This window comes from Pelodiscus sinensis, chromosome 29, assembly GCF_049634645.1.
Source record: "Pelodiscus sinensis isolate JC-2024 chromosome 29, ASM4963464v1, whole genome shotgun sequence".
NCBI lineage: Eukaryota > Metazoa > Chordata > Testudines > Trionychidae > Pelodiscus > Pelodiscus sinensis.
The window spans coordinates 613789-682278 of NC_134739.1; the positions used below are offsets into that span (position 1 = coordinate 613789).

General features: G+C 59.5%; 2 protein-coding genes and 1 long non-coding RNA gene across 3 annotated transcripts; 2 read left to right on the plus strand and 1 right to left on the minus strand.

The window, feature by feature from the left end:
* Positions 1-9213: 9213 nt before the first annotated feature.
* HEXIM1 (HEXIM P-TEFb complex subunit 1) lies at positions 9214-11247 on the plus strand. The gene has a single exon (XM_075911222.1). It carries the CDS (start codon positions 9441-9443, stop codon positions 10302-10304), a length of 864 nt encoding a protein of 287 aa, XP_075767337.1. The 5' UTR covers positions 9214-9440; the 3' UTR covers positions 10305-11247.
* Positions 11248-19362: 8115 nt separating this feature from the next.
* LOC142820966 (maestro heat-like repeat-containing protein family member 7) lies at positions 19363-26973 on the plus strand. The gene is made up of 12 exons (XM_075911208.1): positions 19363-19952; positions 22009-22436; positions 22722-22825; positions 23137-23259; positions 23812-23879; positions 24280-24385; positions 24639-24728; positions 24897-25001; positions 25390-25525; positions 25755-25849; positions 26375-26527; positions 26866-26973. The coding sequence occupies exons 2-12, from the start codon at positions 22010-22012 to the stop codon at positions 26881-26883; spliced, it is 1425 nt and encodes a 474-aa protein (XP_075767323.1). The 5' UTR covers positions 19363-19952; position 22009; the 3' UTR covers positions 26884-26973.
* A 1554-nt stretch (positions 26974-28527) lies between these two features.
* Positions 28528-30324, minus strand: LOC142821025 (uncharacterized). Its single transcript, XR_012898079.1, has 3 exons — positions 29889-30324; positions 29563-29657; positions 28528-29084 (listed from the first exon to the last, which is right to left on the minus strand). It is a non-coding gene; the product is annotated as an uncharacterized LOC142821025 (long non-coding RNA).
* Positions 30325-68490: the final 38166 nt, after the last annotated feature.

A 68490-nucleotide genomic window follows, 5' to 3' on the forward strand; every position in this document is an offset into this window, starting at 1 on the left:
TCGGCAGCCAACCCCCATGAGCTAGAAAGGAGCCTAGTGTGCAAGGCTAGTCGGCAAAAGCCCAAAACTAGCAGCCAAACCAAGTGCAAGCCCAGAGCAGCAGGGAGCCTGCGGAACAGCCGGTGGGGCCCGGGCGCTCCAGGAGAACTCGGGGGGATGGGGCCCCTCTGCGTTGGCCTTCACTGTGCGGAAGTGAGGGAGATTCCCAAACCGGAGCTGCTCCAATCTGAGCAACTGTCCCAGATTAAGTGCCAGCAGAGGAGGGTTTGAACCAAAACATTAAACAAATTCTGTATTTGCATAATGAATATGCAAATGTGCAAATAGCTTGTCGCCGGTCCGCCGAGCGCTTGTGACGGGGTTTGCGGGTGCGTGGCAGGGGAAGGCTGGGAGCCGCTGTGTTGTGTCTCTCGCCTGCCCCCCCCCCCCCCCCGCTCTTGCGGCTCCCTGGATCCACAGCTGCCTCCAAGACACCTGGAGGGGTAGGGCAGGTCTGCCCTGCCCGGTGCCGACGCCCACGGTGAGATCCCGTCACTGCCGAGGGGCTGGGCACAGGCTGGGCAGGGCCTGGGGTCCGTGGCTTGGTGCCCACAGCCGGCTCCCTGGCGGCATCACTCTAGCATTGCACTTGGGGGGGTTGCCTGGCAGGGGAGCCCGCCCCAGGGCCACACAGGCCAGGTCACCTCCCGCTGAGGTCTATGATTATACAGCGTCTGTGCAAATATGCAAATTAGCTCGTTAAGTCCCTTGCATCCGCGTATTGCATGTGGGGCTGCAGAGGAGCCCCCGGAGCCGGGCCCGGGCCTTGGGGGGGATGTGGGGCGAGCGATGCCAGCAGGGCCCTGGAAGCAGGACTCCTGGGGGGCGCCCCCAGGCAGATGTCTAAAGTGGCCCCTGCGCGTCTGTAGCAGTAACCCCCAGGCCTTTGCTTAGCGGTTCATCGGCTCCACGGTTACATCCCTGGTTAGGAAAATCTTCCTGCCTGTCGGGGCTACACGCTGGGGTAAAGCGCCGGGGCCGTGGACTCCCCATCCCTGGAGACACTGAAGAGCAGGTTGGGCAGACGCCTGCCAGGGATGGTTCGGGGCGCTGGGTCCTGTCGGGGGGGGGGCTGGACTCGACTCTCGAGGTCCCTCCCAGCTCCAGTGTCCCGTGATTCCGTCTGAGGAGTCTCAGGGTTGCCCACCCGCCCCCGTTACTTCAGTGTCGGTTCTTCCATTGCACCCCTGAGCCTGGACTGCCCCTTGGCGCTAGCCGGGGGGGCAGCGTCAGGCTCCCAGTTGCGGGGCCTTGCTCAGGGTGCCAGACGCCTGCTCCTCCAGCCCACCAGTGCGCAGGTGCATGGGATGCAGACCCCGCAGCACACGCCTGTGGGACACCGACCCCGCACCCCTCCTGCCCCGATCCCCTGCCCCGAGCTCCCCTGCACCAGCCTCCTTCCCAGCCCCTGCACCCCTCCTGCCCCGATCCCTTGCCCCGAGCTCCCCTGCACCAGCCTCCTTCCCAGCCCCCGCACCCTCTCCTGCCCCGATCCCCTGCCCCGAGCTCCCCCTGCACCAGCCTCCTTCCCAGCCCCCGCACCCCCTCCTGTCCCGATCCCCTGCCCCGAGCTCCCCTGCACCAGCCTCCTTCCCAGCCCCCGCACCTCCTCCTGCCCCGATCCCCTGCCCCGAGCTCCCCCTGCACCAGCCTCCTTCCCAGCCCCCGCACCCCTCCTGTCCCGATCCCCTGCCCCGAGCTCCCCTGCACCAGCCTCCTTCCCAGCCCCCGCACCTCCTCCTGCCCCGATCCCCTGCCCCGAGCTCCCCTGCACCAGCCTCCTTCCCAGCCCCCGCACCCTCTCCTGCCCCGATCCCCTGCCCCGAGCTCCCCCTGCACCAGCCTCCTTCCCAGCCCCCGCACCCTCTCCTGCCCCGATCCCCTGCCCCGAGCTCCCCTGCACCAGCCTCCTTCCCAGCCCCCGCACCCCTCCTGCCCCGATCCCCTGCCCCGAGCTCCCCTGCACCAGCCTCCTTCCCAGCCCCCGCACCCTCTCCTGCCCCGATCCCCTGCCCCGAGCTCCCCTGCACCAGCCTCCTTCCCAGCCCCCGCACCCTCTCCTGCCCCGATCCCCTGCCCCGAGCTCCCCCTGCACCAGCCTCCTTCCCAGCCCCCGCACCCTCTCCTGCCCCGATCCCCTGCCCCGAGCTCCCCCTGCACCAGCCTCCTTCCCAGCCCCCGCACCCTCTCCTGCCCCGATCCCCTGCCCCGAGCTCCCCCTGCACCAGCCTCCTTCCCAACCCCCGCACCCTCTCCTGCCCCGATCCCCTGCCCCGAGCTCCCCCTGCACCAGCCTCCTTCCCAGCCCCCGCACCCCTCCTGCCCCGATCCCCTGCCCCGAGCTCCCCTGCACCAGCCTCCTTCCCAGCCCCCGCACCCACTCCTGTCCCGATCCCCTGCCCCGAGCTCCCCCTGCACCAGCCTCCTTCCCAGCCCCCGCACCCACTCCTGTCCCGATCCCCTGCCCCGAGCTCCCCTGCACCAGCCTCCTTCCCAGCCCCCGCACCCCCTCCTGCACCAATCCCCTGCCCCGAGCTCCCCTGCACCAGCCTCCTTCCCAGCCCCCGCATCCCCTCCTGCACCAATCCCCTGCCCCAAGCTCCCCTGCACCAGCCTCCTTCCCAGCCCCCGCATCCCCTCCTGCACCAATCCCCTGCCCCGAGCTCCCCCTGCACCAGCCTCCTTCCCAGCCCCCGCATCCCCTCCTGCACCAATCCCCTGCCCTGAGCTCCCCCTGCACCAGCCTCCTTTCCAGCCTCCACACCCCCTCCTGCCCCCAATCTCCTGGGAATCCCAGGATCCACAAGCCCTGCCCTCCCATGTGTCGGGGGGGGGGCAGCGGGGTTCAATCCCTCATGCCCAGGGGTTAGGGTATCAGCCAATGTCTTGGAAGCCTCAGCTCAGATCCCCCCCCCCCCCCCACCCGAGGCGAGTCACTTAGGCCCAGATCTCCAAGTACGTGAGAGCAGCAAGGCTGAGTGCCCCCCCCCCCCCAACCCCATGCGCTGGTCCTGGCTCCCCAAAGGAGGCCTGGGGGCAGCCGGGCAGCTGAGGGGGGTTGGGAAGCTGTGGGATGGGGCCAGGGCATAGGTGGTTCAGTGAATGCCAGCCAGTGGGAACAGGCAGCTAGGAGACTCAGGCACCGGGGCGTTAGGCAGCAGCTGAGGCCGGTTTTAGGATGTCGGGGGGGCCTAAAGCGGCTGATCTGGCCTCAGTCTCTCTGTGCCTCTGTCTGTGCCCTGGGTACAGCCCTGCCCTGCCTCCCGCGGAGTTGGCAGGATAAAGGGATTAGGCCTGGGGGATACTTCAGGCCTACGGGACACAGGCTGGACCCGTCCCTAAGCGCGTAGAGCAGGCGGGCCCCTGGCTGTCTGGGGCCAGGGACCTGCTCTGCACCAGCCCGCAGGCCACGAAACGCTCAGCCCTTGGCCAGCTGACACATTCCCACGCCCGTGAGAGTTGCGCTGTGTGCGCGAGAGCAGCGGGAACGTCCCTGTGAGAGCGAACTCCCCGGCAGGCTTCCCTCAAACGCCTTTAAAATAAGCTTCCCCCCATTTCATGGGGTTCCCTGCCACCAAAGGGGAGCCCCCTACTGGAGCTGTTCGCTAACCAAGGTCCTGTGCAGGGGCCACGTGGCCGCTTGCTCACCCTGGCCATCTCGACAGCGGCGCTATTTCGGGATCCCGGAAGTGCCCTGAAATAGCCTTTCCACGTCTTTAAACACGCCCGTTATTTCGAAATGGATTTGGAAATAACGGGCGCGCTAGGCCAGCGTCCCTGTGACCGCGGTTCCGCGAGGGTTAAGGCACCTGTCAGAACAGCGCTTTGTTTGGAAACGATTTCGAAATAAGCGGCGCGGTTTGCGCAGCTCTGACTGCGTCTCCTAGTTCGACCTGTGGGTGCCCCCCCGTGTCCATGTGCACATCGAGCGTGTGAGCATTTCAACGCGGGGCCGCGGGGCCGCAGCGACGGGAGCTGCCATTTTCCTTCCCAGCCGAGGTTCCTCTTTGGTGAGCTGCCGCTGTGGTTACAACCTCTCTTCACAGCCCTGGGACGTACCTTGCAAGAGGCAAGAGCGGGTCCTGCTTCCCCTGCTGCTAGCTGCAGAGCTGCATTTCCGGTGCTCTAACCTCCATCTGCAGCCCGACATGTTGGCAGCTTCCTGTCTGATTATGAACGAACCTTTTCTTACTCTCTTGAAGACCTGGGAAGGAAATGTGTTAGCACTCACTGGCATGAGCCGAAAGAACCAGAATCCCGTTTGTGCTGCCCTGGATTTTCCCTTCAGATCAATTGTTAAATGAGACCGAGGGGGGAAAAATTCCCTCTTCAGCTCTGCACTGGAAGGTGCAGCCTTAGGCCTGAGGCCGAGAGCCATGTTAGCAGCATTGCTGACGTTCCGCCTTCCTTAAGCAATGGCGTTAAGGTGTTTTGCAAAAGGCTTGCTGAACTAGCACCGAGTGCACACAGAGCAGGCGAATGGACGTTACAATTCTGCTTTGATCTCTGACACCAACTCATTATGTAACCTTTGGAAAATCACGTAGCTTCTCTCTGCCTCCACTTTCCCCCCTAGGTAAAATATGGGATAAGTTTTACCTCCCCTGTGGGGATGTTTTGGGGCTCAAAAACAAAACAGGCAGCTGAAATTAAGTCCCAAAGTTCGATTTTTCTAGGAACAACGCGTTATAAAACTGAAGAATAACAGAAAGGTTTTTCATGCAATGAAAAGGAAATAATGGCTTTAAAGCTGTCCCACATGCATAAATATCTGCAGGACTTAAAAGACAATGAAAACAAAATAACCAAATACAGTATAAAGAGTAAAAAGTAAATAAGATTTTCCATTTTTTCAAATTCATTCATTTAATATGAAATTGATAGGGTGTATACGATTTTTTATCAAATTCATATTGTTAATCTTTAAAAACAGTGAGTAGGCCCATGGCACCTTAGGTTACATCAACACAGCAGGGCTAAATCCGAATTAGCTACCCAACTTGAGTTACATCAATTGTGTAGCGTTGAAAGAGCTTATTTCAGCTTTTAGCACAGTCTACACAGTGGGAAGTCTGAGGGAGAGCACTCCCCCCCCCCTCCGATTTCCCTTATTCCTCATAAAATGGGGGTTACAGGAGTGGGAGTAAGAAGTCCTCTGGCTGGACGTTATTTTGACATTATATCGAAATAACTGCTTGTGTGTGGACACGGACTATGTTATTACATTAGTTATTCTGAAATAACACTGCTCTGTAGGCGTAACCTTGGGAACTAACAAATATATATATATGGTATCATGCGCCTTTGTGACCAAAACCCACTTCTTCAGATGAGATGATTCTGAAATCCTGTTCATCTGAGTGCTCCCTCTGTTAATTAAGGTTAATGTTCTTTGCAAGGTGTTAAAAGTAAAAGTATTTGCCTTTCTCAAGTACTCTCTATCCAAGAATCTCAAAGAGGTTTATGGAGCCTCCCAAATCACTTCCAAATACCATAGAATTTTAGAACACTTGAGGTACGTCTAGATTGGCAAGATTTTGCGCAAAAACTTGCCTCCTGTCTACACTGGCCGCTTGAATTTGCACAAGAGCACTGACTCTGTAATGTAGAAAATCAGGGCTTCTTGCGCAAATACTTTCCCGCTCCCGCTCAGGGATAAGCCCTCTTGCGCAAGAGGCCAGTGTAGACAGGCACCTTCATTTTTTGCACAAGAAAGCCCGATGGCTAAAATGGCCATTGGAGATTTCTTGCGCAAAAGCGCGTCTAGATTGGCATGGATGCTTTTGTGGAAAAGCAAATCTAGATGCCAATCTAGATGCTCTTTTGCAGAAATACTTTGAATGGAAAAACTTTTCCGTTAAAAGTATTTCCGCAAATCATGCCAGTCTAGACGCAGCCTAGGACCGCAAGGAGCCTCCAGAGTCATCAAGTCCAGTTCACTGCCCTCAGGGCAGGACCAAGCTGGGCACAAGGGCCTCCGCGGGGGGGGCAGAGCAGAGAAGGCTGCGCGCTCCCCCACCCCCAGGCCTTAATCGGCCTCCTCCCGCCCTGCCAGAAGCATGTGGGGCTGAGAAGCACCACGGCTGCTCGCAGGGCGGGGGGGGAGTGGAGGAGGCTTCGCGCACTGCCCCGCCCCCGAGCCAATCAGGGCCTGGGGGCGGGGGAGCTGCGTGAAACTTCCTTCACCCTTCCCCAGCCCTGGGAGGCGCCCGCAGCACTTCAAAGTGCCACGTGCTCCTTGCAGGGCGGGAGGAGGCTTCCCGTGCTCCCCCGCCCCCGGGTCCTGATTGGCCCGTGACTGGGGGAGCGTGCCAAGCCTCTTCCAGGGCATGGGTGCCTAGTGCAAAGGGGGGCAAAGGGGCTCCCCCACCCCCAGACCAATCATAGTCTGAGAGTGGGGCAGTCCCACCCCATCCCATTTAGTCCTCACCCCTTCCTGTTTAGGCCCCGCCCCTTCCAGGGTGGCCTGGGGCTACTTCAAACATTTTTGAAGTGGCCCATGGGCAAAAACTATTGCTCCCCCTGACAGGTGTCAGTCCGATCTGCTCTTAAATATCTCCAGTGATGCAGATCCCACAACCTCCCTCGGCAATTTATCCCAGTGTTTCACCACCTTGACAGGCAGGAAGTTTTCCTAACGTCCAACCTAAACCTCCCTGGCTGCAATTGAAGCCCTTTGCTCCTTGTCTTATCATCAAAGGCTAAAGAGAATAATTTTTTCTCTCGTCTTTGTAAGAACTTTCATTTTACAGATGAGGAAACTGAGGTACAGATAGGGTAAGTTCATGCAGAAAGAGAATGGCAGCCCAGATTAGTTTCCTGAATGCCAAACCCCATGCTCTGACCATTAGACTATGCTCCTTCCTTAACATAACAAAAATCCCCTTCCACACACACTGAAAGCATGGCTTCCTTCTCAGAATCGCTGACTTGTTGAAAGGTATAGGGGATTTTTATGTACTCTTGGCCTGGAATTATACCAGCAGTAATCCACTGGCCAGCCAAGAAAGATGTAGAGGTTTAGCCAGCTGCTCCGACTTCCCAAATGAGCTGAGTCCACCCTGTGTTTTACGGGACACAACACAGTCCCCAACCTAGAGAGGGGGAAACACCTCCATGCAGTGAGAAGTGAGAAGTCCACTCCCAATCCCTTTACTGGCAGTGGAAGATCCCGGTTCTGCTAATTCTGGTGGTACCGAGGGGGACTGAGTGAAGGAAAGCGCCTGGAGGGTATGAGAAGCGCTCGGAGTGTGTCCCCTAATGGAAGGGCCGATTAAGCCAGGCGTATTAATTGTAGCGCTACACATGCCCCCATGCAGCAGCAGATGTGCCCCTCCCACCCTAGCGAGACCTTCCTTCTTTCTCCTTCCCCGGGGTGGAAGAAGGTAGCACAGGCTTGAGGAGTTCAGAGCCGGCACGGGATTCAGGACTCGTGTTTGTAACCAGCTCTGCATGGGCCATGTTTGCCAGCCAGGCTTTGGGGCCAGGGGCATGGGTAGCCCACCAGTGTGCGTTCAGTGCTCCCCTCTGCTCTGATCCACAAGAGATGTGGTAAAGCTGCTGGCTGCGCATTTAGCTCCATTTCTATCCCTGCGGCGCACACTCAGATCTCCCCCACCACTCGTGGCAGAGCCCAGAGCCAGAGCTCCCACTGGAGACAGGGGAAAGCAGTTTTGAGCTCAGCCAGTCCAGGCATGGGCAATCCCCCTGCAGGGCTGGGCTGAGCTGGCACAGGCTAACTCCACGCCATGTGGCTGTGTCTAGACAGGCAAGTTTTTCCGCAAAATCAATTGATTTTGCGGAAAAACTTGCCAGCTGTCTACACTGGCCACTTGAATTTCCACAAAAGCACTGAGGATCTCATGTAAGATTGTCAGTGCTTTTGCGGAAATACTATGCTGCTCCCGTTCGGGCAAAAGTCTTTTTCCGAAAAACTTTTGCGCAAAAGGGCCAGTGTAGACAGCAGAGATTTGTTTTCTGCAAAAAAGCCCCATTCACGAAAATGGCGATCGGGGCTTTTTTATGAAAAAGCGCGTCTAGATTGGCCACGGACGCTTTTCCACAAAAAGTGCTTTTGCGGGAAAGCGTTCTGCCAATCTAGACGCGCTTTTCTGAAAATGCTTTTAACTGAAAACTTTTCCGTTAAAAGCATTTCTGGAAAATCATGCCAGTGTAGACGTAGCCTGCGGGTGCAGGGCAGAATTTACACATGGCAGCTCTTAGTCCCATTTTACAGATGGGGAAACCGAGGCACAGATTGGCTAGGGCAGGTGAGACAGGAGTCCGGGCTCGCACCCCTGCTCTTGAACCCGGGGACACGCCCCCCGCCCGGGAGACGAGGCTCCCAGCCCAGGATTAGGACCGGGGAGTCCCGGCTGCCCTTCCAGCACAGCTCTAGCGGGCGGTGAGGGAGGCTGGGAGGAGGAGACGCTGTCCCTTTAAGATGGGACTTGTTTCTCTCTCTGGTTTGTTTACATCTCCCTCCGCCTCGATCAACGCCTCATCACAGTCACCTCACATTTTACGCAGATCCCAATCCCTGGGGTCCTTCCGCCTCCCACGCGTGTGTCTCCTTTAGGCCCCTCTCGTTCCCAGTCGGAGTTGCCCCCGCGCCTCCCCCCACGCTGTGACTGAGGGAGCAAAGTGGCCCAATTCGCAGTCTCCTCCGCTCAGTCGGCGAAGCCGTTCAGGACTATTTTGGAACGTACCACTTTCCTCGTGAGGAGGGACGACAGGACATTTCGCGACCCCTCCCCTGGGAGCACAGAAACCGAACGGCTACTGACTTTTGACCTTACAGAGCCTCTGGCAAGCCGCTCGGAGCCATTCGGCTCGCAAGAGTTTAAGCCCCCTTGAAACACTATGGTAGGGACCAAGTGCCACCCCTACTCTCTCATTGGTCTAGCCGCGGACGAAGGACCAATCGTAGTCCCGAGGCTTCAGAGGCCAATGGCAGCGACTGTGCGATAGGCCACGCCCGCTTCTCGAGCTGATTGGCCGCAGGAGAGGCCCCGCCGCGCCTCTGGGAATCGTAGTCGCTCCGGCAGGCGCGGGCCAGAGAATCGATCGGGACGGGAGACCACAAATCCCAGCATGCGTCGGGGCGCGGGGCGGGCAGCGCGCTTGCGCAGAGAGGGGCGGGGTCTGGTGGCCTTATATAAGCCGCGGCAGCGAGCTACGAGCTGCAGTTGGGAGCAGGCGACGCAGGGTGCGGGGGCTGAGCTCCGGGCGGGCGGGGCTGCGGCGCCTGTGATGAGTGTGCCCGGTCTCGGCGCAGCAGCCGGGCGGGGCCAGCGGCGTTAACCCCTCGGGGCCCGGCGCGCACCCCGCTCCCGTCCCACATGCGCCAGGCGCGGGCCCGCCGCGGGCAGAGCGCTCGCCCCTGAGCCCCGCCCGACGCCATGGCCGAGCCGCAGCCGCCGTCCTGCCCCAGCCCCGCCGGGGGCGGCGCCGCGCCGGGCGAGCGGGGGCCGGGCTGGCCCGCCGGGGCCGCCAGCCCGCGGGCCGAGGAGAGCGTGCGCCAGGCCAGCCCGCCCGCCGGGGCGTGCCAGGGCGGGGGCCGCCCGCCGTGCCCGGGGCCCCGGGACCGGCCCCCTGGCGGCGCCGAGGAGGAGCTGCGGCAGCTGGGCAAGAAGAAGCACCGGCGGCGGCCGTCCAAGAAGAAGCGGCACTGGAAGCCCTACTACAAGCTGAGCTGGGAGGAGAAGAAGCAGTTCGACGAGCGGCAGAGCCAGCGCGCCTCCCGCCTGCGGGCCGAGATGTTCGCCAAGGGGCAGCCCGTGGCGCCCTACAACACCACCCAGTTCCTGATGGAGGATCACGACCAGGAGGAGCCGGACCTGAAGACGGGCCTCTGCCCCAAGCGGGTGGCCGCCAAGTCGGATGACACCAGCGAGGAGGACTTCCTGGAGGAGGCGGCGGCGGAGGACGGAGGCAGCGACGGGATGGGCGGCGATGGCAGCGAGTTTCTCCAGAGGGACTTCTCAGAGACTTACGAGCGGTACCATGTGGAGAGCCTGCAGAACATGAGCAAGCAGGAGCTGATCAAGGAGTACTTGGAGCTGGAAAAATGCCTTTCCAGGATGGAAGATGAGAACAACAGGCTGAGGGTGGAAAGCAAAAAGTACGGGGGGGACTCGGCAGAGGACTCTCGGGTAAGAGAACTGGAGCTGGAACTGGACAGATTGAGAGCCGAGAACCTGAAGCTGTTGAAAGAGAATGAACTTCACAGACAAGAGAAATCGCTTTCCAAGTTTGGAGAGTGAGACTTCTGGGGCAGCGACAGGGGGCGGGATTTCTACCGGGATGGAATGTAACATTATATACATGTGTATATATAAACAGTGGATCCTTTTTATGAAACATAATCGGAATAAACCACAGCCTTGTATTGTTTTGGAAGCTATAGCCGTAGTGTAGTGTGTGCGTGTTCTGTTAACTATGTGCAACTGAGAATCCTCCCCCTTTTTTTAAAGATAAATGTGACTCAAGGGGAGGGATGTCTCTTTTGATGTGCAAGTAAATTTGACTCCACTTATGCATTTTATGTTTAAAACAAAAGGGAAAAATCCAGGGGAGGGGAAAAACCTAGGGACTTGTAAATCGGCCAAATTCTGAAAAATACAATTCATTATAGAGTTCTAATAAATCTAAATACTTGTAAATGTAACAGTTTCAGTGTGATTTCTAGAAAAATATTCAAAATAGCATTCTCCTTTATGGGAATATGTTTTGAATAATTTCTAAAGTGATACTTGTATTTGTAAATGGTCTAATTGCCTATGGGTTTTTTAAGGTTAGGTTTCATTCTTTTGCATCTCTGCTGCCTACAGAACTTCAAATTCTAACCCCAGTAATGTACATGAGTTCATATAAACTCATTTTGCTTTCTGGTGCCTTAGCAAATATTTTTGTAACAAAAGTAAATGCAATAGGGTTGTTGGGCGAGTAGATAGTTCTATACTTTGCTTCTACTTCATGTTTGTGTGTAGTCATTCACAGCTTATTGTAACAAAACATTGATATTGGCCTGCCTTAAATTTCAAGGACTCTTCTGAATTTTAATGTCTTTGTTGATCTGTAGAGCTGCTAAGAACGTAAATAAGCACTGCGTACAACATTTAGATATGTTTATTATAAGCTGACTTGGTTTTCTTAATATTTTTAAACTACAGAACAGAATGATCCTTTAATAAATAGTAAAATTATGCAATAGCTGTTAGGGTTTTTAATGTACAGAAATGACCCACAAGTGATGGAGATAAGAGTGCAAATAGTGACTAACTGCTGAACCAATGTATTTGAATGAGAATGAAAGGAAGATATAGGGCACAAAGTCAAATACCTGTATTTTCTCCAAACCCTGCTGTAAAGTGTCATGTCAGTTTTGCCTTGTACTGAGATGTTTGCACTTTTATAATAAGGGTCAAGACTCGGGACAGACAATGCACAGTGAGATCTCCTGCACCCCAAAAGGCAGCCTGGTGTGGACAGAGCCATATTGAAGCTAAACTAGCAACCATTTAAACATGCAAGTCGCAGTTACATCTCCTGCTGTGACACTTTTACCAATTTTGATACCCACTCTATGTGCAGACAGCGTAGCAACATCTTTTAAAACAGGAGCAAATTAGGTTCACCCAGCAATTACAGTTGGGGTAGGCAGCAAAAGTCATCCATATTCGAAGTGGAAACTTGTCCAAATTAGGAAAGGGAGTTTATAACAGCTAGCTCTGCAGTGACCTAGGACCTCTACTATTAAGGCTCAAGGTGGATTTTAATTACATGTTCATGGCAGCAATTCTAGTTTAAGGCATGTATCATCAATTCTTTTCTTTAGAAAGAACTAGAAAATACTAGAGCTCTAGCTGCAGTAAACAGATTGGCTACATCTACACTGGCGTGTTCTCATGCAAAAACACTTGCGGAAGAGTTCCTCTGCAAAAACTCTTCCAGCAGAGAGCGTCTACGCTGGCATGTGCTCTTGTGCAAGAGCATCCATGCCAGTGTAGACGCTGTCTTGCCCAAGAAAGCTCTGATGGGCGTTTTAACCGTAAGGGCTTATTGCGGAAGACATCCATGTTGCTTATCTACACTGGCCTCTTCTGGAAGAGCTTTCGCACAAGAGGGCTTATTCCTGAGAGGGAGTGTCAGAGATCTCCTGCAAGATGCCCTGATTTTCTACAGTACAACATGGCTATGTCTAGACTGGCATGATTTCCCAGAAATGCTTTTAATGGAAAAGTTCTGTTAAAAGCATTTTTGGAACAGAGTGTCTAGATTGGCACGGACGCTTCTCCGCAAAATCTAGATGCGCTTTTCCGCAAAAAAGCCCCGCTCGCCATTTTTGCGATCGGGGCTTTTTTCCAGAAAACAAAACAGCTGTCTACACTGGCCCTTTTGGGCGAAAGGACTTTTGCCTGAATGGCTGCAGCATAATATTTCCGCAAGAACACTGACAATCTTACATGAGATCGTCAGTGCTTTTGCAGTAATTCAAGTGGCCAGTGTAGACAGCTGGCAAGCTTTTCCAGAAAAACTGGCCAGTCTAGACACAGCCCATCAGTTTACTTGCGCAAGAATGAGTGGCCAGTGTTGACAGGAGGCAAGTTTTTGCACAAGAGCAACCATTTTTGCACAAGAACGTGCCAGTGTAGGCACAGCCCTTGTCTTAATTTCTTTCCTTCCCCCATGACATCACTCAGCAGATCCTGGCCTAGTGCACTGTAGCATCAGTAGCAGCGAACGAAGTGGGCACCAAACATCTCAAACAGTAACCTGCTGAAGAGGAAGGCTGGATGGTGGAGTGCAACAGTAGGAACGGACTAATTCCAAGTACAAATGAAATTCTCTCCAAGAATATGTTTTTAAACTCCCTCATTCTTTCAAGTACTTGCTGTGTCACACTTTTTAAATTATAAAGCATAATAAGAAAGATGTTGCAAAACAACCTCAACTTTTGGTATTGCTGTTTCAACTTGCAGTGGTGTACCACCCTAAAGCTTAGATTCTAACATTACCATAAAACATTTGTCAGCAGTTGCTCCCAACTACAAAATGTCCACTCTTGTCTACACTCGAGTTCACTGGTAAGCATGTTTCTTAAAGTGGGCTGAAACACTTCACAGCTGATTCTTTCAGGACACTTAAAAAGGTGCTCCCAGAGTGGAGCATCAAGTCTCCAAATCATGCTTTGATTTAATCAATGGTTTCCATTTGGCAGCATGTTCTTAGACAAAAGATACCAAGTTGCAGAACATTGGTGTCATACATGCACTTTAGCTCATCCTGTTAGACAGACTGCTACATTCTACAGCTGGCACAGCTTTGCAAACTTTCTTTCCATTCTAAGGGAGGATAGATCCCTCCATGGCAATCAGCCACAAGGGGCAGGAATGGTGGCCCTAGCCGCCTTGTGAGGGCCTGGAAATGGATGACAGGCAAGGGATCATGTGATGACTAGCTGTTCTGTTCACTCCCTCTGGGGCATCTGGCATTGGCCACTTTCAGAAGAAGACAGGCCACTGGGCTAGATGGACCTTTGGTCTGACCCACCATGGCTGTTCTTATGCCTAGATCACTGGTCTCCAACTTTTTTAAGCATGAGATCACTTTTTGAATTTAAGTCAATCCAAGATCTACCTCAAATCCAAATACCCTTTCCCCACCTCCTGGCTGGCCCTTCTCTGAGGCCTGGTCCCTGCTCATTCCATCTCCCTCCCTCACTCCTTGGTTATGTCTACGCTGGCGCGTTCTTGTGCAAAAACTTTTCCAGAAGAGAGCGTCTACACTGGCATGTGCTTTTGCACAAGAGCATCCGTGCCAACGTAGATGCTCTCTTGCGCAAGAAAGCTCCGATGGCCATTTTAACCATAGGACTTTCTTGCACAAGAAATTCATGTTGCTTGTCTACATTGGCCTCTTGCGCAAGAACAGGAGCAAAAACGGGAGCGTCAGAGTTCTGGTGCAAGAAGCCCTGTTTTCATACATTAGAATGTCAGTTTAGTTGCACAAGAACATGCGGCCAGTGTAGACAGGCAGCAAGTTTTTGCGCAAGAACGGCTGCTTTTGTGCAAGATCGCGCCAGTCTAGACACGGCCCTTCAGTTTTACCAGGCAGGAGCAGCAGATTAAGGTGCAGGCTCTGGACTTGGATTAAGGGTATGAAGTGCAAGAGGGGCGCTGAGCTGAGCTTGGGGCAGGTAGTTGGATGCAGGGGTACTCAGGGCTAAGGTAGAGGCTTGGGGTACAGGAGAGGGTTCATGACTGGGGTAAGAATACAGGATATGGGGTCCAAGTGGGCACTGCTCACCTCAAGTGGCTCCTGGGTGGGGGCGCAGTGGGGCTGAGGCAGGCTCACCCCAGCCCTGGCCCTGCACCACTCCCAAAAGCAGCCTGCAAACTCCATCCCAAGCCCTGTTGGGCCCCATCTCTGCTCCGTGGAGATAAGATACAGGATGGGAGAGGAGGCACCTTGACATCAGCACCCCTCTTCTCCCTCCCCTCCCCTGCCCAACAAGCAGAAGGTTCTAGGAGTGGGAGGAGGCAGCTCCAAGGCGAAGGATAGGACCTGCACAGCAGTAGTGGGAGAGGCAGCTGAAGTGCCCGCACTAGATAGCCTCTTGGCCAAACCAGTCAGGATCACCTTTCAGAGGCTCCAAGATCTATCACTAGATCCCAATCTACTGGTTGGTGACCACTGGCATGGATCCAGGTAGAGTGAAGAGTAATCCAGACTGGCAGTGCTAAGCACGTGCCCCAGTGGCCAAATCAGTTGACAGGGACAAGTGCAATTTTCTTGATACTTTCATCTTTAGCTAAGCGCGTTTGAGAGTGTGTCATATCAAAGACAGCAATAAGTCCAGTTTGACCTTATGGCAGTACATTGTCTTAACTAGCAGAGGACAGACACATCCTCAAAGGGTAAGGCAATGGTGCCTGCCAGTATCTGGAAGTACTTCCTTCTGAGTAGCATCATGTTCAGACTTCCATAGGTTGTTTGCACCAAGTGTTCTTTAGACAGGCTCCAATTTCTTCAGTTAGCTAAGATCAAGGGCTGTGTCTACAAAGCGCAGTCTCGCACAAAAGCAGCTGCTCTTGCACAAAAACTTGCTGCCTGTCTACACTGGCCACATGTTCTTGCGCAAGTAAACTGACGTTCTAATGTATAAAATTAGGGATTCTTGCGCTGGAACTCTGACCCTCCCACTTAGAAAGAAGCCCATGGCTGTGTCTACATTGGCACCCTTTTCTGGAAAAGGGTGCCAATGTAGACACAGCCCTTTTGCGTAAGAGCTCTTCCAGAAGAGGCCAGTGTAGACAGGCAACATGAATTTCTTGTGCAAGAAAGCCCTATGGTTAAAATGGCCATCAGAGCTTCCTTGCGCAAGAGAGCGTCTACACTGGCATGGATGCTCTTGCGCAAAAGCACATCTCTTGGGCAAAAGCACATGCCAGTGCAGATGCTCTCTTCTGGAAGAGTTTTTGCAAGAAACTGCCAGTGTAGACGTAACCAAGGAGATTGCAACAGAAAAGAAAGCTGTGTAACACTGGCATATCAGCCAGTGTCCTCTCAATATTGTCTACTGGTTACACATAGATGTTAAGAGTGGTGACAGGATTCAAAGGTCTGTGGGACTCTTCATGTCAAAGTTCTCCCCCATCATGACTCCAGGCTCTGCTGGAAAGTACACTAATTCTGTTTGTTCCTTCTGGGACAGACAGACAGGAGTGATCAAAATATATCAGCTTTAAGGTAGCCAATTGCAAGAGTTTGAGAATTGGGTTTGTACATGATTTGTAAAATAATGGATCTCTGGACTGAGAATGTTTACACTTATCTCATTGTGAGGATTTTCCACTTGCCAAAAAGTTGAACTGTTGGAATACTTTCCCTTATTGTAGGGACAAGATAAACAAACAGTTGATCCCAAAAATGCAAAATTATTAAATCAAATAGATTCTACTAGAAAATCCTGCCTAGTGTCCCTTTCAGTGTGGGTGGAGAGCAATGCACTAGCAGAATGCTGATTCATGTTGCTAGCTGTAATGAATATTGTAAAAGATTATCTATCCACTCCATGATACTACATGAGGCTCAATTTGGATACTAATTGAATAGATCCATAATTACTTGCATAACATTTTTCTTTATATGCTGAAGAGAGATTCTAAAGTATGGCAAGTTTTAGACTAACCACCATGCCTGTGGATTGCACTACAGGAGTTATTCTTATGGATTAATATGTCTAAAGTCATTCGGGGTGTGAGAAAACACACACACCTCAAGTGCTAAAGGTTTTAATGCTGACAATTGCTAATATAGACAACACTATATTGCCATGGAAGCACTGTCAGTGATAAAGCTACCACCTCTTGTGGGAAGTGGGTTTTTTTTAAATCACCAGGAGAGCTCACATCCACAGCAGCCCTGTGACATGGACAGTGCAGAAATATCCTAAGTAAGAGTGGTGGCAGCAGTCTGTGCAGGTCTTGCTGGAACACATTCCTCGAAACAGTGTAATTATTCCCTTCAGGAAAAAGTGAGAACAGCAACCACTGGTTAAAAATAAAACATCTGAATAGGGGAGGAAGATTCAGCAGGAAACTAATGCCATCTGAACAGTGTATCAAATGTTGAAATGCTCAACACATAAATACATCTAATAGTGCTACAGAATGAAAACTAAAAGTTATTCCTGAAGCACAAAATGGAATCCTTATTAGATTGCTGAGAACACTTGTGTTTAAGGCAATGCATATTTTACTAGAATAGCACATCTTGTAAGCCACTCTTCTCAGCATGGACTGATTTTTCATATATAGTACAATGGAAAGGGTCTTCATTTCTTCAGATTTAAATAGTAACAAAGACACCTAAACAAGACTCTGGGGCTCTGATAATTAAATGTTGCAACATAGTAATACCCCAGCTGCATTAAAAAAAAATAAGACAGTAACTAGTGAGCGAGCGAGCCAGCCAGTCATTACAAAAAAGCTTTCTTCCAGGTCCTATAACTCTTGGAACAGAGCATGAGTCCTCTCCAAAAACTTATCACACGGATGGCTTTTGCAGTATTGTAAAGTCACCAAATTTGGGCAATTTTGGATTAAGGAGAGCAAGTTCTGGGACCCTGATAGAGAATGTGCTGCTAGTAGCTTATAACCATTTTAATCAATTTACTTAAACCTGTGCAAAAACCTGTGTACACACACTTGGTTTAAACCAATCAATTTGAGTGTTCACACTCAAAAGATGGAGTAGTTTAACTAAATTTGAAATCACCCCTTTAGTTAAAGATTTTATACCTAAACAAGGCCTGGTTTTGGTTTTAAAATAAAAGCCATCATTAAGCATAAATCTCCAGCTAACTAGAGCTAAACAAAATCTGAGTATAAACAATGATTATGTACCTGACCAATTAGGAAAAGAGGGTAAGCAGTGATTAATAAAGCTGAACCTTTATATATAAACTGGTGAATCAGAATACAAACAACATATTGACTCCAGAGTAATGCAAGCAATACATTTTTAAAGAAAATTGTCCCTGATTAGTTTGATCTTCCTAGCATGAAAGATCCTTTCAGTATTTCTGTTGCATATTTTGTAAATCAGTTTTCACTAAAATGGCAGGATTCAAATCTCAGGGGCTACGTCTAGACTGGCATGATTTTCTGCAAATCCTTTTAATGGAAAAGTTTTTACGTTAAAAGCATTTGCGGAAAAGTGTCTAGATTGGCACAGACGCTTTTCCGCAAAAGCACTTTTTGCGGAAAAGCGTTCATGCCAATCTAGAAGCGCTTTTGCGCAAAACAAATCTGAGCTGTCTACACTGGCCCTTTTGCGCAAAAGGACTTTTGCCCGAACGAGAGCAGCATAGTATTTCCGCAAGTAGCACTGATTTCTTACATGAGATTGTCAGTGTTCTTGCGGAAATTCAAGCGGCCAGTGGAGACAGCTGGCAAGTTTTTCCACAAAAGCAGCTGCTTTTGCGGAAAAACTTGCCAGTCTAGACACAGCCAGGATGTTACAGACTAAAAGCTACATCTCATAATGCGCATGGATACATACCTCAATATTCTACTCATTTACAGGTAGAAGAAACTGTGGCTAAGCCCCAGTAGACAAAAGTGGAAGTTAGGAGCCTAAAAACTTTTATGGATCTGGGACTAGGTGACTTGATCAAAGTTGTACAATGAGTCTGTGACAACGTCAATAATACAATCCAGTTTTCCTAATCCCCAGTGCAGTATACTTGTATGTTAAACACATCAAAATACACTCACCATATAGACACTCACAATTCCTAATGTTCATCAGGATGATGCACCTGTTTTTGTCATCTCAAGAACTGCCTACCATGCAACTCTATATTGTTTCAAGGCTTGCACACGAAGAGCGCTCTACTCACTACTTATCTTGTCTCTGCAGCTCCTTTCCAACAGCTAAAGTAATGAAACTAATCACTCAAAGACAAGGTCTGTTCTGGTTTATTTATTGGGGGGCATTTTAGCAACTAATTGAAAAGCTACCGATCTAGCTCTAGTCCTAAAGACAGGCAGGTATTTTTTTAAAAGTCTCTACAAATGGCACACTGACAATTGTCTCACTTCACAATAGCAGCAGAGAGGAGGCCATATTAAAAGTGATCCACTGGGTTCAGCAAGTGAACATTCCCTGAGGATTCAAGGATTATTTTCCATTGCCTAGAAAATCACCCTGTGTAATAGTAAAGTAGAAGCATGGAAAACAGCCATTTACTAGGAAAATGCAAATGTTCAGTCCCAAAATAAAATTAGACCCTTCTCCTCAGTTATGTCCACTCTTGGTTTCTGCTAGAAGACTCTATTGCAATCGTCTGATCTCAGAGTCAAGTATGTGAAAATCTTTAGATGAAATTTCAGTAAAATTTCAAAACTCATTAGTTTCCCCCAGAAACTGTTTAATTTCTCCCTGTATTAGTTCAAGCTGAGCATGCCGCAGGGACGGGGTTATGAGAACTCCCATCGGGTATCTGCGCGGCTTGTATTTGTGCAGCAGCACTAGCCCCAGTTCTGCTCACTTACGCGGCTGTCAATCAAGCTACTTGACATTTATCTCGGGGGGCACGATCCGCATCGGGCTCGGATCCGCGCGGGGGGCTGGAGCTTGGCGGCAAGACGCGCTGCAAGGCGGCCTCGCCGCTGCTTCTGCGCCCCGGGGGGCCGGGCCCCGCAGCCCCCAGGATCCGGAGCGAGCCCCGCGTGAGGCGAGGCGAGGCTCTCCCGCTCAGCGGCTCTCCCGCGGGGGGGCTGCAGCGCCGGGGGGGGGGCTGGAAACGGGGGGGGGAACCGGGGGCGCTGCAGCCCCGCTCGGCGCAGCTCTGGCGTCACCCCCAAGCAAACCGGCTTCACTCCGGTTTAAGCGAGGCGGCCCCTCCCGCTCTGTGGGAACAAGCGGCCCAGGGCCCCTCGGGCGGCGTGCCCCCCCCCAGGCCAGGCCGCCGGGCGGGGACCAGCCCACCCACCGCCGGCCTCACAAAATGGCCGCCGCCTCCCGCGGCCATGGCCATCCCCGCAAGCCGCCGCGCGGAGCCGCCAGCTCGCCCAATCCGCCGTCGCCGTCGGGATGATTGGCAGCCGAGCCGCAGACCAATGGGAAGAGCGTCCAGAGGGAGGCGAGCGGAACGTGATGGAGGCAAAGAGGCGCCGCCGCAAAGCCTTGTGGGAATCGTGGTCGGAGGCCAGCGCCCGCTGAGTTGACGGGGATAGAGGGCCGGGAAGAGACTATAACTCCCATGATGCACCGTTCCGGGCAGCTGTTTCTTCCTCCTCGCGAATAGGTTGCGGCGGCTGCAGGGGAGTGGTAGTTGTAAGCTGGCACAGCCACCAGCTCTTCCTCCCCCTCCCTCTGTGGGAAATCTCAGCACGAGACGTGTTTGTAGCGCCTTGCCCCCGCCCCACGCCCGCGGCCCTGCAGGGCCCACGCGGTTTTCCCTTTGCAGCCTGGCTCCCCGCTGGGGGGGAGCGCTGCAGCCGCGGCCCGGGCCCTTTGCAGTGTCCTTGTGCAAATGCATTGCTCACACCTCCCCCCCCCCAAAAAAAAACCCCGGGGGGGGGCGCATCCAGCAGAGCGCTTGAGTCTGCTGTTGCCACTTGGGAGCAGTTTCTGCAAAATTGTCTCTGGGGCTCTTTCCAAAAGAAGTTGCCCCAATGCCCCCCCCCCCCCCCCGCCCATTTTCACCAAACAGTCACAGCTCCGCACTGCGCAAGTTTCTCTGTCCGGTTTGGACTCTGGCCCCGCTGGGGATGTGTTTGTGCAAAGGAAATACACGTGCAGAAGTGCAGCGCGTCCAATGGTTTAATTAGCTGCATCTGCAAAATGCCCGGCTTTTCCTAATGCGTGCACGGCTTGCCATTGCCCGTAGCCATTTTATGTCTTCCTAAGCAAAGAGGTGATGAGAATGTTGCTTCAGTTTGCACCGTGATTCCAGCCAGTAGGGGTAGAGACTGAGAATGACTAAAAAAAAATCAAAAACATGTTCTTAGGCGTTTTGGAACACAGCACAGAACTGGAGCTGCTGCGTGTAGCCCTATGGCAGGCGCTCAGTTGGGAGGGAGCCATTTCATTTTGGATGTAGGTTTTCTTGGGAGGAAGTGATCTGTGCAGTGCTGTGCCTAATGAGACATTTAAAATCCAGCTTTGTGTTTTCCCCAAACTTGTGTGGAACGTCACAGCTTGATAATCCGTTTCCATTGCCCGCATTGTGGGACCTGCAGCATGAAGCAATGTTTGGATCTTAGGCCCTCCCTTCTGTTGCAAACTGCAGGCACTTAACTCTTTGATGTCTTTCCCTTGTTTAAGGATGTTGCTAGCCAATGCATAAAAGTTCCCCAATGTAGGCATGCCCAAAGGAAAATGTCTCCCTCTCCTAGGGCAAATGGACAGGCTCTTGTTATGCCCATTTGCGAAATGCTGACAGTGTGCTTAGTGCTACACCAAGGCTGTGTCTAGACTGGACAGTTTTGCTTTTGCGGAAAAACTTGCCAGCTGTCTACACTGGCCGCTTGAATTTCCGTAAGAACACTGACTTCCTACTGTCTGAAATCAGTCTTCTTGCGGAAATACTATGCTGCTTCCGTTCGGGCAAAAGTCCTTTTGCGCAAAGCTTACACAGTGTAGGCAGCTTTTTTGTTTTGCGCAAAAAAGCCCCGATGGCGAAAATGGCGATCGGGGCTTTTTTGCGCAGAAGCGCATCTAGATTGGCACGGACGCTTTTCTGCAAAAAGTGCTTTTGTGTTAAAGCGTCCGTGCCAATCTAGACGCTCTTTTCCGCAAATGCTTTTAATGGAAAACTTTTACGTTAAAGTATCAGAGGGGTAGCCGTGTTAGTCTGAATCTGCAAAAGCGACGAAGAGTCCTGTGGCACCTTATAGACTAACTGAAGTGTAGGAGCATAAGCTTTCGTGGGCAAAGACCCACTTCGTCAGATGGCTCCAACTTCCCAGAGGGGTGGCCAGAGGCAGGACATTTGCCTGGCAGGGTGAGGTGGGGGGGGCAGTGACCTCACAGGGGCTTTGGGCAGCCCTCAGCAGATCAGGCAAAGGGCAGGTGGGGAGGTGGTGACCTCACAGAGGAACCCACATCTCAGGCTGATAAAGGGGGGGGCGGGCCCAGGGGACTTTGGAGACCCCCGGTTGCTTTAGCTCTGGTGCGTCTCCTGCTCACAGTTGCTTTGTCCTCTGTGAGTTCCACATCCGGACAGCGTTTTGCAGAAGGTAAGAGCCCCCAGGGGTTTGGATCCCGCCCGGGGCCGGCTGGGTTCCAGGCAGGCCCAGCCCTCGGTCAAGGGCCAGAAGTGCCTGTGCAAGACCGAGCCGATAAGCAAGGGGCCATTTGGGGGCTGGGGGCAGTCGCTCTGGGGAGCTGGAACCCCTGGATTTCGCTCTGCAGGCTGTGCCCCAAGCTCCCCTTTGCTCCCCTCATTTGCAGCATGGCCAAACACATCAGGCTGTGGTTCCGGAAAGCCCTGAAGATGGCCCCAGGGCCGGTGGGAAGCAGCTCCTCCGTCCCCGCGGACGGGGAAGCTGAATCCCACCAGCTCGGGGCGACTCGCCCACCGGCCAGGCCCCTCCGGACCTGGCTCCAGAGGCGGCTGGGAAGGCAGGACCCAGCCCAGCGGGGCAGCCGGGTAGGGTGGCTCTGGGGCCTCCTCTGTGGAGAGAAACACCTGCCCCAGGAGCCCAGCCCCCATTACCACCAGGGGGCATCGCCCTGCCCGGCCCCCGGGGACCTGCCAGTCTCCGGGAGCCCCCAGCCTCTCCGCACCAGCCCCTGCAGCTGTGGGTCCAGCTCAGTGAGCAGCAGCGCCTGGGCCTCCAGCTGCAGCCGGGCCACCTCCTGCAGCCGCTCAGACCCAGGTGAGGGGCCGTGAACATGCTGGGCCCAGGGGCTCACCCAGTACACGGGGGGGCAGCCCCAGTGTCTGCCCCGCAGCCAGGGCAATGGATGGGGGCGGGAGCTGCTGCTTGGCTCTCTTGTTCCTGGTGGGGGCTCTGCTGAGGGCGTTGGCAGATGTGAGAGTGGAAGGGGGATGGGTCCCTGCGAGGGGCGTGTGGGGCCCAAGCTGCCCTGGGTCCCTGCCATGGGGGCGCGTGACCCCTGCTGGCCGCTGGAGTCACCCTGGTCCCTTCCCTCCCGCACAGAGCCCCCCTGCACCTCGGCGGAGCTCTGCCAGGAGCGGATGGACTCCCGGGTGGAGGAAGGGGCCATCTATGATATTGAAGAGCAGCTCCACACCCGGGACACGGTAGGAACCTTCTCCACACGGGGGGGACCCGAGATTGTCCGGCTCCTTCCCAGCAGGCCCCCCCCTCCGAGAAGGGCTTGTCCCTGGGGATCCCCCGGGGCCCCTTCTCCTGCATGACCTGGGCCCCCCAAGCTGAGGTCTCTTGTCATGCACCAGCTGGGCCCCCACAAGCCTGAGGCAGCAGTTGGGGGGGGAGTGTGGGTGCTTGGACAACCGGCAGCTCCCACCTCCACTCCTGGGAGGCCTGAGCCCTGCAGCTGTCCGTGGGGGGCAGGCAGGCCCCAGGCTCACAGACTCTCTCTGGGGTGCAGAGCCCAGCCGCCCTGCAGCGGTTCCTCCTGGCCGTCCCCCCCGCCTGCCTCGCCGCCCTCCAAAGGGGCGAGGACACCCTGGCGCCGCGCTGCTGCAAGGACACCATGATGGCCAGGATCGTGGTGAGCGAGTCGCGGCGGCCGGGAGGAGGGGAGGGGATACGTGGGGTGGACAGGGGTCTGCCTGGGCCATGGCGGCGGGTGGGGGTGCTGGAAATGGGATGGGTGGGGCCAGGAGTGCTGGAGGGGGAGGGGGAGGTGGACATGGGGAGGGTGGGTGGGGATGCTGGAGGAGGGAGGGACACAGAAATGGGGCAGGTCTGGGGTGCTGGACAGGGAGGGGGATTCGGAACAGGGAGGGGTCTCCCCGGGCCATGGGGGGGGGAGCTGGAAGGTTAGCAGAGCGGGCTGCTGAGGATGCGCCTGGGGAGCAGGGATGAGGAGGTTCAGAGGCTGGTCACCAGGGCAGTGAGGGGCAGGAGACGGCCTGGGGACAAGGATTGAGCTGGTCCCGGATTGGGAGGGGGGTGCTGGGAGGGGCCCTGTGCCGGGCAGGGGGGCTACAGGCCAGCGGGAGGCAGTGGGGTTGGATCCTGCTGGGTGGGGGCGCTGGCCGTGTGAGCGTCTCTTGGGGGCCCCAGCCTCACACGCCCTTTGTCTCCTTGGGTCTCACAGGAGATCATGGAGGACTCCCCCACCCCACTGGTCTTGGCCGACTGCCTCAACGCCGCCTGCAGCCTCAGGTACCGACCCCCCCCCCGCCGACTCCCCCCCAGAGCAGATCCCCTGACCAGGCAGTGGGAAAGTCTCTGTCTCCTGGGCTATGTCTAGACTGCAAGCCTCTTTCGAAAGAGAGCACCCAGTGAGTCTGGATGCTCTCTTTCGAAGAAGCCCTAGTTCCATTCAAGAACGCCTTCGTTCGAAAGAAGCACTTTCCAAAGAAGGCGTTCTTCCTCGTGAAATGAGGTTTACCGCCGTGGAAAGAAAAGCCGCGTTCTTTCGATTTAATTTCGAAAGAACGCGACTGCAGTCTAGACGCAGGTGATGTTTTTTCGGAAAAAGGCTACTTTTCCCGAAAAACCCCCTGAGTCTGGACACAGCCCTGCTGCTGAATTAACAGTCTCTGCCCCTCTCTCCTGCCAGCACCTTGCAGCCTCCCCTACAGGCCCAGCTCCTGAGCCCCCTGCTGAGGGCGGCCGTGGGACAGACTGTGTCTGGGGACTGGCAGCAGGAGCCCATCCACACACAGGTACGTCCCTCCGGGCCCTGCTCCCGGGCTGGGCTGGAGCTCCAGAGAGGAGTGGGGGTGGGGCAGAGGGAGAGAAGAAGCTGCAGGTTTGGATCCTTCCCTCCAGGTTTCCCGTTGCTCTCCCTGGGGGCCCGTCCCTTCCATGCCCAGCCTGGGCTCCTCCCTGCTCTGCGAGGCGGCTCAGACCCTGCTCAAGGCTGCACTCTGGATTCCCCAACCCCCCTCTGACCCAGGGCTCCCCCTTGTCTTGCAGCAGTTCATCCGGGCCCTTCCCGTCGACCTCCAGGCCCTACTGGCAAGCCTCCTCGCCGAGTCCCCAGACAGGCTGCAGCTGATCATGGAGGTGAGCCCCGTGGGGGGACGGGGCCATTGTCCCTGCTTCCTCGGGGGGCCGAGAGAGGAGCTGTGTCAGTGGCTGGGGGTGGGGGGGGGCACAGTCTGAGAGGAGCCCCAGGCTCTGCCCAGAACCGGCGCCTCCCTACGGGTCCTGACCTGCCTCTTTCCCCCCCAGCACCTGAGCCCGTGGCTGGAGTCCCGCCTGCCCCAGGAGCGAGCCAGGGCCCTTGGCAGCACCACGGCCCTGCTGGGAGTCGCCACCACCCTCCCGGGGTTTGAGGTAAGTGACCTCGGAGCCGGGGGGTCTGGGGCTGCAGGGCGCGGGGCTGGGAGCGTCCCCGGGAGGCAGAGCTGGGAATGTGCCGGGAAAGGGCCGCGTTCTCCTTTCCCCGGGGAGGGGCGACCCTGGGCCTTTCCGGGGGGCACCTGGGCCCCAGACTGGGGAGTGGCCGTCAGTGGATCCCCTTGTTCCACCCCCGGAGTGACCCTTCAGTCGGGGCCATTGCTCAGGGTTGTCTCCTCGCAAGGCCGGCCCCGCCCCGCCCCGCCCCGCCCCGCCCCGGGAGGTGTCTCTGTCCGTCCCCGAGCTCAGAACCGCCTCGGCGGCCGTTAGCATGGGACGTGCAGCCCCAGGATGCTGAGGGACCCCCCCTCTTCTCTCCCCTCAGAACTCCGCCGACTGGCCGAGGATGGGTCACCACGTGGCCCAGCTGGGCCTTTTTATTTCGGACCCATCCGAAGACGTCAGCCGGCTGGCCCGGAAGGGGGTGCACAGCCTGTACCGACTCCTCCTGCACCACAGGGGTAAGGAACCCAGCCGGGACCTGGGCCCCAGGGACACCCTGAGGGTGCCGGCGGCGGGGGGAGGGGACCCAGCCCTTTTCCCCCAGACTGGCCCAAGGGGGGATGCGTCCCTCTGTGTTCCCCTTCTGCCCCCTGTGCCCCTCCATTTGCCCAGGGATGCCTGCAGGGACCCGTGGGAGGGGAAGGGCTCAGACCTGCCAGCAGAATCACCCTGGTTTGTCTCTTGCAGGCCTCAACATCCACCAGGCAGAGGACCTGTGGTGCAGGCACTACTATAAGGAGAGATGGGTCCTGGCGCACAGCAACACCGTGCGGGTGGGAGAGGTAAGGACGCGCTGCCAGGGCAGGGCAGGGCTCGGGGGTGGGGCTGGCTGGGGCCCTCGTGCGGGTAGGACGCGGGGTGGGAGCGGGGAGTCGCTGATCGAATGGTCGATGCATTTTCCCTCGACTATTCGAGCCGTGGACAGGGCGGCGCTGCCCCTTTGTGACGCTGTCCCGGCGTTTCAAAGGGGCGGCGCTTCCTAGGGGCAGCGCCGCACCTTGCCCCGGATCTCCCGTAGGAGGGGAAGCAGGGCGGGACGGGGGGCAACACTTTTTGATGGAGGTCGCTCCAAGATGTTGGCCAGTGGCCTAGGGCTGCTCTGTTGTGCGGAGGGGGGTGAGGTCTGGGAGGGTCTTGGGGGCAGGAGGAAGGTGTGACCTGGGGCAGGGGTTAGGGTGCAGGGTGAGGAGAGCGTCTGGGTGCAGGGTCTGGAAGGGAGTTTGCAGAAGGAGGAAGCTGTTTTAGCCCCAGGAGTTGGGGCCGGGCTCTGGGCCGTCAGCTGAAACCTCCCGTGCTCTTGATTTCAGGTCTTTGGGCAGCTCTTCTCACCAGAGCAGGAGAATGCCTTTCTGGAGACTGCTCTGCACGCTGCCCGCTCCCCCCTGCGGCGCCACAGCAAGGCCGGGCTGGTCCTGGCCCACGCCCTGCAGGGGCAGGCCCATCAGCTCCTGGGATACATGGTGAGCAGCAGGAGCAAATGCAGGAGAGTGGGGCAGGGGCAGGGTCTCCTTCTCTTCCCCTCAGTGAGTCCCCCCCACCCCTTTCCTCAGGCTGCCCCCCCCCATGTCCTACCCGCATGGTTGGGGGAGAAACCGTGTCCTAGGAGGCGGGAGGGGGCAGAGGTGTCAGGAGCCCTGGGGGGGTCAGGAGCTCACCCTACGGGCTGCAGGCCTGACAGGCGTGACCAGAGAGCAGAACAAGTCTCAGCGCAGGGGGGAGGGGGGTGGAAATCCCGGGGGGCCGAGTACCCCTGAGTCCTTGGGGGATGAACCGCTGACGGATTCTGCTTCCCTTGCAGCAGGAAGACAGCCAGTGAGGGAGCTGAGGAGCCAGCAGCTGCGTCCCCCTCTCCCCAACCCTCCTAATTGTATAGAACTGGATTTAAACTCTGATTAAACAACATTTGAAAAAACATTTGTATCAGGCTTGGTCAATAATTTTTAATGGGGGGGCATTTTGGTAACTGATCAAGGGCCACATTTCTACCGAGGGGTTTGGGGTCTGGGACGGGGTGGTTGGGTGCAGAAGGGAGTTTAGGGTAGGAGCCTGGGTGCAGGGAGCGGGTGGAAGTCTGCCCTGGCTGGAGGAGAGTTAGTTAGTTTCTGTCTGGGAGCATGGAGGAAGCAGCCTCAGCTACAGGCTGGGGGGTTTAGAAGCCGAGACCCCCTTCCCTATATCAAGGGGGGCTGAGGCATCCTAGACCTGCCCTGTAGCCTGATGACATCTGTGCTGTGGTGTATCCTGAAGAAGCAATAAACCACCTCTATTCTACCGGCTGGTGGAGTCTGTTCGTGCCATTACGGGGGTGCAGGAGGCGGGGGACCCCAACACGCCGTCACAGGGTGCCAGAGAGGAGTCTGGCCTGGGGGAGGGGTGTCGGGGGGGGTGCAGGGTCAGGGAGGGAGCTGTGACCTGGGGAAAGGGGGACGACGGTTCAGGTGGTCGCCTGGGACAGGCAGTGGGGGAGGGGATGTGGGTGCCGGGGCAGGCTCTGGCTGGGGGGCGCTTACCTAGGCAGCTGCATATGGGGGAGCCCAACTGTCACCTGAGGGGATGGAGGAGCCCGACTGTCACCTGAGGGGACGGGGGAACTCAATTTTCAACTGTGGGGAATGGAGGAAACAATGTGGAGGGGAGGGAGCGAGATGGGGGGGTGAATTGTTCCCGGAGGGGAGATCTCCCTGGCTGGGGGGGGAAGGGACATTTCCAGCAAAGCCCCTCACTTAAGAGGGGGACAGATGAGGAGGAGGGAGAGGATGGGGATGGGCAGAGAGCTGGGCAGGTAGAAATGGGGAGGGGAAGGAGAAGGGAAGGGGGAGGAGATGGAGGAGAACAGGGGATGGGAACAGCGGAGGGTGGGGGATGAGGAGCAGGACAGAAGTAGGGCAGTGGTGAGGATGGCTGGGCGATGAGAGCCCAGTCAGGGCCCAGGGGAGCTGCCCTTTCTGTGCCCAGGTGTCTGGGGGTCTCCCCCACACGCACATATCCCTGCTCCTCAGAGACTCTTTACAGTTTTTTTTCCAGCTCCCACTTTTGGGGGCAGGGACGTGCTGTCAGGAAGGGGTGATACCTCAAGTCACATCGGAAACACAGAGACACCCCCCCCACCACCACGTGACAGAGGCCAGGGCCCAGCTTTAGGGAGCCCTACAGCAGAAACCTCTTCCCTCTCCCCCCAACCCAGCTTCAGAGGAGGTGACCTCCCCTCCCCCAGGAGGCTGCAGGGCACATCCCAGAGCAGCGGCTCTCAAGCTTTTTGGCCCCAAACCACCTGGCTCAACATAAACCTTTGCGTTCTAACCATTTTGAGTTGCACCCAGTGTTTCTGGGCAGGGCTATCAACAAAAGGATTAGTAAGAATGATGGAATATGGAGGAAATAAATAACACAAGGCAAGAGAAAAGTGACGACTTTACAATTGAGCGTGTAGCTCTCTATTTTACTAACATCTTTCTGGGCATGTTACCGTGCATGCGATGCCACCCCAGTGCCATACAGCTGGTAAGTTCTCATTTCTTTTATCATGTCAGCATTCATTGAGAACTGTTTTTAAACTATTTAACAATTAAACAAAAGGGCAGAATGTCTGTTATGGACCATTGCCGTAGGGAGAAAGGAAACCGGCCTTACTGCTACTTTAACTGCAGTAGTCGACAAGAAATGTTCCAAGTCCTTGTGATGCTCCTTTTACAATCTGGATAAAACCTCTTCCCAGACGTTTGAAGTCCAGCACAAGACACGATTCTCATGGGCACAGCGCCTTCGGGATCACGGCTCGTCACACGGCAAACAGCTGCTGCGGGTGGCCGACCGGCCTTCGCTAAGGAGCGAGCAACACGGACCGAGCTGTGTGACTGGCCAGCACTGGGCTACTGAAACCAACTGAGCTGCCAGTCAGCAGACCTCGGCGTGGCTCTTTTCAAACTGTGCCCGGCCACGTTTTAACTGGATTGACGTACCCCACTGTGCTCCTCTAGGCGCTATAAGCAGCTCAGCTTCTGACATGGCCACGTGGCGCTGTTTGACAGGTACAATGTTTGACACTTTGTTCAGAGGAGATAACACACGTGAAGATATTTTAAATACAGACAAAATCTCTTCTGTTTAATTTGGTGCCCCAGGAAGCCTGGCTCCCAAGGCGACGTCTAATTCGCCTGTATGGTCGAGCTGGCCCTGCTATCACAACACTTTGTACCCAGCCCAGCCCGGCTCTGTCGCTGTGGGGAACACGGGCTGCCGGGGGCTGCTCTGAGGTACGATGGTCACCGTGGGGTGTCAGCGCAGCACGGCCAGGGCCTGGCACGTGTGAGAAACAGATTGTGCACAACAGAGCAGCCCTAGGCCACTGGCCAACATCAGAAAGTGTTACCTCCCCCCCCGCCCTGGTTCCCCTTCTACGGGAGATCCAGGGCTCCGTGCAGCGCTGCCCCGGGACAGCGTCACAAAGGGGCAGCCCACCCCTGAGCCCTGCCCTGCCCTGGCAGCGCGTCCTTACCTCTCCCACCCTGACGGTGTTGCTGTGAGCCAGGACCCACCTCTCCTTATAGTAGTGCCTGCACCACAGGTCCTCTGCCTGGTGGATGTTGAGGCCTGCAAGAGACAAAACAGGGTCATTCTGCTGGCAGGTCTGAGCCCTTCCCCTCCCACGGGTCCCTGCAGGCATCCCTGGGCAAATGGAGGGGCACAGGGGGCAGAAGGATGGGAACACAGAGGGACGCATCCCCCCTTGGGCCAGTCTGGGGAAAAGGGCTGGGTCCCCTCCCCCCGCCGCCGGCACCCTCAGGGTGTCCCTGGGGCCCAGGTCCCGGCTGGGTTCCTTACCCCTGTGGTGCAGGACTAGTTGGAAGAGGCGGTGCACCCCCTCCCGGGCCAGCCGGCTGACGTCCTCGGAAGGGTCCGAAATGAAAAGGCCCAGCTGGGCCACGTGGTGACCCATCCTTGGCCAGTCGGCTGAGTTCTGAGGGGAGAGAAGAGGGAGGGGGTGGTCCCTGAGCATCCTGGGGCTGCATGTCCCATGAAAACGGCTGCCGAGGCGGTTTTAAGCTAAGTGGACGGACAGAGACAGCTGCCAGAGCGACTGCCCCCAGCCCCCAAATGGCCTCTTGATTATCGGCTCGGTCTTGCACAGGCACTGCAAGGACCTGAGGGTATGTCTACACTACAATGTTAGTTCGAACTCACGGACGTGAGTTCGAACTAACATTCCTAGCCACTACACTAGCGCTCCGCTAGTTCGAATTTGAATCGAACTAGCGGAGCAAATAGTTCGAACTAGGAAAACCTCATTTTACGAGGATTAAGCCTAGTTCGAACTTACTAGTTCGAATTAAGGGGTGTGTAGCCCCTTAATTCGAACTAGTGGGAGGCTAGCCCTCCCCAGGTTTCCCTGGTGGCCACTCTGGCCAACACCAGGGAAACTCTATGCCCCCCTCCCGGCCCCGGACCCCTTAAAGGGGCACAGGCTGGCTACGGTGCCCGTGCCAGGTGCAAGCCTGCCAGCACCCAGCCAGCAGACCCTGCACCTGGCACGGCAAAGAGCCACCCACCCGATGCCCCCCAGCCCACCCCCTCTTCCCGGGACCAGGCTGGCGGCTCCCGGGAGCTTGCCCGGGACCGCAAGAGGCGGGCACCCACCTGGGCTAGTGCGGACATCGTGGACCTCGTCCACGACCTCCGCACTAGGTCACAGGAAAGTGGCTGGCTAGGGCAGGAGAGCTGCCAGCCTGGCCACCCAGGAGCAGGTGTGCATGAAAATCAAGGGGGTCCACTGAGACCCCCCGACCCTGAGCCCTGAGCTTACAATGGCCGTCCTGGGTCAGACCAAAGGTCCATCTAGTTCAGTAGCCTGTCTGCCAACAGCGGCCAACCCTAGGGACCCTGGAATGGATGGACCAAAGACAGTGACCAAGCCATTTGTCTCGTGCCATCCCTCTCCAGCCTTCCACAAACTTTGGGCAGGGACACCACTCCTACCCCCTGGCTAATAGCACTCCATGGACCCAACCTCCATGAATTGATCTCACTTCTCTTTAAACTCTGTTCTAGTTGTAGCCTTCACAGCCTCCTGCAGCAAGGAGTTCCACAGGTTGACTCTTTGCTTTGTGAAGAAGAACTTTCTGTTACTCGTTTGAAGCCTGCTACCCATTCCTTCCCTTTGGTGTCCTCTAGTCCTTCTATTATGGGAACTAATGGAGAACTTTTCTTTATGCACCCTCTCCACACCCAACTGCCATGACTTGATCTCACTTCCCTTTAAACTCTGTTCCAGTTCTAGCCGTCACAGCCTCCTGCAGCAAGGAGTTCCACAGGTTAACTATTTGCCATGGGAGATAGGCCGGGCCTTGCCCACACACAACCCGCCAACCTGAAGCATATTCTCACCAGCAACTACACAACGCACCATAATCACTCGAACTCAGGAACCAATCCTTGCAACAAACCTCGGTGCCAACTCTGCCCACATATATACACCAGCAACACCATCACAGGACCTAACCAGATCAGCCATACTGTCACTGGTACATTCTCCTGCACATCCACCAACGTAATATATGCCATCATGTGCCAACAATGACCCACTGCTATATACATCGGCCAAACAGGACAGTCCCTACGTAAAAGAATCAATGGACACAAATCAGATATTAGGAATGGCAACATACAAAAACCTGTAGGGGAACACTTCAATCTTCCTGGACACACAATTGCAGATCTAAAAGTAGCCATCCTGCAGCAAAAAAACTTCAGGACCAGACTTCAAAGAGAAACTGCTGAGCTACATCTTTAAGTTTGACACAATCAACTCTGGATTAAACAAACACTGTGAATGGCTTGCTAACTACAAAAGCAGCTTCTGCTCTCTTGGAATTCACACCTCCAGATCAGCTGCTAGAAGTGGGCCTCATCCTCCTTGATTGGATCCACCTCGTCATCTCCAGCCTGATCCTGGCCTGCATATTTATTCCTGCCTCTGGAAATTTACACTACATGCATCTGACGAAGTGGGTCTTTGCCCACGAAAGCTTATGCTCCTACACTTCAGTTAGTCTATAAGGTGCCACAGGACTCTTCGTCGCTTTTCCGTTAAAAGCATTTGCGGAAAATCATGCCAGTCTAGACGTAGTCCAACAGTATAAGAGAAGATGTGATTATAGACTAAGCCCCAGGCCTGCAAACTCTGCTGCTTTTGTGGGCACAGCGTCTGCCTTCACAGAGCTGTCAGCAGGATCGGACCCTTTCTGGATAGCGCGAGAATGCCCTGTGATGGCCAAAGACACCGGGGGGCTGGGTAGAGGTGGTTGAATTTCACAATTTTTCCTCCTCTTTCTTCTATTGTTACCAGGTGCAGTGTTGCCCACCTTGATAATCCACCTGCTAAGCAGCCTGCATGGGGATCTGTGGTTATCATCAGCTGCCTACGCTAGGAGAGAAGTTTTAATTCAGGCGAACACTGCGACAGAGCAATGTCAATATACGGGGGGGTGCTTTTACCCCACTGCAGCTTTGTGTGCTGGTCACCAATTTTGTGTGGGGCATGCTCTGTTCTGGGAAGCAGCGGGCCAGCTGATTCTGTGTCCAATAGTTTCCTGAAGCTCTCTAAAAACCCAGCAACGCAGCATTAGAACAGTGGTCAGAGAAAAGACGCTGAAGCTGGACCCAGGGCCAGATTTTCAAAGGCATGTCGGTGCCTAAAGATGCGAAGAGGGGCTTAGTGGGATTTTGAAAATGCCTAGAGGCCGGCGTGAGGAGCTGCCACATGGCCCCTCTGCAGGCTTGTTTAGTGGCACAGCAGTTGTGGTCCTCTGGGCCTAGTTGTTGTCACTGTAGTTGGTGGCAACCTCTGCTAAGGTGGAGACTTTCACATCAGCCGATGGGCGTGGGGCTTCTGATGAAATTCAACGGGAGGGCGTCAAGCACCCAGCTCCTTCAGAAGCAAATCCCAGCATTTTTAGAGCGGAAGGTGCAGTCCTGACACACTTACACTCTTGATAAACTTAAAAAACAACCAGTGGTCTGGTAGCATTTTGAAGACTAACAAAACATGTAGATGGTACCATGGACTTAGGGGAAAAGTGAAAGGGGGGAAGGGAAAAAAAGGAAGGGGGCAGGAAACAAGGAGCAGAGGGTATGAAAATATCAAAGGAAAAAACAAGTAGGCAGAGCTGGTAATCTATAAGCACCTAAAGATTGGCTAGTTAAAAGAAGCAGATAAGGATCATAGGATAGCAATTAGATAGGAAGGGAACTATTGCAAGAATCTACACAGACAAAGAGCTGTTGGCACCTTCATTGAATGTTAGGTTGATAATGTCCCAGCCATCCGCTATCTCGATTGAGGCCATCAGGATGAGAATTGAACCTGTGGATGAATTGTAATTCCAACGCCTCTCTGGGTATTTGGCTTGTAGAATTGGTTTGTGACAAGACAGCCACCTGGAGATCTTTTAAAGAGTGATTAGGTAGACTGAACAGGTTTGTATGTTCCCTTTACCTATATCTGATTTGTGTCCATTGATTCTTTCCCGTAGGGACTGTCCAATTTGTCCAATGTATATAGCAGTGGGGCATTGCTGGCATAGATCAAATTACTGGATGTGCAATTAAATGAGTCTTTGATTTGGTACCTTATATCTTTAGGTGCTTATAGATTACCAGCTCTGCCTACTTGTTTTTCCCTTTGATATTTTCATGCCCTCTGCTCCTTGTTTCCTGCCCTCTTTTTTTTCCCTTCCCCTCTTTCCAGTCTCCCCTATTTATTTTGGGTCTGCACATCCTAAACTCAAAACTCTGGTCATCTGAAGAAGTGGGCTGCGCCCATGAAAGCTCATGATCCCATCGACCTGTTTTGTTAGTCTATAAAGTGCTACCAGACCATTGGTTCTTTTTTAAGTTTATCCTGTACAGGCTAACTCGGCTCCCCCCTAAAGCTTCTTTACACTCTTGAGTAACTTTGCTCATGTAAACATTCTCACGGAGTGCACAGGACGCCTTGGCGAGCAGTAGGTGCTCATCACATGGTTACTCATTTGCGAGACTGAGCCCTGAGGGGTGTCATGGGTCTCACATACTTTTGCGGAGTCTGGGGAGTGGCAGACGGATAATAAACAGTATTTGGAGCCACGCTGCTCAGGTGATTCTTTTAAAGGTAAACCCTGGGTAGCATTCACACCCTGCAGTTAAGGAGAGCAAGCGTGGTTCTACCTGGGAAAGTAAACTAGAATTTCCCCTGTAAGGGGAAAAGGTTCGGAAACTCAAACAACATGAGGTTGGTTCCAGATACAGAGCGTTGTGAGGATCTAGTGCCAGGGGACTGCAAACGGTAGGTCAAGAGGGAGGGAGTCCTAATAACGGTGAGGAAGGAAGCATTACGAGTACCAACACTGCTCCTGTCTCCTCCGTCCGCGCCTGTGTCCAGACAGGCCACCTCACCACGGCTGCTTCTCCCCAGATTCTGGGACGGTTTTGCAGACTGTGGCCTGCGTTTGCCACTCACAGAAAACCAGGCTGGGGAACCATCCAGGGTGCAAGGGGCCTGCTGAGGGAGTCTCTCAGGAAGCAGGTGGGAGGTGTCTGGGCTGAAGAACTTCTGTGTCCAGGAGAAATTCCTCAAGTCAGAGTATTCATGTGCAGCAGCTGAGGCTGAGGAAGCTGTCCAGCTACAGGGGATGGCTGGCACACCGCGGGGGGGGGGAGGAGATGGCTCTGGCTCAGGGTGGACACTGGCACTGGTCACTTCTGGCAGCGGGCAGTGCTCCATCCCTGCTCCCAACCCTCCCTCCGTGGCTCTGGAGAACTGTTGTGCTGCCCTGGATACGGGAGATAAGGAATTGCCCCCCGAGACAGGGGAGGAGCCTTGTACCCCAGGGTGGGGAGGTCTGCAGCCACCACTCCCAAGAGGCAATGCAGGGAGGGACGGAGGCGCCCATCTGCCGCCCTGACATGGCATCCCAGGGGTATGCTGCCTGCCGACACAGGGATTACTGTGATCATTTTGTTTTCAATTAGGAAAAGACTTGTATAGGGATCACCCCCCAAAACCTAGTAGCCCCCGGCCGACCGGAGAGTTACTCCAACCCTGTGCATCCAGGATCTTCCCCACTGGGTTCTGATTTGGGCCTGATCCTGGATGGAGCTGAGCTCCCGGCTCCTGTCCGAGACAATGGGAGTGGGATGCCCGGTGGACTTTGGGAACGGCCGTCTTAACCCCGACGCCCAGGACCCCTCTTCTGCAGGGTATTTAAACGAGCCTAACTTGCCGCGCGGTGGCTGCCGGCTTCGGGCACAGGCCTGGGACACGGGCCAAATCGAGCAGCTCCACTGCGCAAAGCGCACGTTGAAATCCCAGCGGGTTGCCATTGCTGTGCGGGAAGCTTTTGTGTCCCCGGTGTTGAGAGTGATCGGTTTGGAGAAGAAGGACGACACAGAGCAGTTCCCCGAGCTGTCCCCTGGCTTCAGTTAGCCAGCCGAGCGTGGCCAGTCACGAGAGTAGCTTCTGGAGCCGGGAGGCTGCGTTTGGGGGGGATGCGTTTTGTGTGTGTGTGTGTGTGTGTGTGTGTGTGTGTGTGTGTGACCAGCCCACGTGCTGAAGTGTGTGTGTGTGTGTGTGTGACCAGCCCATGTGCTGAAGTGTGTGTGTGTCTGTGTGTGTGACCAGCTCATGTGCTGAAGTGTGTGTGTGTGTGTGTGTGTGTGTGTGTGTGTGTGCACGTGACCAGCCCATGTGCTGAAGTGTGTGTGTGTGACCAGCCCATGTGCTGAAGTGGATGCGTGCGTGTGTGTGTATGTGTGTGACCAGCCCATGTGCTGAAGTGGGTGCGTGTGTGTGTGACCAGCCCATGTGCTGAAGTGCATGTGTGTGTGACCAGCCCATGTGCTGAAGTGGATGCGTGCGTGTGTGTGTATGTGTGTGACCAGCCCATGTGCTGAAGTGGGTGCGTGCGTGCGTGTGTGTGTGACCAGCCCATGTGCTGAAGTGCATGCGTGTATGTGTGTGAGAGACCAGCCCATGTGCTGAAGTGGGTGCGTGCGTGCGTGTGTGCGTGTGTGTGTGACCAGCCCATGTGCTGAAGTGCGTGCGTGTATGTGTGTGTGAGACCAGCCCATGTGCTGAAGTGGGTGCGTGCGTGTATGTGTGTGTGTGTGTGTGTCCATGTGTGTGTGACCAGCCCATGTGCTGAAGTGGGTGCATGCGTGTATGTGTGCGTGTGTGCGTGACCAGCCCATATGCTGAAGTGCGTGTGTGCATGAGTGTGTCTGTGTGTGTGCGTGCGTGTGTGTGACCAGCCCAGTGTGAGGAATGGTTTGGTTTGTCTCACTGTGCTATTTTTAACCCCAAGATTAAATTAAAGTTGTTTGTTGACTTGCGTCACGTGTGTTAGTTTTTTCAATTGCGTGTTTCAGAGCCCCTTGGCCTCGTATGTGTCTGTGTTATAGAAGCCTGAGATGAGCAGGAAAAAACGGGCAAGTGTCGGCAGAGCCAGCCCGGGATGGGCCGCGGCGCGGGGAGGGAGGGAGGGAGAGGCGAGCAGAAGTCAGGCTGGCTGGCGGCCGGGCGCGGAGCCTTTTGTCCCAAAGCCACCTCTTCAGGTAGAGTTCAGCAGCCCGGGCTCTGTCGATGGCCCGACGGGCTTCCCCCAGGGTTTGTGGGGCTACCCCGGAATCACAGCGGGCCCGGCAACGGGCCACTTCTTTGGGTGGCCACGGAGAGCCGAGGAGCCCGCAGGGTTGGCCCCGCCGGGGAGGGGAGCAGTGTGAAAGCCAGAGCCTGACACGGGACTCGTCTTTGACACAGCCATGGGCGGTTGGGGATGGTAGAGCTGGGGGAGGCGAGCCCCGCCCCTTCTGCTGAGGCCCCACCCCCCACGGGAGCCAAGCCACCTCCCAGCCCCCCACCACAGGGAGGGGAGGAGGACAGGTGGGCGTGCGCACACCAGCCTTTCCGGCGCAGAGCACGGAGGGCGGGCACTGGGGGCAGCAGCACAGTGGGCGTCCTGGGGGCAGTGTGTGGGCAGGGCCAGGCTGGAGGTGGGGCCCTTCCCCTCCCCACACCGGCTGCCCATGGACCCAGCGCTCGCTGCTCTGGGGTTATTTGCACCTCTAAGTTACAGTCGGAGGTGGCTGCCGCAGGGGAGCCCAGGGCAAAACGAACACACTACAAGCAGCAAGCGGGAGCCAAATTCCAGGCCTGTGCTGCTGCCCTACGGCCCCCCCCGCCCCGCCCCATTGCCGCGCCCTGCCCAGCTCCCAGGGCTTGGACTCCATTCTCCTGTGAATGGGGGGAGGGGTGAAAAGTTGTGTAAAACTTCTGAACATCAAAACCATGACAAGCGTTCAGAAACCCCATTTACAGCATCCTTCCTCAGAGTGGCCCTGCCCTGTGCCCCAAGGACGCAGCCAAGCACCCTCCAAGGGCCAGCCCCACACCCCTCCACTGGACCGGACCCCCTTCCAGCCTGAGCCAGATCAGCCCCTCTAGTGGATACAGCCTCACATGTCACTAAACTAGGGAAACACGACCTGACGGGGCACTAGGAGCTGGGTGCAGAGCTGGCTGGATGACCTGTCTCCGAGAGGAGTCGTTAGCGGGTCTCCATCCTGCTGGAAAGGCAGAAGTGGGGTTCCGCAGGGGTCTGTTTTGGGACCAGCTCTGCACCACCGATTTAGATCAGGCATAGAGCGGGGGGGGGGGGGGGGGGGCAATCATTTTTTGCTGGGGGCCACTTCAGAAATTTTTGAAGGGGCCTCAGGCTGCACCAGAAGGGGCGGGGCCTCAAGCAGAAGGGGTGGGGCCAGGACTCTTCCCTTCTTCACTCACAGATTATGATTGGTCTAGGGGTGGGGGAGCGATGAAGTGTTTGGCCCCCCAGAGGTTCCCCCTAGGTGCCCATGCCCCTGATGGTGGGAGGAGACTGCGCACTCCCCCTACTGACCCCAGGCCAATCAGGGCTTGGGGGCGGGGGAGCATGTGAAGTCTCCGCCCACTCTGTAGGGCAGGGGCAGGGCAAAGGAAACTTCGCACACTTCCCTCGCCCCCAGATCCTGATTGGCCTGGGGATGGAGGGGTGGCAGGGTCAGATCCAGACCACAGGGGCCCTTTTGCCCACCCCTGGCTTAGAGGATCGGGTCATAATTCAAACTCATCTGGACAAACTGGAGAAAAGGTCGGAGGTCAATAGGATGAAATACAATGAGGGCAAATGCAAAGTGCTGCACTTCGGAAGGAACAATCCATCTCACACACAGAATGGGAAGCGACTGTCTAGGCAGGAGTCCTGCAGAAAGGGATCTAGGGGTTAGAGTGAACCACAAACTAAACATGAGTCAACAGTGGGACGTGGTTGCACAAAAAGCCAACGTGATTCTGGGCTGCATGAACAGGCGTGTTGTGAGCAAGACACGAGGAGTCGTTCTTCCGCTCGGCTCTGCGCTGATCAGGCCTCAGCTGGAGTCTTGTGTCCAGTTCTGGGCACCGCATTTCAAGACAAAGGCGGGGAGATTGGAGTGGGTCCAGAGAAGAGCAACAAAAACGATGCAAGGTCTAGAGACCACGATGCAAGGTCTAGAGCTGGGAGGCAAGGCTGAAGGAACTGGGCTCCTTGGGTTTGGAAAAGAAGTCTGAGCGGGGACATGACAGCGGTTTTTCAGTATCTAATGTCATGGGGGGGGGGGGTGGGAATTGTTCTACTTGGCCTCTGAGGATAGAACAAGCAGCAATGGGCTTAAACTGCAGCCAGGGAGGTTGAGGTTGGACATTAGGAAAAAGTTCCTGCCTGGCAGGGGGGTCAAACACTGGAGTAAGTTGCCGAGGGAGGTTGTGGAATCCCCGTCCCTGAAGATATTTCAGAGCAGGTTGGACAGACACCTGCCAGGGATAGTCTAGGGTGCTGGGTCCTGCCACGAGGGCAGGGGCTGGACTCGATGACTCCCGAGGTCCCTTCCCGTCCTAGTGCTCTGGGATTCTATGCACTGACCCCTGCTGACCCAAAACTCCCCAGTGCCTGCCAGAACAGGGCTCTATTCCTAAACCATCCCCCAAATCCGCAGACTCCCCCCCCCGCACATGCTCTCAGTCTCCCTCTTCTCTGACTGCAGCAAGCCAGGGTCTCCCCCCAGGGGGCCGTGGGCTCAGGGGCAGTGGGCTCGAGTTGCTCATAGGGCACTAGCGGGGGGAGAGGGTGGGGAACCCTGGGGTGGTCCAGTGGGGATGCTGGCGCTCCAGATGCCCTGCTGGACCTGGGCCAAGAGGGTTACCTGGAGCAAGGGGCACCCACTAGTTGGGGGGCCAGTGCTGCCCCTGCCCAGCATGAGCTAGGACCCCAGCTCCCGGCCTCCGCATTTGAGTACCGATGGGGCTGGGGCAGGTGCATGGGGTGAGGGACCCTCCTGCCAGTGGTGCCCTGGCAGGGACCCGAGCACCCAGGGAGAAAGTGGGGGCCCTGCAATCTGCGCACGGGCACCGCAGGGGAGCTCAGCTTTCCAGGAAGCAGCCAAACCCCTGACCTGGGTCTGCCGAGCCCCCCACAGCTCTGCCAAGTTGTACGAGCCGCAGGGGATGGGTGGGGGCTGGACACACCTCACTGCCTCCCACTCGCTGCCTCGGTGTGCTTTGCCTGGAGGGCGGGGCAGACAGCTGCTGCCCCTCACCCGGGGGCCACGTGGGGGCGGAAGGGGCGCGTGGGAAGCTGGCCCTGCTGTACAGCGAGCGCGGTGGTTTCTGCACCGGCAGAGGGATGAAGAGATTCCCTGCTGCCAGGGGCCCAGCGGCGTGAGGCAGGGCAGGCCCAGCAAAGACTGACACAGGGAGACGTCTGAGCATAAGAGCGTCTCGAGGACGGCGCTGGAGCCGGGCCAGAGAGACAAGTGGATCTGCCCCTCGCTGAGCCGGATGCAGCTGCCGGCCTGTCTGCATTTCCCTCGCTCCTGCTGGAGCCACCTCTCCACCGCCCGCCATCCCTGCCAAGCTTCTCCCGCTGCCGCTGCCCGGTCCAGTGAACTGCAGCCCCCTGAGTCCTGCCACAGGCCGGGCCGGCCGCGGAGCTGCATGTCTGGTGCTCGGGAAGGCAGGGCACGGCTGGCTGGGCGGCCACCAAATAAGTCCCATGGAGGGGCTCAGGGCTGCTGTGCACAGAGTGGCCGTGGCCGAGGAAGAGACACGTTTCCCCTGCCACAGCGGGAAAAGGGGCTTTAGAGGCTGCAGCCCTTAAGGGCCCTGTGTTCTGGGCCAGCCCTTCCTGGCTCTGTGCTGTCCTGAGCTGCCCTCACCTGAGACTCCGCCCCTGCAGCTCCCATTGGCTGGGAAGCACAGCCAATGGGAGCTGAAGGGGGTGATGCCTGCAGAAGAACAAGGGGCAGCAATTCACTTTCACTGGGCTGGGTGCGGGAGGGGGTGGGGATTCCAGCTGGGTGTGTGTGCTGGGGTGGAGCCAGAAATGAGGGGTTCAGAGCATGGGGGGTGGCTTAGGGCAGGGACAGGGGTGCAGGAGGGTTTGAGGGCTCAGGCTGGGGGTGCAGGCTCTGGGGGGAGCTGGAGGATGAGGGATTTGGGGTACAGGAGGGGGCTCAGGGCTGTTGGTGCAGGCAGGGGGCTCTGGGAGGGAATTAGGGTGCAGGAAGGGTTCTGAGCTGGGGCAGGGGGTTTGTGTGTGGGAGAGGTTTCGGGTGCGGCTCCAGCCAGCCAGTGGTCAGTGGTGCAGGGGCAGCCTTCGCCACGTTCTACCCCCTCTCTCCCGCCCAAGGCCCGATCCCTCTCAGCCTCTTCCGCTACGCCCTGCCCCCACCTCTTCCCCTGAGCATCCCCGCTTGCCAATTGCTCCTTTCTTCTGCCTCCCCCAGTGCCTGCCACTGGCTCCTCTCTGCCCTCCCCAGGCCACCACGCCGGCTGTCCCCCCCTTTCCCAGCTGCCTTGCCTGCCCCCCCCAAGGGCGAGTGACGGGGCAGGCGGCAGAGAGGAGCAAGTGGCGGGAAGCGGCCTCAGGGGAAAGCCAGCACAGCGGCGGGACCTCGGGGCCCAAAACCTGGTGCTGGTGAGCCCCACTTCTCAGGAGCTTCCAGTGGGGGCTCCAAAGGAAGGTGGTAGCAGCCCCCGCCCAGGACGAGCGCCTCTCCTCAGCGCATGCCCCTCTCCTGCGGCCCAACAGCAGCGGTCTGCCCTGCAAGCCCGCCCTGCAGCGCCGGAACCTGGGCCCAGCAGGATCCGCGGGGTTCCCGCCCGCCCACAAGCCTCCCTCCCAGCACTGACCCCACGTGCCCCCTGGGCCTTGGCATGAGCCGCACCTGGTCTGCCAGCGTCCCCGAGGGGAGGGGCTTTCACCGGGGGGGGCGGGGGGAGAAGAGTCCAGCCAGGGACTCTTATTGTGACAGTTTGCCTTCCACGCCCCTGAGCATGTCACCCAATTTTCAAAGCTGTTGTGTGCATGTTGTGTGCATCTGAATGGAGTCCAAGCAGCACCGCTGGGCGGGCACCTGGCAGAAGCAGCACCCAGGGGATTCAGCGCAAGCTCCGGGAAGGGTTTCCGCTCAGCACTGACGCCAGGGATGAAATGGGCCACAAGAGATGACGAGTGGCAGGATGGCCTAGTGGGTAGCGCACAGGCCTGGACTCCAGACTCCTGAGTTCTGTGTCTGGCTCAGCCATGGACTTCTTGTGTGACGCTGGGAAAATGCCGGCATGGCTCAGCTCCCCCGTGCCCCACAGAGCGACCTGTTCCCTACCGTGCCGGTCGGGGTGGGGGCCCTGGGAAATCTCTGAACCACCGTGAGGCGCAGGGAGGGGACCGGACATGCACCTGGCGGGGTGAGGCTCTGTCCAGGCCGGTGGGGTCAGGCTGCTGCTCTGCCCTGCGGTCAAAGAGGGGGTCTTACTCAGCTGGGGGGGTCACTCCCGCCCATTTCAGTTACTCTCCTTCAGAAGTGAAAATCCAGGAAACAAACACGCTGCTGCTGGCGCGGAGGGTGGACTCCATGGGACACACGCTCAGCCCAGTCGGCCTCCAGGGTTTCACCACCGCGTGAAACAAACACATGAAAATGATTCATTCCCCGCCCGAGAACTTGATCTGCCAAGTCCCAGCCTGCAGCCAGCTCTAGGGCGGAGACATCCACCCCTGGAGAAGGGAGTTTACAATGGAAACATTGATGGGATTGGAACTGGAGTGACTAGCGCTGCTCCGGGTGGGTCTACTTGGTTGTAACCGACCGGGAGCCGGATTCTGCTCCCAGTTACAGTCTGGAGTCGCCTCTGTGGAGTCAGTGCTGAGCCCAGCGCCCCGGTCCTGGGGCCTGGAATTTCTCGGCTCCGTTGCTATCTGTGTGTGCATGGTGTAACCGCCCTTCGTCAGCCCAGCTGGCACCACCAAAGCCCCGGGCTGGCCTGACCTAGGAGAGAGCGAGGGATTCCCAACACCTGAGACGGGAAGCCAAGCCTCAGTCGTAGCTGGCAGCAATGGAACAGATGGGCCAGTTACCCCAGGGGCTGCGAGGGTCGCTCATGTCGGCACCGGCCGAGGGAACAGGGAGCTGGACGCGGCCACGGTCCCCTTGGCCGTTCGGAGGCCGGCAGAGGAAACGCCTTTTCCTGTTTGCATTCCTCGGCGCAGCGCCTGGCCTTGCCGGGGGCTGGGAAGGCTGAAGGAGCCGGGGCGTTTACACAGAGGCTGGCGTGTTGTGGAGAGCAGGCCGCAGACCTGGTTTGTACAGAGGTGTGGCTCTGGGCAGTGACGAGCGGAGGCAGCGAGCCCAGACTGAGTCACGTTCAAAATCCGATCTGGTCGGGACGGCGGCTGGGACAGCGCGGCAGCCCCGTGGCAGGAGCTGTCCGGCAGCCTGCCGGCCCCATGCGCTCAGGCTGCCTGCGCTGGCCGGACCCTGCAGGGAGCCGTGGGCTCCGTCGGACTCCCCTGAAGGAGAGCTGCAAAGACGCGCCCCTGAGGAGGGGAGACAACAGAAAGAGGGCAGGGACGGGTGGGGGCGGGGGAGGCCCCGAGCTCAGCGTCCCAGCGGGGGACTGAAATCCTGCGTTTACCCGCTTCCCGCCGGCCCAGCCGCACCCTGGCACCTCACTAGCGCCTCCAGGTGGGCAGGCTCCCTGCTTTGCTTCCTGGCTTGGTCAGCAGCAGCCAGGCCCTGACCTGAGACCCGCCCTCTCCTCCCAGGCCACTGCCAGTGGGACCAGCCAAGCAGGTTCCCCCTGCGCCATCCTGGGACGCGAGCGACTCCCATGGACCCGTGTGGTACGAAGCCACCCCCAAAGGGCCATGTGGCTGCAGGGGCCGGGCCGGGAGCTGGGCCGGTGCCCGCACTGCTGCAGTCTCATGGCTCCCGAGCCACACTGATCCCCCCGACCCGATGCCCAGAAGCAGGGGATTCTGGGAGATACCCCACGGCTCCCAGAAGAGGCCAAACTCCCATAAACCCCTGGGGAGCAGGCACTATGCGCCGGGGGCCAGGGTGGCATCTCCAGGCCGGCTGCGGTCAGGCCGCACGGCAGCTGTGACAGGCTGAGGTGGCAGCGTGGGTTCGAGTCACACCCAGGGGCCGACACACACCTGGTTTCACCCCCCACGAGCAGCAGCCCTACAGGCAGGTGCACGGGCGTGAGACGGGCCTGCAGCCTGGCCAACCCAGCACGTTCCCCTCCTGCAGAAAAGCCCAAAGGCTGTTTCCAACTAGCGCCTGCTTCCCGCCTGCCCAAGGATCAGCCGGGAGTCGCTGCCGCCGGTTGGCCCTGGCCCGGCCCTCGCGCCGACCGGCAAAGCTGCTCTAGGCCCGGATTTGCACCCGCGCAGCTCCCCGCCGTTCAGGTGGGTGCGGGGGCAGCTTTGTGGGGCTGCGCTGGGGCAGCTGCCGTTGGGGTAAATGTCCCGCGCAGACAAGGCCTTGGACACTCACTCCGCACTGGACGCGAGCAGGGGTCCCGCTGTGCCCCCAGAGCAGGGCACATGGGTCCTATGGCGGCTTCCAAGCACCTTATTGTTACAGCCTGGTCACCGCCCGGCGCAGCGCTCGAGGCCTCATGGGCCGGTGCCTGAGCGGGGAGACAGCAGCGAGGCGGAGCTCAACGGCAACCTTGAACCTTCTGTGGGTCGGGGGCCACTGAGCCACAGAACAGTCCTTTGGGGGCTGCACACAAGTGAGACGTGGAAACACCCTCACTGTGGCCCCTGACTGAGGAGAACGACACTCCCCACACCCCTCTTGCACACCAGAGCCTGGGGGGCAGCCGACTGGCGTTTGTGCGCTCCAGCCCCCAGGGAGGCAGCAGAGGGGCTGGCGCACCAGCACGGGATCCTCAATGCTGGAGGGGGCCCTGACCCCCGGGGCTAGATCCAGACAAGCCAAGGGCCACATCCGGCCCTTGAGTCTGAGGTTCCTCGCCCCTGCTTTAGATACACAGATGTACCAGTCCTGGGACAGTGGAGGTCACAAACAGCACGCAGGCAATTCCCTCCCCCAGAAATCTCAGCCCACGCACTCAGGCCTACTGCCCAAGAATTGTGTCCAGATATCGACTACATATTTCAGAGAGTTTGTGTATCTGTCTGCGTGTCCCTCCATCCGTCTGTGAGTCCAACTCCTCCGAAATGGTAAGAGGCAGGACCACCAAAGGTGGGATGCAGCTTCCTTTTATCATAACGTGAAGCAAGGTCAGGGGTTGGTTGTGCCTGGACAGCGGGATGTGCCTAGAATTCAGTTGTTTCTCATAACATTCAACGGGAGGGGTCTGCTAGGAGGGACAGTTATACTATAGAATGACCACAGAGGGACTGGGACAGCTATAATCCCATTGGGCCAGCAGGGGCAGGGGTGGAGAAAGGGACAGCCTGTCCCCAGCCAGGGGACGTGCACCCTCCCCTGGCTGCGTCCGCTGGAGCTGCAGTGGCCACGGAGAAGCGCTTCTCACCTGGTCCCACGCTGCTGCGGCGAGAGCAGGCCGGGGCTGTCCTCTCTCCCCAGGGCAGCCTGCAGACTGAACCGCCCTCCCCAACCCCACCCCAGAGCGATGATTTCAATGAAGAAAAAGAAAACTGGTTTGAGTCCAGGAGCCGGGCGACGCCGGGTAACAAAGGTGTCTGTCTGCCAGAGCAGCTCTTGGGCACACCCAGCCGCGACGCACGAGCATTCGCCAGTCCCGGGGGAAAGGTAGCCCCCACCTCCCTCCCATGCCTGGCATACGGCTTTCCCTGCCGCAGCGACGCTCCCCACCCCGAGAGCAAGACCCCGTAGGACGGTGGGTCGCGAACCTTTGGGCCTGTAGGCCCCCCGGCTCAATGCAACCTTTCCTGTGGCCCCCCCGGCTCAATGCAACCCTTCCTGTGGCCCCCCGGCTCAATGCAACCCTTCCTGTGCCCCCCCGGCTCAATGCAACCCTTCCTGTGCCCCCCCGGCTCAATGCAACCCTTCCTGTGCCCCCCCCGGCTCAATGCAACCCTTCCTGTGGGCCCCCCGGCTCAATGCAACCCTTCCTGTGCCCCCCCGGCTCAATGCAACCCTTCCTGTGCCCCCCCGGCTCAATGCAACCCTTCCTGTGCCCCCCCGGCTCAATGCAACCCTTCCTGTGCCCCCCCCGGCTCAATGCAACCCTTCCTGTGGGCCCCCCGGCTCAATGCAACCCTTCCTGTGCCCCCCCGGCTCAATGCAACCCTTCCTGTGGCCCTCCCGGCTCAATACAACCCTTCCTGTGGGCCCCCCGGCTCAATGCAACCCTTCCTGTGCCCCCCCGGCTCAATGCAACCCTTCCTGTGCCCCCCCGGCTCAATGCAACCCTTCCTGTGGCCCCCCCGGCTCAATGCAACCCTTCCTGTGGCCCCCCCCGGCTCAATGCAACCCTTCCTGTGCCCCCCTGGCTCAATGCAACCCTTCCTGTGCCCCCCCCGGCTCAATGCAACCCTTCCTGAGGCCCCCCCCGGCTCAATGCAACCCTTCCTGTGCCCCCCCGGCTCAATGCAACCCTTCCTGTGCCCCCCCGGCTCAATGCAACCCTTCCTGTGGCCCCCCCGGCTCAATGCAACCCTTCCTGTGGCCCCCCCGGCTCAATGCAACCCTTCCTGTGCCCCCCCGGCTCAATGCAACCCTTCCTGTGCCCCCCCGGCTCAATGCAACCCTTCCTGTGCCCCCCCCGGCTCAATGCAACCCTTCCTGTGCCCCCCCGGCTCAATGCAACCCTTCCTGTGCCCCCCTGGCTCAATGCAACCCTTCCTGTGCCCCCCCCGGCTCAATGCAACCCTTCCTGAGGCCCCCCCCGGCTCAATGCAACCCTTCCTGTGGCCCCCCGGCTCAATGCAACCCTTCCTGAGGCCCCCCCCGGCTCAATGCAACCCTTCCTGTGGGCCCCCCGGCTCAATACAACCCTTCCTGTGGCCCCCCCGGCTCAATGCAACCCTTCCTGTGCCCCCCCCGGCTCAATGCAACCCTTCCTGTGCCCCCCCCCAGCTCAATACAACCCTTCCTGTGCCCCCCCCCCGGCTCAATGCAACCCTTCCTGTGCCCCCCCAGCTCAATACAACCCTTCCTGTGCCCCCCCGGCTCAATGCAACCCTTCATGTGCCCCTCCAGCTCAATACAACCCTTCCTGTGCCCCCCGGCTCAATGCAACCCTTCCTGTGGCCCCCCCCCCGGCTCAATGCAACCCTTCCTGTGCCCCCCCCGGCTCAATGCAACCCTTCCTGTGGGCCCCCCCGGCTCAATGGAACCCTTCCTGTGCCCCCCCGGCTCAATGCAACCCTTCCTGTGGCCCCCCCGGCTCAATGCAACCCTTCCTGTGCCCCCCCCCCGGCTCAATGCAACCCTTCCTGTGGCCCCCCCGGCTCAATGCAACCATTCCTGTGCCCCCCCGGCTCAATACAACCCTTCCTGTGGCCCCCCCGGCTCAATGCAACCCTTCCTGTGCCCCCCCCGGCTCAATGCAACCCTTCCTGTGGCCCCCCCGGCTCAATGCAACCCTTCCTGTGCCCCCCCGGCTCAATACAACCCTTCCTGTGCCCCCCCCGGCTCAATACAACCCTTCCTGTGCCCCCCCCGGCTCAATGCAACCCTTCCTGTGCCCCCCCCCGGCTCAATGCAACCCTTCCTGTGGCCCCCCCGGCTCAATGCAACCCTTCCTGTGGCCCCCCCGGCTCAATGCAACCCTTCCTGTGCCCCCCCCGGCTCAATGCAACCCTTCCTGTGCCCCCCCCCGGCTCAATGCAACCCTTCCTGTGCCCCCCCCGGCTCAATGCAACCCTTCCTGTGCCCCCCCGGCTCAATACAACCCTTCCTGTGCCCCCCCGGCTCAATACAACCCTTCCTGTGCCCCCCCCCGGCTCAATGCAACCCTTCCTGTGGCCCCCCCGGCTCAATGCAACCCTTCCTGTCCCCCCCCGGCTCAATACAACCCTTCCCGTGGCCCCCCCGGCTCCATGCAACCCTTCCTGTGCCCCCCCGGCTCAATACAACCCTTCCTGTGGCCCCCCCGGCTCAATACAACCCTTCCTGTGCCCCCCCGCTCAATACAACCCTTCCTGTGCCCCCCCCAGCTCAATGCAACCCTTCCTGTGGCCCCCCCGGCTCAATGCAACCCTTCCTGTGCCCCCCCGGCTCAATGCAACCCTTCCTGTGCCCCCCAGCTCAATGCAACCCTTCCTGTGGCCCCCCCAGCTCAATACAACCCTTCCTGTGCCCCCCCGGCTCAATGCAACCCTTCCTGTGCCCCCCCCGGCTCAATGCAACCCTTCCTGTGCCCCCCCGGCTCAATGCAACCCTTCCTGTGGCCCCCCCAGCTCAATACAACCCTTCCTGTGCCCCCCCGGCTCAATACAACCCTTCCTGTGGCCCCCCCCGGCTCAATGCAACCCTTCCTGTGGCCCCCCGGCTCAATGCAACCCTTCCTGTGGCCCCCCCGGCTCAATGCAACCCTTCCTGTGGCCCCCCCGGCTCAATACAACCCTTCCTGTGGCCCCCCCGGCTCAATGCAACCCTTCCTGTGCCCCCCCGGCTCAATGCAACCCTTCCTGTGCCCCCCCCCCGGCTCAATGCAACCCTTCCTGTGGCCCCCCCCCCCGGCTCAATGCAACCCTTCCTGTGCCCCCCGGCTCAATGCAACCCTTCCTGTGGCCCCCCCAGCTCAATGCAACCCTTCCTGTGGCCCCCCCGGCTCAATGCAACCCTTCTTGTGCCCCCCCAGCTCAATGCAACCCTTCCTGTGCCCCCCCCGGCTCAATGCAACCCTTCCTGTGCCCCCCCGGCTCAATGCAACCCTTCTTGTGCCCCCCCAGCTCAATGCAACCATTCCTGTGCCCCCCCCGGCTCAATGCAACCCTTCCTGTGGGCCCCCCGGCTCAATGCAACCCTTCCTGTGCCCCCCCGGCTCAATGCAACCCTTCCTGTGGCCCCCCCGGCTCAATACAACCCTTCCTGTGGCCCCCCCGGCTCAATACAACCCTTCCTGTGGCCCCCCCGGCTCAATGCAACCCTTCCTGTGGCCCCCCCGGCTCAATGCAACCCTTCCTGTGCCCCCCCGGCTCAATGCAACCCTTCCTGTGGGCCCCCCCGGCTCAGTGCAATCCTTCCTGTGCCCCCCCCGGCTCAATGCAACCCTTCCTGTGGCCCCCCCGGCTCAATACAACCCTTCCTGTGGCCCCCCCGGCTCAATGCAACCCTTCCTGTGCCCCCCCGGCTCAATACAACCCTTCCTGTGGCCCCCCCGGCTCAATGCAACCCTTCCTGTGGCCCCCCCGGCTCAATGCAACCCTTCCTGTGGCCCCCCCGGCTCAATGCAACCCTTCCTGTGGCCCCCCCGGCTCAATGCAACCCTTCCTGTGCCCCCCCCCGGCTCAATGCAACCCTTCCTGTGGCCCCCCCGGCTCAATGCAACCCTTCCTGTGCCCCCCCCCGGCTCAATGCAACCCTTCCTGTGGCCCCCCTGGCTCAATACAACCCTTCCTGTGGCCCCCCCGGCTCAATACAACCCTTCCTGTGCCCCCCCGGCTCAATGCAACCCTTCCTGTGGGCCCCCGGCTCAATGCAACCCTTCCTGTGGCCCCCCCCGGCTCAATGCAACCCTTCCTGTGGGCCCCCGGCTCAATACAACCCTTCCTGTGCCCCCCCCCGGCTCAATACAACCCTTCCTGTGCCCCCCCCCGGCTCAATACAACCCTTCCTGTGCCCCCCCCGGCTCAATACAACCCTTCCTGTGCCCCCCCCGGCTCAATACAACCCTTCCTGTGCCCCCCCCCGGCTCAATACAACCCTTCCTGTGCCCCCCCGGCTCAATGCAACCCTTCCTGTGGGCCCCCGGCTCAATGCAACCCTTCCTGTGGCCCCCCCGGCTCAATGCAACCCTTCCTGTGGGCCCCCGGCTCAATACAACCCTTCCTGTGCCCCCCCGGCTCAATGCAACCCTTCCTGTGCCCCCCCCCGGCTCAATGCAACCCTTCCTGTGCCCCCCCGGCTCAATGCAACCCTTCCTGTGCCCCCCCGGCTCAATACAACCCTTCCTGTGCCCCCCCCGGCTCAATACAACCCTTCCTGTGCCCCCCCCGGCTCAATACAACCCTTCCTGTGCTCCCCCCGGCTCAATGCAACCCTTCCTGTGCCCCCCCCGGCTCAATGCAACCCTTCCTGTGGGCCCCCCGGCTCAATGCAACCCTTCCTGTGGGCCCCCCGGCTCAATGCAACCCTTCCTGTGCCCCCCCGGCTCAATACAACCCTTCCTGTGGCCCCCCCCGGCTAAATGCAACCCTTCCTGTGGCCCCCCCCGGCTCAATACAACCCTTCCTGTGCCCCCCCCGGCTCAATGCAACCCTTCCTGTGCCCCCCCCGGCTCAATGCAACCCTTCCTGTGCCCCCCCCGGCTCAATGCAACCCTTCCTGTGCCCCCCCAGCTCAATACAACCCTTCCTGTGGGCCCCCCCGGCTCAATGCAACCCTTCCTGTGGCCCCCCGGCTCAATACAACCCTTCGTGTGGGCCCCCCCGGCTCAATGCAACCCTTCCTGTCCCCCCCCGGCTCAATGCAACCCTTCCTGTGCTCCCCCCGGCTCAATGCAACCCTTCCTGTGCCCCCCCCCGGCTCAATGCAACCCTTCCTGTGCTCCCCCCGGCTCAATGCAACCCTTCCTGTGCCCCCCCCCGGCTCAATGCAACCCTTCCTGTGCCCCCCCCCGGCTCAATGCAACCCTTCCTGTGCTCCCCCCGGCTCAATGCAACCCTTCCTGTGGGCCCCCCCGGCTCAATACAACCCTTCCTGTGCCCCCCCCCGGCTCAATGCAACCCTTCCTGTGCCCCCCCCCGGCTCAATGCAACCCTTCCTGTGCTCCCCCCGGCTCAATGCAACCCTTCCTGTGCCCCCCCCCGGCTCAATGCAACCCTTCCTGTGCTCTCCCCGGCTCAATGCAACCCTTCCTGTGCCCCCCCGGCTCAATGCAACCCTTCCCGTGGCCCCCCCCGGCTCAATACAACCCTTCCTGTGCCCCCCCGGCTCAATGCAACCCTTCCTGTGGCCCCCTCCCGGCTCAATGCAACCCTTCCTGTGGCCCCCCCGGCTCAATGCAACCCTTCCCGTGGCCCCCCCCGGCTCAATACAACCCTTCCTGTGCCCCCCCGGCTCAATGCAACCCTTCCCGTGGCCCCCCCGGCTCAATGCAACCCTTCCTGTGCCCCCCCGGCTCAATGCAACCCTTCCTGTGGCCCCCCCGGCTCAATGCAACCCTTCCTGTGGCCCCCCCGGCTCAATGCAACCCTTCCTGTGCCCCCCCGGCTCAATGCAACCCTTCCTGTGCCCCCCCGGCTCAATACAACCCTTCCTGTGCCCCCCCCCAGCTCAATACAACCCTTCCTGTGGCCCCCCCCGGCTCAATGCAACCCTTCCTGTGGCCCCCCCGGCTCAATGCAACCCTTCCTGTGCCCCCCCCAGCTCAATACAACCCTTCCTGTGCTCCCCCCGGCTCAATGCAACCCTTCCTGTGCCCCCCCCAGCTCAATACAACCCTTCCTGTGCCCCCCCCAGCTCAATACAACCCTTCCTGTGGCCCCCCCGGCTCAATGCAACCCTTCCTGTGCCCCCCCGGCTCAATGCAACCCTTCCTGTGCCCCCCCTGGCTCAATGCAACCCTTCCTGTGCCCCCCCTGGCTCAATGCAACCCTTCCTGTGGGCCTCCAGCTCAATGCAACCCTTCCTGTGGCCCCCCCGGCTCAATACAACCCTTCCTGTGGCCCCCCCGGCTCAATGCAACCCTTCCTGTGCCCCCCCTGGCTCAATGCAACCCTTCCTGTGCCCCCCCCGGCTCAATGCAACCCTTCCTGTGCCCCCCCTGGCTCAATGCAACCCTTCCTGTGCCCCCCCGGCTCAATGCAACCCTTCCTGTGCCCCTCCCGGCTCAATGCAACCCTTCCTGTGGGCCTCCAGCTCAATGCAACCCTTCCTGTGCCCCCCCTGGCTCAATGCAACCCTTCCTGTGCCCCCCCTGGCTCAATGCAACCCTTCCTGTGGGCCTCCAGCTCAATACAACCCTTCCTGTGCCCCCCCAGCTCAATACAACCCTTCCTGTGCCCCCCCCGGCTCAATGCAACCCTTCCTGTGCCCCCCCGGCTCAATGCAACCCTTCCTGTGCCCCCCCGGCTCAATACAACCCTTCCTGTGGCCCCCCCCGGCTCAATGCAACCCTTCCTGTGTCCCCCCCCAGCTCAATACAACCCTTCCTGTGGCCCCCCCGGCTCAATGCAACCCTTCCTGTGCCCCCCCTGGCTCAATGCAACCCTTCCTGTGGGCCCCCCCGGCTCAATGCAACCCTTCCTGTGGCCCCCCCCGGCTCAATGCAACCCTTCCTGTGCCCCCCGGCTCAATGCAACCCTTCCTGTGCCCCCCCCCGGCTCAATGCAACCCTTCCTGTGCCCCCCCCGGCTCAATACAACCCTTCCTGTGCCCCCCCCCGGCTCAATGCAACCCTTCCTGTGCCCCCCCCGGCTCAATACAACCCTTCCTGTGCCCCCCCCCCCGGCTCAATGCAACCCTTCCTGTGGCCCCCCGGCTCAATACAACCCTTCCTGTGCCCCCCCGGCTCAATGCAACCCTTCCTGTGGGCCCCCGGCTCAATACAACCCTTCCTGTGGCCCCCCCGTGCTAAGGGAAATGCGCCGCTAGTTCTAGACTCGCGCCCGAGCCGTTTTGTGGAACTGCAGCTGGGGAGGGGGCTAATGATCTAACCAGGAAGGAGGCCATACCGCCATTGGGAAGCAGCTTAAGCACTTTAACTGTCTCGTGTTCATTTATCAAACTTCATTTTAAATAAAGAAAAATATTCGTTCACGTCCCACACGAGAGGTTTCAATGTGTCTCTAGCTATGGCTGGGGCGGGGAACCCTTTCTGGATCGGGGGCCGCTCACCCACAGAAAAATCACTTGGGGACCACGTAAGTGACGAGAAAAACCTCCTCAAAACCCCCCAACCTCCACACCGCACTCCTCTGGCACTCCAGCTCCTTGGGGCGAGGGGGAGGGACAGGGAGGAATAAGGGTCAGGGCTTTCCATGGGCCCAATTTACTCTTCTGGGCTTTTGGGGTTACTAGATTTTGTGCCCCCCCCCCCCCCCCCCCGAGGCTCTGGAGTGGGAACAAGAATAAGGGATTCTGTGTGGAACAGGGCTGCCAGTGAGTGGGATGGGGTGAGAGAGTAGGATCTGAGCAGGTGGGGTGCAGGAGGGGGAGGGGTCTGGGCGAGAGGTGGGGTGCAGGAGGGGTGAGGGTGAGGTCTGGGCAGGAGGTGGGTGCAGGAGGGGGTGAGGTCTGGGTGGGGGGTGGGGTGCAGGAGGGGGGTGAGGTCTGGGCAGGAGGTGGGTGCAGGAGGGGGTGAGGTCTGGGCGGGAGGTGGGGTGCAGGAGGGGTGAGGGTGAGGTCTGGGCAGGAGGTGGGTGCAGGAGGGGGTGAGGTCTGGGCGGGAGGTGGGGTGCAGGAGGGGTGAGGGTGAGGTCTGGGCAGGAGGTGGGGTGCAGGAGGGGTGAGGTCTGGGCGGGAGGTGGGGTGCAGGAGGGGTGAGGGTGAGGTCTGGGCAGGAGGTGGGTGCAGGAGGGGGTGAGGTCTGGGTAGGGGGTGGGGTGCAGGAGCAGGCTGGAAGTAGGGTGTTTAGCAGCTGGAGGGGGAAGAGCAAGGGAAGGTGCAGTGTGTGGCCAAGAGGGAGGGTGCAGGTGCAGTCTGGGGGTAGGATCCCCACAAGTGGTCTCCGTGGCTGCAGATGGGTTGTCGTGGCTCATTGGGGGCACCTGGCATTTCTGCTCTGCAAAGGAGGGAAGACGGCCCCTGTCCTGGAGTGCCAGGCACGCACAGCTAGGGCCAGAGGTACAGTAAAGCTCCATTAGTCCGGCATCCAATGCTCCGGCACTCCTGATGGTCCAGCACCATCTGGAACCCGGAAGTGCTCCGGGCAGCGGGACAATTGGAGCTGCTCTGCCCCCGGCTTCCGCTATTCAGCCGCTGCTGAAACTGACCAGCTGCTGACTCGGGGACACCTGGGGCAGAGCAGTTGGGGTGCTGCCGGGTTGGTCCCTCAGCGCCGAGGGGCGCATCCCCCCCACTCCACCCCAGACCCCTCATAGCCCCCCCTTCCGATAGTCCGGCATATCTGATAATCCGGCACCCCCGGGTCCTAAAGGTGCCGGATTATGGGAAGTTTACTGTCCCCAGCGCCGACTGGCTGGGCTGCCCCTGGACGCGGGTTAGCGAGGGGCCGTCTTTGGCCGGCGGAGGTTATTCGGTCCAGCCTCAGCGCGGGGGCAGGGCACTAGGTGCAGGTCTACGCTCACGAGAAGACTGACGCTCCGCAGGTCGATCTTCTAGCGTTTGATTTAGCGGGTCTGGGGCAGGCCGGTCAATCGAACGCTGAGGGCAGCCCCCGCGGCGTCTGGTCCCCCCTCGGGAAGGGAAGCTGAGGGCTGCGCGTGCGCCCGTCGGCATCCCGGTGTGTGGGCACCGCCATGGCCCGGCATCAGGGAAGCCAACTCCAGCCACGCCCCTACCCCACCTGTCTGCTCTGGTACAGACCAGGCCTCCGGGACCGCTCCCAGCCCTCTGCCCCTGCCCCGGCCTCGGTGGGCCGGCGCGACGCCGCTCGCCGCATGGGCTCCTTGGCGCCCCACGGGGGCATTCGGGTGCAGCAGTCTCACTAGGGCCCGACCGACCTCTCCACGGGGCAGGATTCGGTGCATGTCTCTGTCATGGGCAGCGAGGACGGGCCTGGGCTCCCTGGGCCCGAGGGACGTGGCGCCGGGGGGTGCCGCAGGCTACAGAGGCAGGTCAAAGGAGCCGAGCCGCCTGATACCCTGGGAGGGGCCGGCCCCACATCTCCCTTGCCTGTAGCTCAGTGCTCATCAAGTCGCGAATGTAACTGCCATCCAGGATCTCCCCAACTCCCCTTCCCCCACCTCCTTCCCGCCCCGTCTCCCGGGCCCCCCCTGCTCACTGCCTCCTTCCTCCCTCCCTCCTCACCTGCTTTCACCAGGCTGGGGCACAGGCTCTGCTCTTGGGCTAAGGGATTTGGCGTGTGGGAGGGGCTCTGAGCTGAGCCTGGGGCAGGGAGTTGGGGTGCAGGCTCTGGGAAGGGGTTGGGAAGCAGGGAGGCTCAGGCTAGGGCAGAGTTTTGGGGAACAGGCGGGGATTCAGGATGCAGGCTCCAGCTGGTGGGGGTGCAGTGGAGCTAAGGCAACTCCCAAAAGCAGCCAGCAAACTCCCTTCATCCCAAGCCCTGTTGTGCCTCCCCTCCCCCCACTGTGGGGACAGGGCCCAGAGTTGGAGGGGGGCATCCGAGCATCTTGGCCAGACCAGTCAGGGTCACCTGGCAGAGGCTCCAGGCTCTACCATTAGATCCGGATCGACTGGCAGGGGACGGCTCTGTAGCTCCTTCCATCCCTGAGCGCTTTGCAAGCCCCTGTGCTGACTTCCTGCCCGGCAACCCTGCTGCCTGTCCCGGGTGTGTGGCCATCTCTGTGGAGCCACAGCTGTTAAATGGGGCACAGGCCTGCAGGCCCTCACTGCACCCCGATCAACCGCCATGGGGCCGACAGGGAGGGAGGCCGGGTGCCCATCCCCGTGGAACTGGGCCAGGACAGAAGAGCTCAGCCGGCAATGCCCGAGAGCCAAGCCGCAGGGTTGCAAACAGGGCCGGCTGCTCCCGGAGCAGTGGGGGTGTTGCAGGTTTGGGGGGACCTCCCGTGGCAGGAGGCTGTGCTGGGGGGCCGCACGGGGAAGCCGAGGCTGAAGAACACAGCTGAGGTCACCTCGGGGCTGGCGCCTGCCCAGTGAGTCACTCGCTGGCAATGGAGACGAGCCAGTGGGGACATTTTGCAGCAGTGACAAGCACCGTGCTCCGCAGCCCCAGGCGGGGAGGCGGCCGGCTGCCTGCAGGCTCCCCACGAGTCAGCTGCGGCCCTACCGGGTGATCTTTCTCCTCTATTATCTTCTAAGAGCAGCCTGAGAAAGCCAGGAAGACGAGTCCCTTATCTCGCTTCCCCACCCCCCGCTCAGAGGGACTGCCCCCAGGGAGGCAGAGGGCATGGAACTCTGCTTGGTTTAACCCGCTCTCTGCTAGAACTGCCCCAGGGACCAGGCTGGGGCAGGGTAACAAGGTTCAGTGCTAGGACGGGGGGCAGCCACCCCTCGAGCCCGGTTTGGTACCAAGCTCAGCGCCCGAGCGGGTGACAGCAGCGACACGTCCCTGAGGCTCAGCTGCTTTGCGGGTGCTTTGTGTCCCGGCCGTGGTGCATGGTCAGCGCTGTCCCCAGACAGCCGGGCTCCTGGCCCCTGGGGCTCCAGTCCTCACAGCTGCCCTGCTTTCTGCAGAACTTGCTTTGATAAAGCCCTCGAGTCGCCCAGGAGCAGGCTAGACCTTGAGCCTGAGGCTCCGGGCCATTGCTGTGGATTGTCCTTGTGTCAGTGCAAAGCGGGTGTGTCGAGGCTGGTCCCCACTCTGGCACGCTGAGTGCAGAAGGGGAGCTCACAAGAGACCCTAAAAATCCCTTCCCTCTAGAGGCTTCTGCTTAAAAGCTCCCCAAGGTCACAGATTCCTGCCTTGGAGGGAGCTGCCAAGTGAGGAGGGAAAATCCCCTTTCTTCTTGAACCCACTTGGGGATGTCTTCCAGAGGGGACCCCGAGCGCTTTTACACAGGAGAGCTTGAAACAAAGAAAACGACCGGCAGTCGCTGACAGCTGACCGCTCGGTCTTAGGCAGGCACACGCACCCCTCCTGCTACCTTCCAGGACACAGGAATCAGATCAGAGCCTTAAAAAAGTGATTTTATTAACAAAAGAAAATGCTCCACTTGGTAAAGCATGCTTGGTTGCTAGGTGTTATAAAGCATCTGAGAAAAGACAGAGAATTGTATCCCTGGGATTCAGCTTAATTACCGGGGGGGGGGGGGGGGGGGGCATGGACTTAGCCCAGAGAAGTTTAACCAAACAACAAAACAAAGAAAATAACCTGATCACATCTAACGCGACATTCCCTGTGTACTCACATGCCCGTGCTTCAAGGTCCAGTCCTTTTCCATGCCCAGTACCCGTTGCAGGTATGAGAGTCCCGTCTGGTTCAATTCCTCTCGTTCCCCCGCCTCCTGGCTTAAAACTCACACAAGGAAAAAGCAGCAGACAAGGTCCCCCCTCCAAATCTCGACACCTTCTCCCATTGGCTCTCCTGGCTCCCTGCCAACCTGTCTCAGTCCCTGAGTTTAACCCTTGAGACACCGAATGCTGGGCTGCCCAGAAGCGGACAGCACTCCTCCTATCCGCAGAGTCTGCCCGGCGCTGTTCTGTCCCGCTTTGCACGGGTGAGTGAGCGCGTGAGGTGCAGGGCGACGGACACAATCCCCCCCTTTCCTCCCCGTTTCGGCCTCCAGCCCTGCCTGCGGCACACTAGGGCTGCACAAAGCAGCTGGGCTCAAGGACGAACCCAGGCGCTGCTGGGGCTTCAGGAGTGGTGCATAGGGAGGGTCACTGGGTGTCCTGGTTTTAAAGGGACAGTCCTGAATTTAAGCCCTTCTTCAGGGGTCCCAAAGTCTTCTTAAAAAGAGAAAAAGAGGCAAATTGGCCTGCGTTCTCTGTCTCGCCCACATGGTTACTGGCAGGTCCCGCTGCCAGCTGGATCCCTGCCTGCCAGCCACCACCCGCCAGCTGTGAGTGTGGGGGGGGGGGGGGTCGAGACAAGCGGGATGGCATGCAAGGCTGGTGGGAGGGTGCAGGGCCTGCCATGCCGAGTGCAGCCCCCCACATACTGGCTCCCCCTGTCGCATTTCCAGCCGGCACTGGCTGCGGTGGTTGGTGAGTGCAGGCAGGTGCCAGGCAGCGTCTGGTTATGTCGCCTCTGCTGCCCACCCATTGGCCCTTTGCAGGCTCCCATCTCACCACCTCCCTGCTTTGCCCCTTCACCCTGCCCCCATGGCTCCTGCATCTGTGTCCTGCCTCAGGCCCTGGGGTCGCAGTCACTGGTCTGAGGATGCTCTCAGACCCTTCTCTAGCATTGTGGGCAGGTCGGGGGGCCCGTGTCCCGTTTGACCACACCCTCAGCAAGCCCCCGGTGCAGATCACAGGGGCCCCCATTTGCCCAGGACGTCCAGACAACAGCAGGGGGCTCAGTCCCCCCGCCCCCGCCCCCGCCAGGCCTCACTCTTCCTTGCAGCCCACGCGCTGCAGCACTGCGGGGACCCTCGAGTGTGAGCCTCTGTGGACACCCCCTTGTGGCTGCGCCGCTCCGCAGCCTCGCCGCAGGGTCCTTTGCCACGCACCAGCTGCAGCCTAGTCCCAGAGTCACCCCTCGGCAGCAACCTCCACCCCTCACCAAAGGCTCCCCAGCCCCAGCTCAGCCGCAGGAGCAGCCCTGCACCGGTGTTCTCAAAGCCCTGGCCAGGTGCAGACCTTGGAGTGGGCGGGGGGAGCAGGGTTCAAGCTCTGTATTGCAGCCCCTCCCCCAGCCAGACATTGCAGGGGACTGAGCCCCCGTCTGGGGGACCGGCTCCTGGGATGGGACTGGGTAGAATGAATCTCTGCTCCCGGACGTCCTTGAGTCACGTCAGCTGCCTTTATTGACCCCTGGGGCATGAGTCTGCCCCACCAGGAGCATTCCCAGCTGTATTCTGATGTGAGAATCCCAATTAACAAGTCATGATGCTCCCTGGGGAAAACCAGACCCCACCGGGAGCCTAGGACATTTGTTGTTAAGTGACCCCTCCCTTCCTGCCCCCTTACACAAGAACCAAGGAAACAGCAGCCAGAATTCAAAGGCAAGGCATTTACAACCCATTATCTTTTGATACAAAATGCAAGTAACCTGGGGAACTCACTGCTGCAGGATAATGAAGCACTGAGCTGAGTGACAGCCCAAGTGCAGTTCCATTAGCTAGGATCAAAGTGCCAAAGGCTGGTGACCTTGTTGCAGAGCAGAAGAGGCTCCCCAGTGGGGCTGTTAGACGTTCTTCCTTCCTCCACAGGCAGAAACACGTCTGGATTTGCCAGCCGAGCCCAGAGGCTTTGGAACAGAGACGATCAGTGCGGCGCGCCGCAGTGTCCCTGGGACCGACTCACTTCAGAGCCAGCGAACACGGGTGCTGGGCTGCCTGGAAAATGGGACCTCGTTTTAGCAAACAGTCCTGGGAATTCCCCCACCCCCCAGGTCAGTTGCAAGCTGAGATCTCAACAAGCACAAAGGGTTGAAACTGGGAGTGTTCAAAACTTCCGGCTGGGAGCCCTGCACCTGGGCACCTCCAGCCTTGCCAGCAGGGACCAGAGGGGCCTGGCTGCAAATCGCCCTACGGAGCAGCCCTATCTCCCGCGCCCACCCGGCGCTTTCTCTTCTGCTCTCACTTTCTTTTCTCCCCCCTCCCTCCCACGCCCACGCCCGCCGCACAGCCCAGCGGGAGCTGCCTTTCCTCCCCGCGCGGGGCTGGCAGTGCCTACAGGCGCGCGCTCCTTGCGAGCCGCCACCGCTCGCCTGCACCCGTCCCCCGGCTGGCTTCAGAGCCGCGCTCGGTGGCCGTCCCAGGAGGGCTCATTACTCATCCTATCACGGAGCCTCAGCTCCGCTCCATCCCCGCACCCTCCTGCTCCTCTCCCAGGCTGCTCACGCATGGGGGTCCCTTGCCAGCAGGCCTCTGGCCTGGGGAGGGGTGCCAGGGCGCTGCCACGGCGCTCAGGGGACGACGCCCTGGAGGCTGCCAGGTCCAACCCGGCCGAGGCTGGCAGGGCGAAGCCGGTTCCAGTCAGCGCCCCAGCGCCGGCGTCAGCTCTGGCTGCCCCTGATGGGCTGCGAGGCCGGGACCTGCAGGCATTCGGTGCCACGGCCTGGGCAGCTCCCGGAGCGTCTCGCCTCCCCCGTGCAGCGCAGCCCTTGGCCGGCACTCGAGCCCAGCGGCTGGGGCAGGGGCGACACCGCTACCCCACGGGACAGCAAAGTCCTGGGGCCGAGCCGGGCCGGGCCGCTGGCTGCAGAGTTTGCTGCTGTGGCCACTAGTGGCCACTGGGGGGCCGAGCAGCAGAGCCGGGTGGAAAAAGGGAGCAAACGGGAGAATTTAAAAACAACATTCCCAGGTCCCCCGACGTGCCCGGGGCCAGGCCAACGGGGCGGGGGGAGGGGCGAGAAAACCTTGAAATGTCGCCCCCGTTCGTTTCCAGCCGCTGAACTGTCAATATTGCAAAACTGGAAACTGGCTCTTGGCCAAGTTCTGCTGCCTCCTCCCGGGGCCCTGCCTGGGCCTGGCCTGGGGCCGCAGAGCTGAGCCCTCCCCGGGCGAGGCTGGGGCTCTGCCCTGTCCCACCCAGCCCAGCATGGCCCAGGGGGTGTAGCGGCAGGTCCCGGCGCGTTCCCCTCCCTCCAGCTGGGCCCCGCATGGCACTGGATACCCCGGCCAGGCGGCAGGTCGCCCCGGAGGAACAGACCAGGAGCTGTCCGGTGGGGGCTGATCTGGGGCCGGGGGTGGGCTGATGTCTCTGGAGTCGGGCTGGCCGGGGAGGGCCCGAGCTTGCTCCTCCTTCTCCCGGAAAGAGCCCTGGGGGCACGAGGGGGCAGCCCTCCGGGCGTGTGCGGGGGGCAGTGGGAGGCACGTGGGAAGCCCGGATCTGCACGGCACAAAGGGCCGGAGGCTGGGCTGGGCCCCTGGAGATCTGGCTCCATTTCCTGGCATGGCCACAGACTCCCAGGGTGACTGGGCTGGTCCCGGCCCCTCTCTGTGCCACAGCCCCCCCCCCCCCCCGCTGTAAATGGGGACCCGTTTGCCCACTTTGCAGCCCTGCACTGGGTCAGGGGCTGGCGAGGTGCCCCCAGGGGTGCTGCTGTTGGGGGGGGCCATGGGGGGAACGGGTGTAAAGAGCCAGAGCAGGGCACCTCATCCAGCCCTGCACAGGGCGCGTCCCTGCAGGCCGGGCAGGTGCCAGCCCTCCTCACTGGGGCAGGGGGCAGAGAGGGAGTCCGCGGGCTCTACGTGTGCATCTCAGCGGGGGCGGGGGTGAAAAGCTGCCTGTGCGGGGAGGGGAAGGGCGGGAGGAGGGGGCCTGCAGCCAGGCCGGGGGCGGGAGGAGCAGGCCCTGGCAGTGCCAAGCCAGGAGGCTGCTGGTCGCACTGGGGTTTGGCAGCCTCCCAGCCACACGTTCAGCTCCCAGGGAGCAGGCGCCAGCAGCTGCCAGCGTGGGTGGCAGCGCCCCCCCCCCCGCATCCTCCCCTCCACCGCCAGCGCTCCCGGCCGCAGTTAAGGTGCACCCAGAGCTGGCTTAAGGTGGACTGGTTTGGCCCGCTCCCCGTGGCCTCCCAGCTGCATGATCCCTCAGCCCGTGGGCACCGAGCTCTGTCGATCCCTGTGGGCAGCTCCTGGCTGGCTGGGCCGAAAGTGCCCATCACCACAGCGTCCGGGTGCCTGGCTTCCAGCAGCCCTGGCAGCCCAGACTGCACCTGGCAGCAAACTCTTCCTGGGGCGGCTTCTCAAGGCGAGTGGGGGGCAGAACTCTCCCCAGGCAGGGATGCCCATCAGCCTGGCAGCCTCCCTGCTGGGGATGGGCAGGGGCAGCCCAGGCGGCATAAGGTCAGAGGGTGCCGGGGGGGGGCGAGCATCTTGCCAGCCTGTCAAGGGGAGTCCCTGGGGCTTCGTAGCTGCTGTGGCCTGGGGCAGGAGCCTGGGAAGAGCAGTGGCCAGGTAGACAGCTGGCCTGGGTGTGAGCGGGCAGGTCTGCCCCGCAGCAGTGGGGAGGGCGGGAGGCAAGTCGCCTCTGCACTCGGTGGTTGTGGAAGCCGGGCTGGCAAGGTGGCACGGCCCAGAGCTGCACCCCCCTTTGCTGGGGACAGGCCTATTGGGGGCAAATCCACCCTGGGCAAGCCACACCCAGCCCATCCTGGGGACCCCCCCCGCCCCAGGGCTGTTGCAGTGGCAGCCCAGAAGCCCTGTCCCTGGGGGATCCTAGCGCTGGCCTGGGGGGCTGGCCCGGCCCGCGGGGTCTGCGTGTGGAGCGTGTCAGGGAGCAGGTCGGCCTCCTGGCCCATCCCCCCGACATCCATGTTGGCTGCAGCAGACTTGCTCCATTTCCTGCGCGGTGGGTTAAAATCCTGCACCAGGAAACCCCACTGACCCGCCCCTCCCAGAGCGCCCCCCTGCCCCCGCCAGCCCGGCTCTGGGGCGCTCGCAGCCCTGCGCACGGTGAACACGCCGCTCCTCGGAGCCGCCTGCAAACAGAGGCTCCCGCGTGATCACAAGGACACCCCTGCCCCCCCCACTTGGCCGGGCGTTTCTCAGCGCCCCCCGGCCACAGGGCCTGGCGAGGGAGGGCAAACTGCCAACCGGCCAAAGGCAGCGCGCAGACAAGCCAGAGTCTGTTTCCCCAGGAGCAATCAGTTACCGAGGGCGGCCCGGGGAGTTCCCACTCGGCCAGACCCACGCGGAGTTTGTGAGAAGTTCTTTGAAATCGTTTCCGACCCAGGTGACCCAGGAGCCTGCTCCGCTTGGGGCATTAGAGAGGGTCCAGTTCTGAGCGGGTTGGCCCTGGTCCAACAGAAGAGCTTAAGCACCCGCTTAACTCTAAGCACACGAATTGCCCCATTGCCCTGAAAGGAACAACTCCCATGCCTCAAGTCAGTGTGAACCCAGCGGCTTTTGCCAGGTCGGGGCCTGAGGGCTCCACGCTCTGCCGGGTCGGGGGACGGGGGATCCGCGCTCTGCCGGGTCGAGGGATGGGGGGTCCACGCTCTGCCGGGTCGGAGGATCCGCGCTCTGCCGGGTCAGGGGACGTGGGATCCACGCTCTGCCGGGTCGGGGGATCCACGCTCTGCCGGGTCGGGGGACGTGGGATCCACGCTCTGCCGGGTCGGGGGACGTGGGATCCACGCTCTGCCGGGTCGGGGGATCCACGCTCTGCCGGGTCGGGGGACGGGGGATCCACGCTCTGCCGGGTCAGGGGACGGGGGATCCACGCTCTGCCGGGTCGGGGGATCCACGCTCTGCCGGGTCGGGGGACGGGGGATCCGCGCTCTGCCGGGTCGGGGGGTCCGCGCTCTGCCGGGTCGGGGGACGGGGGATCCGCGCTCTGCCGGGTCGGGGCCTGAGGGCTCCATGCTCTTCCGGGTCAGGGGACGTGGGATCCACGCTCTGCCGGGTCGGGGGATCCACGCTCTGCCAGGTCGGGAGACGGGGGATCCGCGCTCTGCCGGGTCGGGGGGTCCGCGCTCTGCCGGGTCGGGGGACGGGGGATCCGCGCTCTGCCGGGTTGGGGGATGGGGGATCCGCGCTCTGCCGGGTCGGGGGATCCACGCTCTGCCAGGTCGGGGGACGGGGGATCCGCGCTCTGCTGGGTCGGGGGATCCGCGCTCTGCCGGGTCGAGGGACGGGGGATCCGCGCTCTGCCGGGTCGGGGGATGGGGGATCCGCGCTCTGCCGGGTCGGGGGACGGGGGATCCGCGCTCTGCTGGGTCGGGGGATGGGGGATCCGCGCTCTGCCGGGTCGAGGGACGGGGGGTCCGCGCTCTGCCGGGTCGGGGGATCCGCGCTCTGCCAGGTCGGGGGATCCGCGCTCTGCCGGGTCGGGGGACAGGGGTTCGCACTGTAAACCGGGGTTGACAGTTGTTCCTTTCTGCAGCTGTGTCTGTCCCGTCCCTTCAGCCGGCCAGCGTCGCCTTTCGGGCAGGGCCTGGTTCTCTCTGGGTCTGTGCAGCTGCTGGCTCTGCAGGGCCCGGGTCTCCGTTCCTGAGCAACGACGGCTCTTTCCCCAGCGAAGGACTCCACTAAGCCGTCCAAACAGATCCGAGCCCTATGCGCCTAGAGGCTGAGCCCTGCCTGGGCTGCTCTGCCGCTTGCTTTGCCGGGCTCGGTGAGCGTGCGAGAGGCGTGCAGGGGCGCTGGTGCTGCAGCATACACCGGCCGCTGCCGCCTACCCCAGAGCCAAGGGGCGCGGGTGAATGTTGGGCGAGAGGGGCAGGAACCTAGCACTGCTCTGGAGCCTGCTCCCTGGCAGGTTTGCACCCCAAGACACGGCCCCGGGCCCTGGAGCAGGAAGAGGATCCGCCCCAGATTCACATGGCAACCCCGAGTCCCCAGCCTGCCCCTCTGCCTTCACCCCCCCCAGGGCACGCGAGGCAGACTCTTTCCCGGCGGGGCTGCCGGAGAGGGGAGCTCTCCCCCACCCTGGGAAGGGGGCGCAGGGAACTTCCTGACCGGGCCTAGGGGGAGCTGGTTCCCTGAGGCAGACGGCTTCGGCCCCTTCCCTGGACCTGGGGCAGGACGGGCCCAGCACCCTCGGCTCCAGGCCGCAGCCTTGTGGTCAGCGTGGCCCTGAGCCAGCATGAGGCCCCCGCAGCGCCCGGCGCCCTGGCAGGTGCCCCCGGAGCACTGCCCACCCCCCGCCCAGCCAGGTGGGACCGGAGCCAGGGAAGCCGGCCTGGCTCCAGGCTGCCTACACCCCCTCTTGCACGCACTGCACCCCCTCCCCGCAGCCAGGGGCTCTCCCTACGCCACCTGCTGGGCCCCGGGGGAAACGCTGCGGAGACGCCAGCCCTACACAAACACCCCTCCCCCCTCTGTTGACAGGACTGTTGCTGAGTCAGCTCCCGGCAGAGCGCAAGCGGGAGGGGGGGGTTCCCGGGGGGGGGTTCCCGGGGGGGGGGGGTCCCCTGCAGCCCGGGCCGCTTGCAGAGCACTGACCCCTGCTGCTTGGTGCTAGCGAGGGCCCGGCCAGCCCGGCTCCGTGGCAGGGGAGAGCTCCCAGCCATGGGGGCAGGGACCCAGCACGTTTCCTACGGCTTGTAGGGTGCTGGCTCCCGGTGTATGGCATGGGCGTGTCAGGCCAGCAGCTCAGCCTAGTGGTCAGAGCAGGAGCCGGGATTGCTGCCCGCTCTAGGAGAGGAAGCCGGACTAGCATTAAGCACCAGTCTGGAAGCCAGGCCTCCCGGCGCTGCCCGCTCGGAAGTTGCTGAGGCCAGGCCTTGTCCCCGCGCCGTGGCCGTGGCGGGAGCGGGACAGGCGGCAGGGGCAGGACTTGGGTGTTGAGTGGGGGCTGAGGGGGCCGCGGTAACAGCCTGGGTGCAGCTTACAGGCCAGGCCCATCGCCGCAGAGACCCCCTTGGCCGCTCAGGGCAGGCGGAGACGGAGCCAGCGGCGTGTGACTCGCGGGAGACGCTTAGTGACGCTCCAGGCGGCGACGCCCCGGCCCAGGCTTCCCAGAGAGCAGCTGGAGTTGAGCTGGACGCGGCCGGCCAGGCAGGCTCTGGACTATACAGGCCTGCCCTGGGGCGGGGGGCTGGAGCGGAGGGCCTCCCGAGGGTCCCATCTCTCTGAGCCAAGGCCCTGGGGCTCCAGCCACCGGAGGTGGGGGGCGCGGAGGGGTCTCCAGCCGCCTGAGCTACATACCCTGAAGCGGGAGACAAACAGGGGGGCCCGGAGCCCAGCCCTGCCCTCGGCCCCCCGGCCGGCTCCCCAGCTCAGTGCGCCCACGGCCAGGCGAGCTGCTCAGTGACTCGCTCTGAGCTGGGGGCTGGGGGCTCACAGCGGCCTCTGCCGTAGGCAGGGGCTGCAGTTTGGTTCAATGGCTCTCACCCCCCCCCCCCCCGCTCCAGTGCCCCTCACCTGAGCCGGGCCACGCAGCTACTGCCACCCCTCCGCTGGCAGGGGCTGGGGCCTCGCAGGCCAGAAAATTGGGGGATGCAGGGTGGGGGGGGGGGTCCCTTAGGTCAGCGGCCCCCAAGCTTCTAGGGCTGCACCCCCCATCCCTGTCCATCTCCCCCATTCCCCGGGGCGCAGCTAATTGCTGACTTGGGCCCCCCCTCGTGGCTAGGGGACAAGGCAGGGGGTGGAGCCACAGTCAGGCCCAGCCCTGCCCCACCCACAGCCTTGGCCTTGGCCCCCAGCCCCAACCTCCACCTACCTCCACCTTAGGGTGACACACATGGTGCAGCTCCTCGCGCCCCTCTGTCCCCTGCAAGTTCTCTCTATGGCGCCCTCCCACCTCCCCATTTCAGAGACTCCCTGTAACCCCCCCACACTTCCCAGAGCCCTCTGTGCCCCCATTGCCCCCTCCTCCCCATGCCGGGGTCCCCCCTTCCCTCCCCCCTCACAGTAGTAAGTGGGGAGACGGGCAGAGCTGAGCGGGGTGCTGTGCTGTACAGACGGTCACCAAGGGGGCGCATGGTTCTGCTGAGCAGACGCCGTCCATGTGCCCCCCCCCATCCCCCTTCCAGGTTTCACCGAGGTCCAGCAGGGTTTTGCCTAGAACACGAGGAACACGAGACCTCGGCACCGAAAAGCCCTGGCACGCCAGAGACGCCGGCCCCTGCAACACACAAGGGGCAATTAAAGTGACACCGACTCATTTTACCACTCTGGAACATGCTGAGATGGGGCGTGTCACAGGGCGGGACTCAGGGCTGCTGCGCCTCCTGCTGGCAGCTCCGGGGAATTGATTCTATCGTCAGCAGGGCGCCACCTTCTGGCTGGCGTCTCCCTTGTTGTGACGTAGTGGGGGTACCTGGCTGGTTTCTATGCTGCTGGCTCTGGGGTAACCCCCCACTGGCTGCCGTGGGTACCACAACCCAGCAAAACAGGATGAGTCACTATGCAAAGGGACCTCTCAACCGGTATGGCCAGACACCCCCCATGGAGAGGAACAAAGGAAGGGGGATGCTGCCCTGGCAGGGCTGGAAGAGGGTGGGTTAGTTGCTGTCTGGGAGCATGGAGGAGACAGCCTAGGGAAAGGGGCTGGAGTTTAGGGGCCCAGTCTCCCCCATCTCAAGGGGGCCTGAGGCATCCTAGCCCAGCTCTGTGACCAGATTCCATCTGTGCTGCGCTGTATCCTGGAGAGGCAATAAACTTCCTCTATTCCACCGGCTGGTGCGGTCTGTTTGTGCCATTTCGGGGTGCAGGAGACGGGGGACCCCCAACGCGCTGTCACACTTGCCCGCGCTCCGCACTCGCGCTCTGGAACCGCGGCGCTCCCAGGACACGGCATCCTCTCTGGGACACTGCCCTGCAGCAGTGCCCCCCGGGGGGCTCCTGCCCCTTTCCGGAGGTTTCAGCAGTCCTCAGTCTGGCCTCAGAGCCTAGCCGCAGTCCGGATGGGCCACTGTTCTTGGGGGCAGGTGTGGCGTAAGGGGAAAGGGGGGACCGGTCCCAGCCAGGAGCCTCTGGTGGGTTTCCTGGGACTCTTCCCCGTGACCCCTTGCTCCTTCTTGGCCCTTGTGTCAAGGCCAAAGCTTGGCCAAATATCAGGCTGGAGCCTCCCTCTCTAGCTTCCTTGAGCTCGCTGTGCTGTGCCGTCTCGTCTCGTCTCACCACAGGGAGCCAGTCCTGCCCCCTCCCTGGTCAGGACACCCCCCCTCTCTCTGCTGGGCAGCTCCTTATATACAGGGCTGCCCCAGCAAGCTGCCCTCCAATTGGCTTCTTCTAAGCCATTTCCCGATTGGCCAGGCTCTGTGCAGCCCCCCCCCCCAGTCTGCATTAGCCACTCCCAGGCAGTGTGGGGCAGCAGCCCCAGCATGAAGTAATGAAGGTTAGCTAAGCAGTCATGCTCAACAGGGAGCAGCTAGAGGAGGGGGCCCCAAAGTCATACCTTGCATCCCCTCCCCCGACCAGCCAGTTGCTCCTCTGAGCATGATGGAGCTGCTTGGCTAAAATGACCCGCAGGGATCTCAGCCCAACCCGCTGTGCTTGGTGCCCAGGGGACGGGTCTGCCCCGAGCGCTGGTTCCAGCTGGAGACGTCAAGGCAAAGAGCCAGCTCTGGTCGTTCCTCCGCAAAGGTCACGTCTACATTGCAGGGCCTCGTGCCAGAGCTAGGCCAGCACAAGCCATAGTGTAGAGCCATGCTGGCTCTTTGGTGTTTACCAGGAACCCCTCGATACTGAACCCAGCTCTTGCTGCTGCCGACTTCTCCCGGCAGAAAGGAAACCTCTGGGTCATAATCTTCTAACACAAGCGGCAGTATGTCCTCCTGGGAACAATTCTACGTTTGATAGAGGAAGTTAAATTGACCACTGAACTAAAAACTAGTGGTTGTCTGGTACAAGCGATCACAATCTAATCCTATTTCTAATACACGAACAAAATACAGCCCTGAAAAAGAAAATACAGTGAAAGAAAACAGTGGGAATGCCATTTGGGAGTAGTATAAGAAAGTGTGATTGGTTAAAACAGCTAAACAGTTAACAAAAGTGAAAGCAGCAACATAAGTTAAGGTAACATAATCAAATTAAAGTATCTAATAAATATATGTAATACAATTGGGGCTGTCAAGCGATTAAAAAATTTAATCATGATTAATCACACAATTAAAAAATGTAATTGTGATTCATCGCGCGACTAACTGCATGCACTTTCCCTTTGAAATGCCACGGCGGCATTTCAACGGGGCAGTGCTGCATGGAGCCCGGGATCAGCTAGAGTCCCCAGCTGACCCTGGGCCCTTTGGAAGTGCTGCAGTGGCGTTTCTAGGGGGCAGCGTATTAGGAGCCTGGGAGCAGCTGGGGACTCTAGCTGATCCCCGGCTCCATGTGCAAAGCCCCTTTGAAGTGCCGCTCCGGAGCAGCACTTCAAAGGGGCAGCGCAGCATTAATGCCTGCGATTAACATGTTTAAAAAATGAACGCGTTAATCCTGTCCTGTGTTAATCGCAGGCGTTAACGCAGGCCAGTTGACAGCCCTAGTTGTTATCCTAGGTCCTGTGGTCAGTTCTGAGGCCCACACTTCAAAATGGACGTCCACGTGGAAAGGGCTCAAAGGGAGCCTCAAGGTGATTCCGGGTCTGGAAAACCTGCCTGGCAGAGAGAAACCAGTAAAGTTTGATCTACTCCAGCAGCCCGCGAGGCTGAAGGGCTGAGCCGGGGGTGTCTGCGGCGAACTTGCTGCCCTGAGCCTCGTGTTCCCCCTCAGCGGGCCCTTTACACGGCTCTGGTCCATCCCCACCAGGGCTGGCCACGGGAGTCTCTCAAAGTCAAATCCCCTCAAGCACAAACCCTTGG

What these genes read in the sequence shown, in the direction of transcription:
- HEXIM1 (XM_075911222.1), top strand. Translation starts at nt 9,441, where the DNA reads ATGGCCGAGCCGCAGCCGCCGTCCTGCCCCAGCCCCGCCGGGGGCGGC.
- LOC142820966 (XM_075911208.1), top strand. Translation starts at nt 22,010, where the DNA reads ATGGCCAAACACATCAGGCTGTGGTTCCGGAAAGCCCTGAAGATGGCC. An exon ending in AGGAGCCCATCCACACACAG is followed by an intron (nt 24,386 to 24,638) that starts GTACGTCCCTCC and finishes CTTGTCTTGCAG; the next exon opens with CAGTTCATCCGGGCCCTTCC. An exon ending in ACACCGTGCGGGTGGGAGAG is followed by an intron (nt 25,850 to 26,374) that starts GTAAGGACGCGC and finishes TCTTGATTTCAG; the next exon opens with GTCTTTGGGCAGCTCTTCTC.